This window comes from Drosophila arizonae, chromosome 3 (genome assembly GCF_054131065.1).
Source record: "Drosophila arizonae isolate 15081-1271.41 chromosome 3, UAZ_ARI_1.0, whole genome shotgun sequence".
Lineage (NCBI taxonomy): Eukaryota > Metazoa > Arthropoda > Insecta > Diptera > Drosophilidae > Drosophila > Drosophila arizonae.
The window spans coordinates 19,112,108-19,182,889 of NC_142923.1; the positions used below are offsets into that span (position 1 = coordinate 19,112,108).

Here is a 70,782-nt window from a genome sequence, read left to right on the forward strand (position 1 = left end):
ACCTCTCCCTCTCTCTCTCCCTGAAGCTATGGTGCGTATCATCAATTTAGTGCGTAGATTTATTTGCCCTTTGGCATTTGCAGTTGAATTTTCGTTCGCCTTTGCTCTCTTTTATTGTCTTTGCTTTGGCTGCCTATTCGCTTTTAATTGTCTTTGTATTGTGGAATTTTTATTGTTGTTTCTGCTCTTGTTGCGAGCATTCCGTTCGCTTTGCTTTGCTTTTCATTGGTTTTTCGAGGCGCGTAAATAAATTTCATATCATGACATTTATTACTGACCCTTAAGCTTGGCCAGCCCACAACATGGCCCACATTCTGTGTGTGTGTGTGTTACCGAGCAGATTATGCCCCTTACCCCACAGAATCTGGCAGGATCTGCATGCGGCTGTTGGTTACAATTTTCATTTAAGATTTGTTTGGCTCGTTTTTTGTTTGTTTTCATTTTGCATTTCTTTGGCTTCGCATTTTGATTTATTTTAGCACTCAATGGGGGCGTGGCATGCAAAAACGAAACGAGAGGACAAGCGGCGGGAACTGGGAACAATGAGCTGGCATGCTCATGAATGTGATTGTGAATGTGATTGCGATTGCGATTGTGAATGAATGCCAAGATGAAGATTAAATGTAAGTGGACGACACTGAAAACAATTGTTGTTAATTTACGCGCCGAGCACTGCATAAGAAATTAATGAAAATGATGAAAAGAAAATGGCAAACGAGAAAAGTAGGTGGCAACCAAAAGAATATAGACAGCAGAAGTAGAAGAAAAGATGCAGAGAATTGCGAAAAATGTGCTCGCAGGCGCAGAGGCTCCTTTAAAGTTAACTTGACTGTGAAATAAGCTGAGCAAACGGCGTGCGCATTGTCTTTGTCCAGTTTGCATAATTTATTTATATTTTCATCTTCAGATACACTTGGCCATGCCCCGCCCTTTTCAGCCTCTTTCAGCGGCAGTTAATAGCCAAGAAAATGCCAACAACTGCGCCCGAACAAATAATTACAGGGCTTAATAACAAATTTAATATTGCTTGGGCCAAGGGCATGACGAGGCCTCTGTCTTTCCCTCTGTTTTCTTTTTTTTTCTTTTTTGGCATTTATTTATTTTTTAACTGCTTGTTGCCTGAGCCTTTAACCCTTTGCTGTAGCTCTCAACTGTTGATTTTCTGCTCATACGTCTTATGCCTTTTAATGAGTCTGTTTGCTGCTGCGCCCTCCCCGCTCGCTTCTTCTGTTTGCGCTTCAATAACAATGAGCATGTCCTGTCCTGTCCACTGTCAGCCACTCGCATTCGTATGCACTGACCCTTACGCACTCACACTCACACTCATACACGCTCACACATCCATGTGCTGTGTCCTTAGAGCTCTTGGCCTTGCAATTAGCTGTTGCTCTCTACAAAATTTCCATTTCCATCTTGTGCTTCCTTTGTCAGGCCGTGCAAACTCTTCAGAATTGCTAAACAACTGTTGAAATATGAGAAATGTTTCTTTAGCTAATTGCGTCAAGTTCCTGAGTATTCGCAAAGCTACAAAAGCGGCCAAGAAATGAGATTCTAAAGAATCGTGAAATGCATTTTAAGAGTAATAAATAATAATATAATAATATAATAATGTACTATATAATAGTATGCTAATTTGCTTAGTTTATTCATGGGAAATCATCCAAAAATGTTATTTACTTTAAATTCAAGTAATATATTTAAAAAAATTCTTACAATACAAACTATTATTTTTATTAATTATTAAAATATATAATAATAAGTTTCCTGCTTGAAATCAATTTCTTTGCATATTTGAAAAATAAATAATAAATCTACCGCATAAATTAATGCTCTTACTATATAAAATATATTGTGTTTTTATTTTTTTTTTTTTTTTAATTTTAATTTTTTTTATGCGGCAGATTTAATATATATTTTTTAAATATTCAAAGAAATTCATATCAAGCAGAAGATATTATAAATAATTTTTGATAAGAAAAATGAAAATACGCCCTCATTAGCTGTGAGAGCCCTAAATGAATATATGTTATAATAGCATGCAAAGAACTTCAAAAAATATTATAGAAGGCATGAAAAAGGTAAATTTACAAAATTACATTATTCAGTAAAAAATATTAAAAGGCATAAAATTTTATAAAATTAAAAAATTAAAATAATATAATATTAATAATATAAACACAAAACCCTGATTTTTATGAGGTAAAGTTATCCGATTAGAAAATAACAATATAAGAAAGTAATAATTTTAAAATAAAATATAAACAAATAAATTAATTCAACCTCACATAAATCGTATTTAAAAATCAACGCCAAGTCATATTTTGAAAGCCAAAAGCCTGCTCAGCCTTTCCACTCAATGTTCAGAAGAATTTGATGGATTCATTTCTAAATTTGTTACATCAAAAACTTAACTCTTTGATTATTGTTGAAATTATTAATTTTTTTTTTTTTTTTTCATTTTGGCTAAGTCAAAACGTTTATACATATATTAAATCATGGGTAAGCTTAGCTAACGTGCGATTGTGTTAACCCAGCGTTGACCCAATATTTTCAGCTCACTGTACCGTTAAATTGGATCCGCCACTGTTTGTGCCCTGCGATCTAGAGGAGTTTCGCGATCCCAACAAGAAGACAGCAGCGGCCTCTGCCTGCGAGGAGGTGGAGAAGCTCAGCGCCCAGGATGAGATCAGTGTATCGAGTATTATATCGGCATTGATACGACCTATCGAACCATCCGACGATCAGTACAAGGTCTGCGATTGGCAAATCGATCCCAAGAAGTTTCTGCCAGTCAAAAATTCGGTGATCTTCAAGGAAACGCTCTTCATCTCGAAGCTGCGCAATAGCAACTGCAAACTGAGCGAGAATTTGAAGATATTTTTCGAGCGTGAATTGCTGACGATCGGCAAGTTCTGCCTAAATGTGGAGGAGGCGTTCGATGGCTATGTGGTCTATAGCAGCAGCCGGATGAAGAAGGGCAAAGGCATCGCCGAGTGCGGGCATCAGCTGAAGGGCAAATACGACGATCAGTTTCTGCTGATCTGTGAGAAACGCTCGGAGACGGATCGCATCGATCATGCGGTCGTGGAGAAGACGCTCGAGGTGCGCAATCATGCTGACCTATATCTGACGGCCATACGCGAAACGAAGATCAACGAGGAGTCGCAGAAGTTCAAGGCGACGATCGACATCAAGGATCGGGATCACACCTTCGTCCTTGACGGCGGCATTCAGCTGCTCATGCGCCATCTCGTTTGCAATAATTTCGTCGGCACCTTCGAGTACTACACGATGAATCTGTACGGCCGTGTGCTACGCTGCAATCTGGTCGTGCACAAGGAACGCAAGATCGTCCGGATCTTCTATCGCACCTACAAGAACGCCATTCACATCATAACGCAGCAGTGCTTCAACGACGAGCTGCAGGACGTCGCCGAGACCTTTATGACGCCCGAGGGCCGCATCATTCTGCACTACTGGCAGGGCTACAACTACCTGCTGCACGCCGTCTGCGCGCCGCCCAAGAAGAAGGAGCTCATCCTGCCCAAGCTGGAGCTAATGTGGCGACAGGATCCCGTCCTCTCACGCAAATTCCGCGAGCTGAAGGCTCTGAACTATGAGAACACGACAAAGTACCTGGAATCGAACTCGGAGTTGGCTGACTTCATGCAGGACTATGTCCTCAATGTGCTGCGCTATAAGCCCTCCAATGTCCTCGAGTTCTCCATTATGTTCTTCCAGAATATGGCGAACAACTAAAGTCTATGCTGGCGCAATGAAACTAAATGTAAATGTAAGAAATGTCAAATTTGTGAATACAAACGAATTTTCGCTGATATTTTAATGAAGGTTTTTGATTTATTTTGAGCACTTTCATTCTGCAGTCAGAAAGATTATTTGACGGGGTTGATTCTAGCTATTCTTATAGGTATTTTATATTAGTTATATCAAGTAACCCCACTAGGGTACTCCCGCTGCCATGGCTCCCCCGATTCCCCATGAGCCTGGCAACTGTTGCCCAAGCAAATTCGTATAACCAAAGCAACCTTTCGCCTTGTTTACAGCCCTCAAATGAAACTAGTTGAAAATTCTCAGTTATATACTACCGAGTTTTGTGTTAAGCGTTTAGCCACCCCCAAAAAGCTTAAGATAAAGTGTAAAAAAACATTTGAGACAATTTTTTTTTCGTTTGATTGAAAATGGCCTGTTGCAAGGAGAAGGATCTCTACGATGGCGGCGGCGATTGCGTCAGCCAGCCCATTGACCTGCATCCGACGTCCGCGTGTCCGGCGCCCTTGATCTGCCCGCCGCCGCCCGAAATGGGTCCCATACGGCGCCGCAAGTGGGACCCGATGCCCGTGGGCCTTGCGCCCCCGACAGAGGACGAGCAGCGACAGATGCAGGAGTATCTGAAGAAGGTGGTTGAGGAGCCCGCCCAGGCCCATCACCAGGTGCAGCACGACCTGCAAGCGGCAGTCGATAATCAGCAACAGCAGCTGCTGGACATCAAGCAGGAGCAGGCCAAAAGGGCGCCCATCAAAACGGAGGAGATTCAATTTGCAGTGAGTCAGCCAGCGAATATATCCAGTGTAGACAGCTATAAAGTATCTCCCTCTCTCTCTCTCCCTGCAGCGCTCCATTAACCCCGATGCAGATAATCTACAGAATCCGCCGTGCTATCTGCCCCAGCCGGGCGACGATTTGCCCCAGAAGGACTCGATGACTCCGATGGGACCGATTGGTCCTTGGGCCACGGGCAAAGTCGACTGGAGCCCGATGGCGGGTCTGACGGGCACTCGGCCGGTCGTCGATAGATATTCGATAACACGTTTCAGCTCGAATGAATGGCGTGCCAAAAATCAACAGACCGTTCAACACGTCAACTCTGTGCTGGATAAGGCCGATAAGTAAGATGAGCCTAGCCCTTCGACATCCCTATCCCTCTCTTTTGATCTGCACTCCTACTTGGAATGTTTTCCTATCTTTTTCCAGTCATCTTTATCATTTGTTTTCTTTCACATTTGCTTTACCCTCTCTGACCTCTGCTCCTAACCAAACATGATTTCTCCCATCTCCCTTCCTTCTTCGTATTTGGATCCCACCTCATCTCTTCCATTTCCCTTTCTACCTTGTCCCCCTATAGGAATCGCTTTAGCTCTACCACCGAGTATCAGCGTCTGACTGCCATGGTGACCAAGACCCAGAACGAGACGACCGAGAAGCTGAGGCAACGCGCTCAGGTGATCTGCAAGTGGAAGAGTACGCTGGAGAATGCGATCAAGGCGATGACGGATGAGATCTTTATGGTGGACCAGGAGCGCAATAGACTGCGCAAGGCGGTGGTGGTGCTGGGCGTGCCCGAGTCGATTGTCAAGGAGTGCATCGAGAAGCGCTGCGGTCGACCGGATACGGAGCTGGTGCGCGACCAGACGGAGGAGGAGCTGGTGAATGAGCTGGCGCTGATAGCCGAGATCAGGCGAAACTTGCTGAAGACAATGGAGGACTTTGTGGCCCAGCAGATGGAGAATCGCGCGGCCAAGCAGCGGCTCGAGTTTGACTGGAGCGACAAGCAGGAGTCCTACGACATAGACACCATCAATTTGGGCCTGGATAATAACTCACGCACCATCATGTTCCACATGGGTGCAGTGCGTCAGCCGATCGAACAGTCCTCGGAGCAGTACTGGGAGCACTTCAGCCTGGAGACGCTGGAGGAGTGCGAGAAGTGCCGCCAGAGATCGGCCGACCTGCGCAGCACCCTGAACGCCATCCTGCTGAATGGCGCCCGGGACATACGCACCCAGGCGGACGTCGTCGAAAAGTCGCTCACCGCGCGCATCAACTGCACCCAGGAGGCGGTGAAGCGCTTCGAGAACGATCTGCACCGCGTGCTGCAGGACCTGGCCGACACCGAGACCCGCATAGAGCAGCTGCACGGTCGCATTCGCAGCTTCGATGCGGCCATGAAGGTCGCCCAGACGCGCATGCACAACCGCAGCTTCCGGCCGAACGTGGAGAGTTGTCGCGACGTCGCCCAGCAGCGCCTCATCGACGAGGTGCACACCATTCAGAGCAGCGTCACGGCCATGCTGCACGAGCTCACCGCGGCCGAGGAGACGAAGGAGGCGCTCGTCGGTGTGCGCAGCACGCTGGAGCGTGAGATCATGCTGAAGCGACGCACTCTCTTCGTGGACAGGGATCGCTGCATGCTCCTGCGCTCCCATTACCCATCCGCAGATGCTCTGACCGGAAATGACGAGTTCTAAGTGTGTAAATATATTTACACACACATATATATTCATATAGATTTACAATTTTATACAGATCTTCAAGAGAGATCAACATTACTCTAAATTTATTGTCCCAAATTTTAAGTCTTAAGCCAATGTATGTAGCCAGAGCTAGCAAAAAGTCAAATAAAAATTTGAAAGAAAGTGAAATAATTCAAGTTCGTTTCTGAAATAGAGCATAGAGCATTCCTGATATATTGTATTACGCCTAGGCAGTCTTGAGAAGCATTTCCTCTAGGTGTTTCCTTTCTGTATTTCCTTCAAGTATTTCATCGAAGTATTTCCTCTAATTGTTTTATCTTCTCTTTCTCAACGTGTTTCATCGAAGCATTTCTTCTAGGTGTTTCCTTTCTGTATTTCCTTCAAGTATTTCATCGAAGTATTTCCTCTAATTGTTTTATCTTCTCTTTCTCAAAGTGTTTCATTAAAGTTTTTCCTCAAAGTGTTTTCTTTAAGTATTTTCATCAATTCTTAGTTCTCAGTATTTCCTCTAAGTATTTCTTTTAAGTATTTCCTTAAAATATTTCTTAGTATTCTTATAATTAAGATGAAAGAGAAAAATATATCAGAAGACATTTTACTGTTTAACTTTGGGCTAAATACTAATAAAACCTCCTTGATGCAAAATAAATCGTCATTATTTGATAGAAGAGTCTTTGACAGCTTATAAACCAAAATATTTTTTATAACATCCAATATATCTACATACTACTTTCATCATAGAAAAAAAGTCTGTTAACACATGTAAGCCAGGCTGCCTCCTTGACCTCATTCAAGTGAGTTGGCTGAAATTCGTTGTCAATAGCCCAAAAACTTGACAGCATTTCCTTATTTCGTGCCTCGCCACACGTGCGGATCTGTAATTCCCTGACCTTGCCCACGCAACAACCCAAATCAATAGATTTGCCTAAATATTGGGGGAGCGAGGGCAACGGCAACGGCTGCTGTTGCAGCTTGCAACAACACGTGGCAGGATAATAAATCTTGGCCTGCAAATGTTTTGCACGTATGCGGAAGCAGCATAAAGAAAGGAACAGAGAGAGACAGAGAGAGAGAGAGAGAACAGTAGACAAAAAGTTGACAGGACAAGGGACTATTGAGAGGACAGAGTACAGAGGAGGGGACAGAGGATATGAGGACACACGACATGGGACAGAGGATCTGAAGACAAGTATGTGACGTGCGCCTTGACTTGGGTTGGTTTGCCTGTCCGACGGCCACAGCACGTGGCGTATGCGAGTGTCACATGACCTTAGCAGGCCTCAAATTCTTGTTGGACAAATAATCGAGGCAAATATTTTGAAAAGTCAACACACAAAATGCGTTCAATATGTTGTCAAGAGAGATGTCGAAAAAGTTTTCTTCCGTTTTACTTAAAAGAAAAATCATAAATAAAAAATGTGAAATTTACTTTATGCTGCTTGTTGTTGTTTGATTTGCGTTTAATTTCTTGTCTGACTCCACTATACATCTATATATAGCTCTCTCACTCTCACTCTCTGCCTCTCTATCTCTGCTAAATACTATAAGCGACAGTTGGACTGTCAGAAATTCTGTGTGTGGCCCAATCCCTTAAAGTTCCTGCAGCTGCACAAGCCGAAAACTTCCCCTTGAACTCTGCTCTTGTCTAGCTCTAAATTGAGTACGTGTTTTTCTCTCTCTAGGACGTGTTTGGTAAATAATAAGTGCACATGTGTGTATGCATGTATGTGCGTGTGTGTGTCGCCTGTGGCTGTCCCCTGAAGTTTGGCAACATATTTCCACTTTTATGGCTTTTCAAACGTGTCTGATTGCCATCTAATGTCACTTAGTTGTTTTCATTTTATTGCACTTATTTTCCGCAGATACATTATCCATAATATTGAACTTTCAATTCAATCGTTGGATTTTCAAAGCATTAGGCTTTAGGTTCATGGGGCATTGTAGCTAGTGAAACTGTTTGGTTGTGATAAAAGTGGCGTATTTTCGATTGTGAAATGTTCTGCAGGAAATTGTTGAGCTGGAAGTAGGTATAAAATGCACTTTATACGTTTAAATTATAAATAAAATAATAAAGCATATATTGAAGTGACCTGAAATAATAAAAAAAGCAATGTCTTCCTTTTTAGCTTTTGATCTTTTTTTAATGCCTGAAAATAGTGTTTGTATTACACACACTCACTCACTCACATTCCACTCATACTCTGAGAATAAACTCAGAGCACTAGATCGATCTCGTTTTTTCGCTCTTGCTTTTACCCGATCGTTCGCTTGAGTTAAATAAAACAAAGCGTCTCTTGCCTGTATTGGTATGTAAGTGAGTGTGGTGTTAGCTAAACATATCAATTGCGTCAGTGAATTGAGTGAGTGCGTGCATGTGTATGTGAAGCTGAGCTCTTACTGAGTGTAATTGTGTGAGCGTCAGTCGGATCTCTCACGAAACGATGTTCGGTTAAAGAGCGTCACACGAATAGTTAAACTCAAGTCGCTCAACAGAAAACGAAAACGAAAAAGAAGCGATGGCTCTCTCTCACTCAGGGTGAGAGCGAGCAGCATGATTTTTGTTCGGCAGAAAAAACGATCAGAGCATAAGGAATCAATTAGTCAGCTGCTATTCGCCAGCCCCATAAGATCATTTATACCTGTTTTCTTGTTTTATAAATGTTGAATTTAAAATTCCCTTTATAAACTTTGTACATAATTCACTTAATTTTAACCAGCTCTATTCTATAGATTTCATTTATTATCAAATGTCTGCGTGTTCATGCTTTGAGCTATTATGCAAATTGTGCTTTAAGGTGCCAATTCGTTACGCAGCATTTTACACACCTCGCACGCCCACTGGGCACGCACACACACTCACACAAACACGCATGTTCACATATATGAATTCTCTCTGTCCTATTGGTATTTTTAACTCCATAACCATTTCTCTGGTATGCCACATGCGGTGGCGTATTTCGCATTTGCGTTGTTAATATTTCGTAATGCCGGTAAAAATCGCAGCGTGTGACCAGTCCAAAGTGAAACGAGTAAAAAATGGAAAAAAATTCACCCTCGCTTACATTGTTGCGCAAGCCAAAAACTCGGTGCTTGTTTGCCTGTCGAGGCCGTTTCTTGTTGTTGTTGTTGTTGTAGTTGGCACCATGCGGCGTGCATGTGCTAAGAAAAAATCTGTTGCATACTTTGCGCAGCTAACAAAATCTTTGTATTTTTACTTTTTTTTTTGCCGACTTCCCGCAATGCCAGAATATATGTCTGTATATATATATTTATAAAAAAAAATGGATATATAAGATATATGTGAAATGACGTTTTAAAAAATATTTACTCTGTGCAAACAAATGAATTGGCCAGCAACTTCTTTTCGTCGCGACATCGTTTAAAGAGAGAGTTCTTTAAATTAATTTGGAAATTATGGGATGAATTAGTTTTTAATGAATGAATAGATTGAATTGGTTGATTAAAGTAAATAAAGATTAACATTGACATAAAAAAAAAATAAAAAAAAAATCAATTAAAGATAGAAAAAAGTGCTACAGATCTATTTTAAATAGTTTTTAAATAATCCTGAAATTTGTGTCAATATATGAGCTTGATGTATTAGTCATATTGTAAAAATAATCTTTGAAATAACAAAACAAATTTTAAACAAATACAATCTCTTAAGCAGGAATTACTTTCATCTCTTAAATAAAAATCTTTTAGGCAAGACTTGAAAAAAAAAAAAAAACTTTTAAGCAAGACTTAAATTACTAGTAATCAATAATCTCAAAAGCCTGTAAATGTGTAAGTCGCACAATCAATTCTCTCAGGTGTCTTAACTGAAAATGAGTATATGAAAGGCGAGCTTGTTTATATTCTGTATAATAGAGGTTGAGTTGATATACTTTATTTTAATATAAGGCGATAAGGTAAATTAAAGGTGATTTAATATGTACTACATCATATATGTATGTATACCTTGTCTTTATACAATATATGTGCTTGTATACAGAAACTCTATTATCTGTGTAATGGAAATACAAGGTAACTACTCTCCCTTCAGAAACTCATTCTCTAAGCATTAATGTTAAAACAAGCCACAATTAATCAGTTGTTTACAATTCATGTTTTAGCCTAACAAAGACATGTTTTTAGTGTGCAAATGAGTATTACAAAAACTAAAAAAGTTTCAAACAACTTCGACAACGCCAGACGCGATGCAGATCTCACACACACAAAGCGCAGGGGGATAGTGAGAGTGCGAGAGAGGGGGCATAGACAGGAAGAGCCGAGGTGCGTCTACACCTCTGGAAGCTGGAGGCAATAATTTAACTTCAACGCAGCAAGACATGCAATTTAATTTTAACAAAACCTGACATTATCACACGAGCCAAACGGGCCAGCACACAGCTGGAGAGGAGAAAGACAGAGGCAGAGGGAGATAGCAGATAGAGTGATAGCAAGCGTGAGAGCAAGAGAGAGAGGGGGGAAGCAGCGCGCAACGTAGCTGCAACACAAAGTTAGTAACATAATAAGTAGCAATTTTCGGTTTCCGTTTTCCGGGCCAAGCGGCAATGGCAGCGGCTGCAACCTACCATAAAAATACATAAAATTGCGCCACACACAAAAAAAAGAGTTAAAAAAAAAATGGAAGTAAAAGAGTTGCCAAAGAGCAAAACTCAGACGAAGTTGAAACCCAAAACGAAAATGAGAATGAGAATGAGCAGGAGAATGAGAAACAGCAGCCAAAAGGCAGCAGCGGCAACAGCCTGCAGCTTGCCGCGTTTTTGCTAACAACAGCTAAAGGGTAAGGGTGTGGGTGAGGGTAAATGGGCGTGGGGCGTGGGGCGTGGCTGAGCTGCTGGTTGTCTGGCTGCCAAGCAAAGTCGTCGCGCGCATGCAGAGTAAATTGGAATTTTATAGTTGCAACTTCTGCCAAGCCAAGCCAAGCAAAGGTGCAACTTGCAGCTGGCCAACCCCAAAAAAAAGAAGAAGAACAAGAAGAGAAGAGAGGAGTAGAAGCAGAATAATACTACAATTGTGCTGCGAGACTTAATCAGCTCTGCCAGCAAAGGATTTCGCTAATAAAATGCTAAGTGTCAAAATAGAATTGAAGTCTGATTTTTAGATGTATATCATTTGTCTAAATATCTAAAAAAAAAAAATAATAATAAAATATATATATATATATAATTTATGTGCACTTTTTCCATAATAAATATATAGTATGTGTATAACATAGAAAAAAAAAAAAAACTTAAGTTAGGAATCTAAATAAACCTAGAATATCAAATACAATTTTTATTTTGTTTTTTTTTTTTTTTTGCTTCTTTTTTTTTACAAGATTTTATATGAAAGGGTATTGTTAAATATTTTAAAACATGTATAAAACGCATGGTTGCTTTAAATTAAAATTTTATTTCATTTCATTTCATAATTTCCTATTTGTGTATAATATCTGAACAGATAAAATCTTGGATTTTGTTTATTAATATTTATTACTTTGTATTTTTTTTCTTTCGATTTTTCTTTACTTTAATTATTATTTTCCAGCACTTTCTGAGACATCAGCTATTCAATATTGTATTGTATTTTAATATTCGTCTTTATTCAAGTTAAATAAATTTATTAATCAGATCCATAAATACCCTTATGGAGTAGTTCCACATAAAGGCGAAATCGTTTATCGGAACTTTTCAGCTAAGCGCAGGCAAATGAAGATGCTGCCGCTGGCAAATGCAGCTAAATTAGTTGCAGGCCAGAAAACAGAAGGGGAGGAAGAAGAAGACGTGGAAGGAGCTGGGTAAACTGGGCTGAAAAGTTAGTCAAAGCGGCGTGCGGACGTTGAGGACAACAAAGGTTGTCATTTCGCTTGGGCTCGTTAGCATTTTACAACACTGGCGCAGTCGTCGTCGCCGTCGTCATCGTCGTTGTCGTCGCATCACGTGTACAGTCCACACGCTCATGCCCCTCCCCTCCGCCCCACCGCCTTTGCCCGCACCCCCCGCTCTAAGATGATTTGTGACCAACTTTTTGCCGACGCCCCCGGCAGCCATTTTTGATATTATTTCAGCGCTGCTGCACTTCCGCTTCCGTTTGCGCCAGCGACTCGCAGCGTTGCATGTAAATGTAGTTTTTTGATCGCTTATCACAGTGTGCATCTGTATATGTGTGTGCAGTGTCTGTGTGTGTGTGTGAGTGTGAGTGTTGCCTCGCATAATGTGGGGCGACTGTTGATTTCATCTTTGTTGCTGACTTGTTGACTTTGCCTGGGTTAACTGTTGAAATGTTTATGACTTCATTGTGCTAATAAAAGATATCATTTTCCGTGTACGCCGGGCCAGTGAGAATGAGAGAGGGTGCGCGTGTGTGTGTGTGTGTGTGTGTGTGTGAAGCACGTGCATGACTGGCAGGTGAAAATGAAGAGCATTTCCTTATTTTATGAAGTGCATTAAAGTTATGGCCAAGTGGTTGCAAAAATTTTAACTCATTGCCCTCATCAAGTGCATCTGGCATACGCTCGTATTTTATTCGCCAGAGGCTTTGCTTTCACTGATAAGCCAGTGAATGTCTGCTGCACTTGTGAAAACTGACTTCTGAACTTCAGTTTGGAATTGGATGTCCCTCAGCTGGACTTGTAGTATCTACAAAGTGAAAGAAGTTGTTGCCTCTGTTATCTTCAAAGATATTTCGTTTGCGTACTTTCGAGGCTCAAGGAAATTATATCACACTATAATACAAGATATATGTATATTAAAGTCTATATTTTCTATATATAAAAGATTTAATTAAGGCATGGAAACACACATTTATTAAGGCTCAAACTCTGTGAGGATTAAATATATTAGTATATACATATAAGTTTTCAACTAAATTTAATAAATTTAATTTTAAATTTCATTTATTTTTAATTTAATTAATCAATTGAAATTATTTTAATTTTATATATGACAAAAGATTTGTAATCAAATTAAGTTACATATGAATATACATTTATATATGATCTATGTACTTTCTTTTAGATAAAGCTCAGTCTCTTTTGAATTTGATTTATATATATATATTATATTTATTCTTTTACAAACTGAGCCACTTTTGATCTCTCAACTGTTCAATTGTTCAACTGTTATGCTTTATCACTTATTTAAACGATCATAGATCTTCTACTCAAAAATAGAGTTTCTCTTCGTGCATAATCTTTTTTAAGCTCCTATAGAAGTACCTTTCTCTCTCACTCTCTCTGTCTCTGACTTTCTCTCTCTCTCACGCTCTTGTCCCTCCCATGGGCCATCTAAAAAGAAAAAATATATATATAATCAGATTAGCATACGTTTAACGCGACAGCGCACAAGCCACAGAAACCGAAGCCCAAGCGGAGGGAAACAACTGCAATAGGGAGTTCGCTAGGAGAGATTGGCAGAAAGGGAGGGTGGGAGGTTGGGGAGCTACGCATCAGCTGGCCGAAAGCTCAGCAGTTCGTGTCAAAAGCATCAACCGATGCCAGCGAGCAAACAACGCGGCGTATACGCAATGCAATGCAACGCATTTTGGTTTTTGTCAGTTGCACCTACAGCACCGCCTGCCCCTATTACCATTGTCCAGCAACAGCGGCAGTCCGCCACCCACTAAGCTGTGCCTGGTCAGCGGCTAATGCGGCGTGAATATGCAACGTGGACAACAGCCAACCTGCGGTAACAACAACAACTACAACAACAGCAACAGCAACAACAACAACAACAGCATTGGGAACGGGCCGCGTTATCATCATCAATGCACGAGGCCAGGTCGAAAATATTTGTGCTGCAGCCAGCTCTGCCTCTCACCATCTCCCTCTCCCTCTCTCTCACACTCTCTCTCTCCCTCTCTAGTCTAGCTAATGTGCGGTCTGTTGGTCGTCGAAAGATTAGCCAAGGCTTCAGAGCAGCGCAGCGCCCTTTCATTTCTCTGCGTGAGTGTGTGTGTGTGTGTATGAGGGGGGCGTGTGCTTTGGGGCTGAAAATCAAAATTGCGGCACGCGCAGATTGTCTGGCATTTTATTACCTGGAATGTTGACGCTAAAGCTGTAGAAATGATTGAGATTGAATGACATGCCAACGCAGATGACAAGCACGAGACAGTGACATGCCTTTACACACACACACACACACACACAGACACACCACCAGCACACACGCACACCAAGTCCTCTAAAATATGCAGAAAAGTAGCGCTGCTAAGAAAAAAGGTTTAAAAGAAAATGCCATTTAAATGCAAAGCATATTTTTGGCAACCGAAATGACTTGAGAAGGTGCAAAAAGCAACTGCGTGCGGCAAATGGCAAAGGTAGGTGTAGCTGGCAGCACAGGTGGCAAGTCCAGGACTGCGGACTGGGACTGGTACTGGCCTCTAAATAATCAAGCCGAATTTTGACAAGCGTAAGCTACCCACTTGCACAACAGAGTAGCAGCATATGGCAGTGCCTCTATTTGCATATTTGCGCAGAGCTGGGAATACCCTCAATGTGAATGTGTAGCAGAAAGTAGAAGAAAATCTCATTTTCGTGCCTCACTCTTCACCTCTTTAGTGAAACGTTTCATATAATAATAATTCTAAGAGCGTAATTTCTACTTTTTTAAAAAGACGCAGCATTGATTTGCTCCTGTAAAGAATTTTTAAAATTATTATATATTTAATTTATAAATTATTTTATTTTTTATTACCGCTGTATGGTATTTCTTAAATTTTTGTTGTTTTGTAATTTGTTATATTTATATTTCCTAAATTAATTAAATTAAATTTTATTTATTGTATTATTCCTGTAAGGTATATTTTTTAATATAAAGATATATTTAAAAAAATTTATTTTATGTTTTTTTTTAATTTATTTTGTTTTTTTTTTTTAATTACTTTTTTCATTTATTTATTATTATTATTTATTGTCTTTATGATATTCCTTTATTTAATTTATTTATTTATTTTAAAGTATATTTTTTAATATAAAGATATATTTTTAAAAATTAATTTTATGTTTTTTTTTTTTTAATTTATTTATTTATTTTTTTTTTTAAATTACTTTTTTCATTTATTTATTATTATTTATTTTCTTTATGATATTCCTTTATGTAATTTATTTATTTATTTAATTTTATTATAATTATTATTATTTTTTGGCGAACAAATGATTTGTCCAAACTAAAATGCTTATTGGCATTCTGGGCAAGGGTATCACAAAACGAAAGCACAAATGAAAGAAAAAAGAAAGCATATGAAATGGGAAAAGTGAGAAAAGCAAGGAAAACTGCGCTTCAGATGTCGTCGTGACTTTTGAGCTGTCAAAAACTTTTGGTGATGTCGCAAAATGTTCCCACGCCTTGCTGTTAAAGTGTGTGTGAGAGTGTGAGTGTGGGTATGGTTGTGTGAGTGTGTGGGTGTGCGTGTCGGCATTGAGCTGTTTGTTTTTTAATTGTTTGCACTTAAGTAGAATTTGGCATCTTTTTGTTTGTTTGCTTGGCTGTGTTTGACTCTGTCTGTGTGTGTTTGTGTGTGTGTGTTTGCTTTCAGGTTATGACTTTTGCGAAAAGTCGTTAAGAGTGCGCTCAAAGAAATTAAAGCTACAAAGTATGATATGTGCGGCCTGCAAGGTATGGGATGCAAATGAGTTTTGGGCCAAAGCAGATTATATGAATGTGTGATAAAAACAGGAATTTAAGCAATTCAATGTAAATAAAAATGAAAATGAAACAGAAAAGATTGCCCATCATGACTTATTTTTAACTGCTGACAAGCAATGTAAAAGAAATTTAATTCGAAAATAATTATCCAGTTTTTTTTTTTTTTTAGCTGCAAATATTCATTCATATATATTGATAGTGAGTAATAATTCTTGAATATTCATCTTTATATTTATAGTAAATATTCCACATATTTATTAAAATTGATAATTAAAAATCTATATATGTTAAATTATAAATAGATTTCAATGTTGACTCTATTGACATATACAAAAATAATTATTTAATGAAGTTAGAACCACACACACACACACACACACACACAAGTGCTTTCAAATGGTTCTGTTCATGTTTCACTCGCTCGGCCTCTCACTTAAAGACTGAAAAAATGAAACTCCCACACATACTCACACAATCGCATGCTCACCTATCACACACACACACACACATACACACGTCCACATATATCTGAATTGAGCCGCAATCAGATGGGATGGCAATTGACTTATCTGTGCGGTCAGGCAATAGCAAAATGTTTGCCCTGACAAACATTACAATCTGCAACGCTTCCAATCCCAATCCCAGTCCCAATCCCAAGTCCAAGCCAAATCGAATCGAATCGCATCGAATCGTACCGAATATGCAATCGGATCGTTGGCATAGTCTTTGGTAAATTGATACACACATCAACGTTGCTTGCAACGTTTCGTTGCAATAGCCGCAAATCTTTGCGTAAATCAAGCAAAATGCAAATTTTTACTAAAACCTTCACATCACCCATCCGCCCAAAAAAAAGGGAGAGGAGTGCACAAAGTTAACTCAAAATAGTCGAAGAGAATATTACCTATAAAAAAGAAGTTTTTTATTGTAGAGAATTAAATAATTATATGTTAAATAATAAAATTAAAAATAATATTTTATATGTAATGAAGATTTAAATAATTTTAAAAGAAATAGTAAAAGATAAAAAATTAATAATATTTTATATTTATATACATAGATACAAATTTTTTTTGTTTTTAAATATTTTTTATTCATTATTTTTAAATTATTATTATTAATTTATTATATAATTATTAATTATAAATAGGGGTACCATCTTATGATGACTTTGAAGGCCTAGTCTATAGCATTCCCAGAGACAGATTAGCTAAAATATTATCTCTACAAATGAAACACATACATACATATACATATACCCAATTTCACTACAGTCTAAATATATATCTTTGCCAACTCTGATTACGAAATTATAACACCCTCTGGTAGTGTATCAAAGAAAGAAATTTAACCTACGACCACAGAGAGAGAAAGAGAGTTAAACTGAAAAAAATGTGGGCATAACAGACAAACAGAGGAAACACAGAGAACTAAAAGAAAATCGTTGTGCAGCTCACATAGCAGCCAGGTAAAACGATGATACGAATGGGAAAGAAGCTGAGACGAGAAGTAGCGCAAAGTGTGCAACGTTCTCTGTGCTAAAGCAAAGTTCTCGACCAGCAAAACCCTATTTATCACACGTAACGGTAGCAACACCCCACTCACCTCTACACACACACACACACACACACACACACACACACACACACGCTTTAGAATTGGCAACTTTTCGAAGCCGAATTTTTGGTTTTTGGAAATCGCATACGAATGCTGGCCAATTGGATTTGGTTAGCCTGCATTCAGCTGCTTCTAGCCTTTCCCTTTGGTTTTTGGTTACCTTCTCTGCTTCTTCAACTCAACCCCTACCACTAGTCCACCAGCCACCAGCCACCAGCCACCAGCCACTCGGCCTCTTGCCCGTTTCCCTTGCAGTTGGGCAAGACATGTTCATAGCGTGAAAACTGGCAAAACACAATTCGCACCTTTCGCACTTTCAGACTCGACTTTCGCTTCGCTTCGATTTTGGTTTCGCCTTGTTTGGGGTTTCTAATTGCCAGTGAAATGTGATGCGCATTCAATGTTGGATTCTTTTTGTTTACGTTTTTCCATGCCCCATTCGAGTTTGCTTAGTTCTCCTATTGTGTGACTGACAAGTCAAGTTAAAGCGCTTTAAATTGATGAGCAGAGCGGTTGGAATATGTTGAATGAAAGCATACAAATTGCAAATGAAAACTTACTCAGTAATTGATTACATTTTTCAAGTTGACTTTGTCAAGTCTTTTTTCTATTTCATTAGAACAAAACCAGCAAGAAAATGTACATTTTTTTTATAGTTTTTTTTATAAAGTGAATTTTGTTTGATTTTGTTCTTTTTTCAAGTTTTACTGTCTAATAACCAATTGAAACCTCTCTGGAGATATTAATAAAGTTCATAATGTTTGACAATGATTTTTATTAAATTTAAATAAGATATAAAATAATAAACTATTTCATAGATATAAAAATAATTATTTAAATATGTTTAAGTTTATTCATAATAAAAAAAATTATTTATGCTTTTGTTTGTCAATTTTAAAATAAATATATATTTCTCATTAAAGTATATCACAAACAATAAATTATATATACATTATATTATATTATTTGATGTCTTCACCTCAGCTTCTCATTCAATATATATAAAATGTAAACAATAATTCATATAATAATATAGATATATTATAAAGTATTATATAATGTTAATTAAACATTGTCAGGCTATTACTGACCATTTTCATTATTTTTAAATTTTTTTGTTAATTTATATTAATTGAATGAATTTTCACTTCATTTCTTCCAAAACATGGAAATTAATGAATGGAGTTGCCATAATATTACAGAACTATTATATATTTTACATTATTATTTAAAATTTCAATGTTTATTTTTCTTAAGTAATTATTGGTCTTTATTTTATTTTATAAGTTTTAAAGTTACATTAAATATCCTCTGCTTACCTGTTCCCCTTTGACGCCCCGCCTCGTCCAATTTAATTTCTCCCACAAAATGAAAACATTTTCAAGTTGGCAACTTTGAAATTGACTGTACTACTCCGAAGTTTTGCTTGACTTCAGTTTGCGTTCCTTTTGGAGCGAGTCAAACTACCTAATCAGTCAGTTTGAGGATTGCAGCTCTAACTTATTTTGAAATATACGAACTACTTCTATATTTCATTGTGAAGTTCATGCAGCTGGCGCCGCCTGGGCCGTGAGGAGCTCTTCAGCTGGCTGGCCGGGCTCATTTGAAGTTTTTAACATGAAAATGAAATTTCACATGCAATTTAACGCAGCGAAGTCGCTTCTGCGGGCCATTTTTACCTCATTTAATTAAGCAATGGGCCCGCAGAGGGGCGCACAAATTGAGGAGAGCCGGCGGCATGTTATATTTCAATTAGTTAGTCGGAAAAGAAGCTGCCACTGAGTGAGGCAAAGCAGGGGCCACAAAAAGAGTGAATGAGGGGAGAGAAAGAGCGGGGCGAGAGAGTGTGGCAATCGTTAACGCTGGGCGTTGCAAGCAACCTGTGCAAAATAATTAACTGCATGCAACAATTTGCATGCCACGCCTAGCTGTTTCAGCTCGGCCAACTGCCAATCGAGAGTGACAGACGAGCCGTGCAGCCACGGACTCTGGCGAGCCGTTCCTCATCCGGCAAGCGAGGCACGGCTTGACCAATTGGCTAGAGGTGGGTGAGCTGGGCGCGGCAGGGCTGGGCAGGAGAGGGGCCCATCAGTCCGGGCTGTTTCTGAGGCGTCGCGTATTGGGCTCATCGCGTGTGCAGAGCGCCAAAATGAAAATCTGCATTTAATTTATTGATGCAACAACAGCAAGAACAATCAGCGGGACAGATGTTGCAATTGAGTATACACGACTGGCTGTTACCTTGTAGATTATAGTTTAATAAATTTAAGCAGATTACAAAAAAAAAAAAAAAAAAAAAAAATAAATAAAAATAAAAAAAAAAAAAAAAATACTTGAATAAATAAAGATTTATTTGCCACTACTATAATATTTAAATTCATATTAATGACATATATAAAAGTTAATTTAAATTTTATAAAATACTAGCTGGCCCGGCAAACGTTGCATTGCCCTCTATATTATTTCTAGGTAAAAAATTGTTGAAAGCTATGTTGTTCAGGCTGGGATACACTGATAAATTTATTAATCGGATTTTCATTCAAGCACCTTGTTGTAAACGACATTCTTCGTTTTTTGGTCGGGTGCAAGAACAAATAATGCGGATCGTTTGCCAACACGTGAGCATGCCACGTACAATTGACCATGAGAAAAACACGCATTTTCTAGATTGAGGCCACAAATAGTCAAAGATTGGCCCTGTGACTTGTTGATCGTCATGGCGAAGGCAAGACGAAGCGGGAATTGAATTCGTTTAAATTCAAAGGGCATATCTGTTGAGCTCATCGGAATCCTAGGAATAAGAACTTCCTCATCTTTAAATTTTCCTTTGAGTATCAACGCGTGAATCACATTGCTCATCAGTTTTCTTATCACCAAACGCGTTCCATTGCACAGTTTTGGTTGGTTTAAATTTCTAAGCATGCAAATCATGGAGAATTGCTCTTTTCATAGCTGTGTTCATTTCTTGACGCCGGTCAAGTTGTTCTTCCATATTGCCCATGAAGTATATTTGCAAGAATTTTTGCTGTGCATCTTCAATAGGTTGCAATGATCCAATGCGATGGCAAATCTGGCCTTGAATCTTTAAATTCAAAGCCATAGTTATAGTTATATTTACAAACACTATTTACAGAAATCTAACAAACTACATTATTCAAAATTTTTTTTTTGGCAGTCATAGAAAATAAAATTTTTAACGTAAATTACCTTAAATATCCGTCTCCAATATTTTCCGCCCCAAATTATGTCATTTGGAAACAGGCATTGTATTTTTGAGTGTTCGCTAGAAAATGTCGTGATTCTAGTGTTTCGCCATAAAGCAGGGAACGCAATGGCTATGGTGACCGCTAATGGCAATGTCACTTTACCACTAAGGCAGCACAAACCGGGCGTTTCACCAGCAAACTTCAATGCGCCACAATGCTAGCAAACAACGTCCATTGGACCAATGCAAACTAAACGATTCAAGCTGTAATCAATGGTGCAATCATATCGAAACGCTGCTCGATTCAAATGAATCCTTGAACCATTTCTTATTGCCATTTCACGGGCTGCCTCTCTTTGAGAAGCACGAATTAAGGCCCTTCTTCCCTGGGTACTAACGCGGAGCCTTTCTCGGGCGATTTCTCGCTCTTCGTCAGATAATTGACTCGCGCTATTCCGTTGCCTAATTGCATTATGGGTCCGCCGGGAAAGATTAGATCTTCTAGGACGCGGCATTTTTATTATTAGTAATACTGTAATTATAAATAATTTACACAAATTTATGTTTGAGACAAACAAATACCTGAACTTTCGAGATATTTAGCTTTTGCAAAAGTCCAAAAATACAATTTTTAATAATTAACTTTTTTTTTTTTAATTTCGAATTTTGAATTTTGAATTTTTTATTTATTTTTGATTGTTAGGTTTTAATCTTTTGATTTTTTTTTTAATTTTTGCAGATTTTTGATTTGAAATATTTATAAAGTTTAAAAGTCCGAAAATATAAAAAGCCAAAAATACACTTTTTAATAATTACCTTTTTTTTTTTTTAATTTCGAATTTTTAATTTTTTATTTATTTTTTGAACAGTCAGGTTTTAATCTTTTGATTTTTTGCAGATTTTTGATTTGAAATATTTTTCCTTTTGATTTGAAAAAATTTTTTTTTTTTTTTTTTTTTTTTTTTTTTTTTTTTTTTTGAATAGTCAGGTCTGCTCGAGGTCAGGAGACCGTAGACTGACTGACTACATTTGTTTATTTACTTCTACACTATTGTCAAAACTGTCACTGTTACCAAGCCTACTGGGTATAAAAAAAATTTGAACATTTGGGGAAAAAACCGCGTTTTTCAAGTATTCGGCAAATTTTTTCAGTATTTTTAAGACCCTATACTAAACTCGTTGCGGAGACAAATCCAACAAATCAAAAACCATGAAAATTGGTTCAGCCCAAATCAAGTTATAAGCAGTCTTCACTTTTACACAACTTTCTTTTATATATATAGATTTAAAAATTGTTAAAAATTTAAATATTATTAAAAATCGAAATATTATTAAATATTATAAAAATTATAAATATTATTAAATATTATTTAGGTTAATATTAATTTAAATATTGTTATAGGCCGCTAGGAGTAGGAGGAGTTATTAGCATAGTTAATTGTCGATACTGTACAAAAATATCAGTAAACGAAGAAGCAATGTATTAAATTCAAATAAAAAAATATTACAATATATGAATTTAAAATTGAAATAAATATATTCACAGTACATATTTAATTATTTTTATTTTCTTACTCGACAACAAAAATATTGATCCAATTCCCAGTTTTTACTGAGCCTCACACGTCTACCCCGTGGCCATCGCTTTTAGGGTATTGCGGCAGCAACAACAACGTTGACAGGCAACAACGAAAGTTTGGTTCAAGCTTTTTATGGGGCGTTGCATGGCGGCGCCTAAATGTATGCAGCGTAAATTGTTAAAAGCGCGCTTAATCTGCATATGGCGGGCGGCCGAGTAGAGATGTGGTGCAGGGGGGAACGGATGCCTGCTGAAGAGGTGCATGGCGTAGAGTAGAGACGTAAAGGCGGGGGCGTGCCCAGTTGTTTGGCTCTGCTGTCTGGCTGCCGCGAAATTGTTTCATTTGCCCATTAAAATGTACAGGCGCAAATTTAAGCACTTTATTGGTTTTCCGTAACGCCCCCAAAATCCCCGCCTCCGCCCCACACCTCCATAGGCTAGCTGCAATGTGCAACATGGCCATGGCCACAGCACTGCGGCTGTTTGCCACGTTTGCATATCTGTTTTTCATGTTCACAATCGCTAATCGTTAGCGTCTGTTGACTGAGCCCGAAAACCGTCTGACTAAATGTCTGATACAGTCCAATGTTTGGCTAAGGTCGTTTTACCTTTGAGGTTTGCAATCAGCAGTGATGTGATTTCCAGTCGACTGCCAATTAAATTAACGATCTTTACACTTGACTATATAGTTAGTATACATATACTTAGCAGTAGTTGTCCTTTGTCATCTCTTATATGTGGTAGATTTTTATTAACATATCTTCCATCTCTAAAGAATTTACAGCAAAAATAATATTAAAAAAATAAATAAAATAAAAAATATAATATAGTATATATAAAAATATAATATAATAATATATAATATATAATATATAATATATATAAAAATATAATATAATATAGTATCGACTTTTTTTTTAGATAAATAATAAAAATAAAATATATAAATATTAATTTTTTATTATATTTATTCATTGCCGGAAGTCCTTGCCTAATAAGTCGAGCCCATTTCTCCCTTATTTTATTTTTATTTATTTATTTATTTTTATATTAATATATAAATAAATTTTAAAAAAATATATATAATTTTAAGAATTTATTTTTATTTATATATTATATTTATTTATTTTTATTCAATTATTATTTTTTATAATTTCCTACTTTATATATTATTTATTAATATAAATGTACACCAACCCAATGTATAGTCACGTTTATATATTTATCAAACAAAAGTTAAGTTAAAAAGAAAAAAAAATAAATAAATCTCGATAATTCATATATAAATATATATGTATGTTATCTATTTCTGTTTCAATGACTGCTTCTTCTCAGCTCCTATAATATCTTTAAGACTTCAGAGTAGCTTCTTAGTTAGCCAAAATGGCTAATTAACATCATTACTCATACTAATTAATAATTCATAATTGTTATAAATATCTTTAAAGTCCTATCCTAAACTCGATGCATTCATTTCACAATATTTGCCTCATCTAACGGCTTTTAATAGCATCCACTCATAAATTTGGTTGGTTCGCTGACGTCAAACGTTTATTATTTTTAGTTTTGACTGAACTGACTGGAAAAAAAAAGAGAAAAATAAAATTTCTGTAGACTTTGTTTTTGTTTAGCTTTGTAACTGCACAGTTTTGGCAGTTGGCCAGAGAGGTTCTTATACAACTAGTCGCTCAGTCCGACCCTCTGCCTCCTCCTCCCTCTCTCCCTTGCCCATATATATATATATATACATATATATTTGTGGAGTCCTAAAAGCGAGTCGTCGACATCGCTGCCTAGAACCTTTTTGATTAGATTACGCAACGTAAAACTGGTTTGCAAATTGAATAAATGACTTTTGTGTTGCCAATATAAAACGTGTTTGCAATTTTTGATTAGTAAACAGCAAAGCGCGTGGTAGCGCCACAGACTGAGCCCGCTCTCAAAAGTCCAATGAAATGCTCAAAAAAGAAAGTCTTTTAGCTTAAATTCTGTGCACAGGACACACAGGACTCTTTTTACAATTTTTTTTTTTTTTTTCTCTTGGGGGGTTACCAACGGAATGTCATTTGTCATTTGTCAATTTTACTTGGGTCATTTTTGGGCGGTCGCATTCTGTGGCGTACGTGAGCGTTTGTTGTTAATGTTTGCGAACCAATTAAAATTCATTAAACGTAAATTAACATTGAAGTTGGGGGCGCATTATAAATTAGGAGAGCAACATGGCAGTCACCCTCCCACCACCCACCCAATGCCATTGAAGCGCAGCGAGCTGCAGGCAAACAGACAGAATTTCAAATTGCCAAATTGTTTTGACAGTCGATTTGCAATTATTTTTAGGGCAGATCGCCCAGCAGTAGAGGTAAATGGCGAATTTCCAATTTAAAGAGAAAATCACACACAGATTACCCAACAGCTGACGGGCTTCAATTTAAATCGAGCTACTGCTAGGAAATTTAAGGTTGCTAAGCGTTTTTAGTGACACTGGGAAATTTTGAATATAATTGGAGAAATTCTTTTTCATTTGAGTTAAGCTTAGATAATGAGTATAGAATAGAGAAATTTGTGAAATGATGTGAAATGAAGAGCGACAATTCTCCTCATTAGCTTCTTAGAGATTTATATTCCTTGAGAGTTTTCCGAGAAAGAAACGAATCATCGCTCGATTGGCGCAGATTCTAGTACATAAAGAGTTCTGTAAGTATACCTTAAATGAGTGAATATCGTGAGAGCAAATTCCAATGAATGTTCTTTAGGGTATATATGTATATACATATATAAAATGCTTTTTAAGGCTCTGTAAGTAGACCTCAATTGAATGTTCTTAAGGATATATTTTTTGTCAGTAGAAGCTGAGTAAAATGATTTGGGTACCGCTTAAAATATATTATAATCATTCATTCAGTATCGCAGGCCAATTTATATACTTATGTAAAGTTTGAAATACCTCAACTAAGTTTGGAAACAGAATATATGTAGTCTGAAATAAATATAATCTTAAAAAAAAAAAAAAATAAAATCAAATAACATTTACTTGTTATACCCTATAATGGGGCACACTCTCCTAATATTTGTCTTGTAAAATTCTTCTACCTTCTCTTTCTTTGTCACTCTTTGGCGTTTACCCTATCTTGGCAGGCTCGCCTCTCTTTTGTCCTTTTCACTTCACTGTTTACAATTCGTTGCCTATTTTTAGCCAACTCGTTTGCCAAACTTTGACAAAACGTTAGAATCCAATTCGAGTTTAATGAGCTGTGTAATATTTGCATTTCGTTCACACGCTTAACACTAATTTGTGTACTTCGTACTACTCAAAAGAAAAAAAAAAAAAGAAAAGGAAACTGGCCAACGATTTGATTTTTCTTGGCAATGTGCCGTCAAAGGAGGAAAAGAAGAAGCAGAAGTTGAAAAAGCTGAAGGACACCCCGCAAAGCGAAATGGTTTACAGTTACTTCTCGATGCTCGGACATGGCAGTTGCTTGTCGAGCTCGCTGTTGGCGCTTCAATGGGGCGCTGGGGCTGGCAGCTGGGGGCGTGACATGGGGCGAAGACCGTAATGGCAGCAAAAGAGCTTGGCATATTGGATTAGTCTGGTTGTCAATCGCTGGCATACATAAATCTATTTTGCGGATTGTACAAAAAGCGTAACGGAAAGCCAAGGCAACGAAGGAGACAGAGATAGAGAGAGAGAGAGAGAGAGAGAGGGAAAGCAATAGAAAAAAGCAAATCAAAAGCCATAATTCAATATTAAATCACTCATACGCCAGGTTAAACCAATTGCAGTAGCATCTGAAATGGATTTTTTGGCCAACAATTAGTCCAGTTGGAAGTTATGCACGTGTGTGTGTATGTGTATGTGTGTAGAGCTTTTAGCCAAATTAAAACCTCCAATGCCTTGCGCTTGGCCAATGGCAAAAGTCTTCCCTTGGCCAAAATCAAACAAAATATTTCAAAATAACAAATGTGTCCTTTGCTTCACATACACACACACACACACACACACACACACACACACACACTGACATGCTCTCGGACAGGGCAACAGAGCTTCTCAGATGACAAAGTGCTTGCAAACGCACAATATTTGTCTAGGTCATGGATATCAGTAACAACTTCCATTCCGCTCTCCCAGTCATTCCTTTCCGTCAGTTAAATGCAAACACACCTTTACCCACACACAGACGCGCACACACATGTACAAGGCATATTAATCAGTCTGTGAGAGGTGTAAAATTAGTGGTAGTGTGGGGCGGGGGCAGGGGCAGGGGATTGTTTCAATTTTAGCTTTGGATTTTGGTTTGCAAAACAAATAAATTGCAATTTGTGTAATTCTAACACCTTGAGGCGAAAACAAGACCAATCTAATGGGGCACAGTCGACTACTGTATGCCCTGTAATTCAATTGGTAATTGTAAGGAAATATAAAATATATATATAAAATTTAAATAATTTTTTTTTTAATTGAAGTAATTAAACTGAAATAAAATACAATAAATTTAATAATTTCATTAAATTAATAAACTCATTGCACATACATTTGATATATTTCTAGTCGAATATCTACTTTGATTCTCATACTTACGTAAAGCATTAAATCAATGTAAGCCCAATTGTCGCCTCTCGCTCTCGCTCTCTATCTCGCTCGCACTCTCACTGCGTCTCTATTTGTTTGTTTGTGTGTGCAGTGCGTCAGGTGTGTGTGAAAATATTTACAATTAAACACAATAGATCCTTACAAATACTGTATATGTATGGGTATATACATATATGAGTGTATGTATGTGTGTGTGTGTGTGTGTCTATGGTTAAATTTGCAATTGCTGCAAAGGTTTCATCCTTGAGGCAACCCGAGGCATGCTGCCCGTCGCCCGTCACCCGTTGCTGCGTATTTGCCTACATTTTAGCCGAGTACGCTGCTGCATTGTTCGAGCTGGTGCATTGTGCATTGTGCATGTGTGGATTGGAAATTGAGGCAAGTCACAAGATATTTGATTTTAATTACATCAAATTTATTTGCTTAGTGATTTTTGTGCAAAGCTCGTTACTATCAAAGGCCAAAATAGTTCAATTTGCCCATGGCCAGCGGGAGAATATACTATTTGTCTATTGTAAATGGTACCAAAAGTGTCTGTGTGTTGGCTTTAAGATAATACATAAAGATAATGCATATAGATAATACAAATGTTTGTCTAACAAGCAACAATTCGTAGTTTATATTATTATACACGTCGAATTTTTAAGAAAAATATCAATTATATAAATAATAAGTTAAGCGTCTGTTATATCACATTGCGCTCAGATTTAACAGATAGTTTAGCTCGTTGAGTTGAGATTCCCTTCTCGAAAATAGCACAAACCCAAAACAAATAAAAAATCCCACGCTCTTATTATCGCACATTCTTTAAGCGCTCTCAACATAATGAGCTCAACTCAAACAACGGGATCAAGCAACATATATACATGTGTTTGTTGTTCGACTCGCTCACACCAGCTGCAACTGGTTATCCAAGCACGGCACTCACAATGTCCACTCTCTGCCGCTATCTCTCTCTCACTTTTATTCTTTGCGATTGGAAATTGAGCGCTTTTTATATTATTTGTTTCTTTTGGCCTTCTTTCCTTTATATAGAAGAGCACAAACTAATTTCTTGCAACAAGCTCAAACAAAAATAATTTGCTTAATCGTCTGCTCTGTTCGCTCTCATGCACATTAAAATTCTCTCTCACATTAGCATGCATGTTTCATTTGCGTGCTCTCTTTAGCAATAACTTTTGCTCAATTTCCTTTTAGGACTTTTTCTCTTGTCTTTCATTGATTGAGCGTACAAATATGCGATCCTACATACACACATATGCGCATGTGTGTGTGCCTGTGCAGCTTGCACTCAATCAAGACATCTCTGATATTAGTACTTAATAAATGTCCCACTCGAGTGCACTGGATGGGAAATTTACAAATCCAGGTATTTAACTAACTCTTTACTACATTTTCGAGTAATTTAAGTCATTTGCTCAAGCCGAAGCGCAACTATGTCCTTGCTTTATTATTTAACATAAATGCCTTTGGCCAATCGAAAGTGGAGCTGAATCAATTATGCGGCTCAGATAACCTCAGGTATTGGGTCAAATATGCCATGCAAACGTCACTTGACCTCACTGCTTTTGTTTTCGTTGTAGTTGAATGGAATTGAATAATATTTTAAGCTCTTGACCTGGGGCCTTATTCAAATTGGCGTAGACTTAAGCCACACTTTATCTGCATATTCAACAATATTTGCTTAAAATTGTATTTAATCAATTGAAATCACTTTGAGTTTAGCTCACATAATATTATTGACCACATAGACCGCAATTACAGGCCATTCAAACTGCTTTTTTTGAGAGCTTAAGCAACCGTCAACAGGACCCCTGCCACATCGATGTCCTTGTGGCCAGGCCATCTTCTGTGTGAGGTCAGTAAAAGCTGGCCTAGCATTAGGCCAGAATCCCCCGGGGCTAACCTTAGTGCTTAGCTGCAAAGCACTCATGATGAATGCAACTAGCAGAGAGGTAGCGAAGACCAAGAAAGAGCAGGAGAGAGAGAGAGAGAGAGCGAAGCGAAGAGGGAAGTTTGACTACCTCAGCTCAACACTATGAGCACATTTTAAAGGCTCTTAGTTTCTATGTTCTTCGTTTTTGGTCTGTGGCTTAAAAGCTTTAAGAGAATTTATAGCTGCGGCCAAAAAACACTTTAAGAGTTATTTTTTTACTCTCTTTCGCAAGCTTCTTTTTTTTTTTTTTTTTTTTTTGTAAAAATTATACGGCTGTGCGTTAAGTGAAAGGAACTAAAATAATAACAAGACGAAGACACGGTGGAAGCGAACCAGATTATGTTGATGAACTTTGAGATGAGCTGTAAGTATATTTTAAAATATATTTTTGTACATTAAAAAAAAAAAAAACTTTTAAATTGTTTACAATACATTGTAGATTCTAATAGATAATTAAAAATTTTTGTATAGTTACCGGATAATTGTATAACATATTTAAAGTTTTCTCTTTAAAAATATATAAAGTTTTTTTTTTTTAAATATTATAATGATCCATTTAAATAATAATAAACATTTTATTAGAAGTAATCCTTATAATTGAAAAATCAAAATGTAAAATATAATGAATAGTTTATATATTTAACACTTCAGTTTTGTCTGATTATTATTTTACAGGGTATTTGGTGGAACAGCAGCCATGTATAATAGCCATGAGCAACAGTCAGCGCCATTAGCACAGGCTTCGTCTACAGAAAACATACATATGTATACAGTTATGTATATATATTAGAGTTTGTATCGAGTATGTGTGTTGCGTGAGGATACTTAAAAAAAAAATGCATGTAAGAATGTTTGACTCGAGCATGACTGACTGCAGAATACTCATTCGAAACCCAAAGTCTATACTTTAGTCATTAAATATTGAGTTTCTAGTCTGTGACTGTACAGCGTACAAATTTTTACTTTATCTTATCTTGGCTTTCGAAGCAAGACGAAGACTGCACAGAACCAATATACTCATTTCACTTTCGTGAATGCGTATAAAAAGAAGGAATTTGATGGTGGAAATATTCCGACTGTGGAACTGTCTACAGAACTGTGGAGCTGGACAATAATAACTTAGCTGGCTGGGCAGGCAGAAAGTTCTTATTGCAATTGTTGTTGTTATTGTTGTTGTTGTTGGAGCTGTTGCCGTTAGATTCGGCCAGTTGTTAGCAAGCTTTCAATATTTTCACACTTTTGTTTTAGTTGTAAGCTGTTGCTCTAATGGTTTTCCTCGCCCGTTTTCCAAGCGAGTTTTCCTTGCCACAGTCATTGCAATGCACAAAAATGCAATACAATATGCGCCTGTATGTGTGCGTGTGTGTGTTTGTGTTAGTGTGCTGAAAGTAAATTGCCTTCGGGTGTGCGTGAGAAAAAAAAAAAAAAACAAAATAGAATAAAGGGCAATTGCAGTTACATCGAAGGCGTTGGCCAGGACAAAAACAAGGACAAAACGCCTGCTGCTGCTGCTGCTTCTGCTTTTGCTCTGGGCACAGAATATTTCTTGTCCTTTGGGCTGCCTGCCTGCCTGCAAAATATATGTATAAATTGTCCTGTGGTTGTTGTTTTGCTCCGGAATTTATGTGGCCCAGCATCAGCAGCAGCAGCATCAGGCGAAGGGATTTTGCTCGCCCAGCATTGGGTCACATATTGTTTTAAATGCAATCGTTTTAAGTTTTCATTTTTAGTTTAGCAACAAAAGTTCTTCAGGCAGAACGAGTGCGCTTGTGTGTGTGTGTGTGTGTGTGTGTTGGCCAAAGGTGTTAACAGCTTAGATTTTATTTACGCAATTTATCAAAATAATTACACTTGTTTAAAAATGCATGCATTAGCTTAAATATTTAATGATATAGAAGTAAACTATTTAAAAATAAAAAAAAAAAAAACAACTTAAGCTGACGACTGCGATGTAATATAAACGTAAAATGATTGCGACAGCGGCTTTTCGCAGGGTAGAGGGTAACTGCTAGTCCAGCATTTTGACTATAGCCTTTTTACTCAAATCAGATTTGTTGTGCAATTTCAGGCGCTTTGAGGTGCTGTATGATCCTCCCCATCGAGAGGTCACAGGCGTTTATAAAACCAAGCAAACTGTTTCCGAACACATAGAACACGAATAGGATTCGTAGAGTTTTTTTTCATTTTGTATAATTATTTCTTATAATTAGTTTTCTCTTCTTCTTCTGGTTAAAATCAAAAATGGAAAAATTGCCAATAGTGATTATTTATTTCGCATACTCATTTCTTTTCTTATCTCGATGTAAGCAGCCATACAGGAGGCATAAGACCCAGTATATATATGCTTAGATCTGTTTCAAATGACTCTAAGCTAAATCTTACAGTTGCCAATGTCGAGGGCTATAGATGTGTAAAGTGTGCTCATTTGGAGTGCCCTAAGAACAGCTCTTTTCTCGTTTCCTTTGACGTGAGCGATCAAAAAAAGGTAGTAGGACTAGAAGAGTCTGAACCTGAAGATCCAGTGTTGAGTGAATGCATATCTCCGCGTATGAAATTAGTTGGTAATATCGTAAATACTTTCCATTTTATATAACTGTTTTGTTTTTTTTTTTTTGTTTTTGTGTTTCTTATTATATTTTATTTTTTATTTTTATTTTAGGTACTCTGAACGATCTTATATGCTCTGCCGAAAGGCACCTATGTTACGTAGTTAGTGCCAAATCCAGAAAGGAAGATGACCTAGCATTGTGCTCTAAGTGCGCCGCAGCCTGTGAATGCCGATTACCCTCTAAACCTAATTATGGCATACAGGGGAATACAGCAAGCGGCCTTCTATATATACCTATACCAGTATGTTTGGCAGCATTTTACATTTTGGTGTAGGCGATGCAAATGTAAACATGCTTAAGAAGGCAGATCGGGCAGGGTACATGGTATGGCCCGGTCGGGTATTCCGAATAGAGCCCTACTTTTGGGGGGATGGCCGACCTGGAGATATCATGAACTTTGTCCGATCTGCGTTTTTAAAATGTTTGTAGGTCTAAAAAAAACAAAAAAAAAATAAAAAATAATGATAAAAATTGAATCCGTTTCACAATAAAACGAATTTAGTAAACAAAAAGTAATATGTATATAAAAATGTCCTCAAAGTAAAGAACAAGTGAGATTTACCTAGACAAGACTGCTTCAATACCAACCCCTGAACCCATCAAGGAACTGAAAGAAAATATGCATATGTATATGCATAATGCATATGCATTTCAATGACATGATGCATTTTCAATGACACAAAGAGCTAAACGAATTTTAATACTTTTTTTTGGCTATTTCCACACTTTAAACACACAACAAAGGCAACAATGTAATTAGAATAATGTTTTATTATTTTTTTAATAATATGCAAAATAGTTGTATATTGTATTAAAATTAATTTTCACGCGCTTTGATAAAAGCGTTAAAATATTAATGAACAACAAAGCAAAACCCATTTTTTATATATATTATTTATTTATTATTATTTTTTTATTTTTGGCCAATAAGAAAAAATATTAAAAGTAAACAATGCTAAATTTTTGGTATGCGAAAATATTTCAATTCGTGCATTGAATATTTGCTAAATGATCAGACTGAATAAAACAGGAATATAATGAATTTGCAAGGAATTTCTATATAAACTATGTCAGTGGAGAGTAATTATAAATGCAATCCACATTCATGCTAGGAATTTGCCCTAATTAATGCCGCCGAGCATTTGGGCAAACAATTTAACATAACCAATTTCAATTTCAATTGCAATTGCAATTGATTTATGTTAATTACTGTTAAACAAAACGCGCCTCGTTGATTACTAAATTGATTTTAAATGAAATGCAAATACCAAAAGTCCCAAACAAAAAACCAACAGCAAAATAAAAGCGAAGTGTAAATCAGTAAACACGCCTGGTTAATGGCAATCTATTTGACCCACTGATTGACGTTAAACGCCAGAAGGCAAATTGATAGATAAATACTAAATAGCGGGTTAAGCGTGCAAGCAAACTGTGAAAAAAAATGGAGAGAGAGAGAGAGAGAGGGAGAGAAAAAAAATGAAGCTGTAAGCACTGCGCACTGTGGGTGGCATTAATAAAGGCTAGTTCCATGACATGATCAATTAGAGTCGATTTAAACAGGTCAAAGGTGAGGCGACTTCATAAATAAGCTTTTAATTTGTGCATTGGTTAGTATTATTGCTATTATTATTATTAATGCTATTAACAGTGCACCGATTAAGTTTGATGCCCAGTAAATAATATTAATCATACTGCCATAATGTAATACTATTGTTTTTTTTTTTTTTTTTATATATTTTTATTATGTATAAAATATATTTTAATATATTCAAATTTTTTATTTTGAGAATTAAATAATTTATTGTATTTATTATAGCCATCAACATCATCTAAGCTCTAAGATTTTCATTTTAATTTTCAATTCATTATCACATTCATGATCACAATCATTACGATAATTACGTTTGTTAATATCAGTTGTATTGATATTGATAAGAATAATATATTAAATATATTATAATATATATTTAACATATTTAAATGATTGCATTATACATTTTAATTCATTATCACATTCATGATCAATATCATTACAACTGTTATTCTTATATTCATTTTCGTTATTATTCTAGTAATAGCTGACAGCTCTGGCCGCCTAGGACTTTACTAATCAGCAGTGAATCGTGGCCTCTACGTCAAAGCAACTTCATTCCGTTTTAATTTTGAGTCAAAATCACAAATAATCCATATGAGAATAATCCATGATGCGCTGTGTCTCGTCTGGGCCTTGGCAAGAGCTCAAGGCTTGAGAGAAGCCTTTTTCTCATAGAGGAAAAATCACGCACCACATATATACAGTATATTCTAAGGCTATTCACACACACACACACTCACACACATTTCCCTCTACTGCTCTACTTTTCTATCTATCGCTGCCTCAGTAGCTATTTAACAGAAATTTCGAGCACTATTTCCACTGTCTAATTAGTTCCTTACATTTTCATCTTCTTCTTTATTCAATTTACACTCGCAGCAAATCATTTCTTTTCCCTATTTTCACTTTGTTTATTTATCCTAGTTGATGGTCAAGTTTACTACACATAAAAAAAAAAAAGTTTTATTAAAATCAAAGTTTCAGCTCCTTCGAGAATTCTTTAGTCGATTTTCACACCCACTGACAGTTGATATTTGCATGTCTCTTCCGTCTGTTTCAATAGAATTCCCCGTGCACATTAAACATAATGAGACTCACCCTAGGGATGAGCTCAGAGCTGGCAGCACTTACAAAATTTAAAGAGCCTCCGCTCTCTGGATGAGTCCGGCGAGCAGAGAGACGACAAGGGGAGCTTTCTTATGTGTGGCTTATCAATTTCGTGTTGTTGAGCAATTAAAGGCCTTTGAGTGCAGGCATTGCATGTGGGTTCGAGGGGCTGCTGCCAGGTAGGGGACGGGGGGCGGGCTGCCTATTGAGCTGTAGTCGCTGTCTCAACTGTCAGGAGCAAGCATGGGTCGGGCTTATGGGGGCTATGTCCAGCTGTGCGCAGAGGCCTATCGATGTCCTCGAGCAGGCAACAACAACTACTTACAATTGACTTTGGCCAGCGATGCAGTCATGTGTGTGTGCGTGTGTGTGTGTCTTGGGCGCATGCCAACACACAGAACATGTCATAAATCCAAAGGCAGCATATAATTAATAAGGATTAATTGTGTACCAGAACTTGCGACGCTGCTGCCATAGACCGAAATTTAATTAATTAATAGCACAACTTTAGGCGACTGTGTCTGTGTGTGTGTGTGCGCCTCTGTGTATGTGAAATGTTCATTTAAGAGCAGCAGACACAATTGCGGCAATCGATAAGCTAGCTGCACTTCAGCTGAACCCTTCCTTTAAATCTTGGCATATTTTGCATGCATTATTTGAATTGGAAATGAATTTAATATTGAACAAACTGTACATTAAAATTATAATTAAACATCTTTTAGTTATAAATAAATTACATTTTGCTTGACAGTTGCTTTCACTACAGATTTCGCCTAGAAACAGGCAGAAAATTTACCCTATAAATTGTTATAATTCAAATTAATGTTAATGTGCAAAACGAGGTTTTATATATTCATTAAAATTCGTAGAATTGTTCGAGTTAACTTGCATTAGAGTAAAATAAATGCCAGCTTAAGCTTAAGGATGAAACACAGTGCGTATACTTAATATGAATATTTTGCGCTATTTTTAGCTTAGTTATCTAAATGATGATACAATTGTAGCCCTTGCCTAAAATTAAGGGAATATTCGTTAAAGCTAAAATCAAAGGAACCATTTGGCAACATGAAAATTCTTCTGCTCCAGCTAATTCGCGTAATTCGCTCGAGGGCCTAAGAACTTTTTCATTAGCTTTACTTTGCCCTCAAGTTTCTTTCGCTTCTTTATTTTTATTTCCATTTTTTTCAACTCTTTTCACAGTTTCGCTTTGGTGCTTAACCTGCGCATTTATCCGACATTTCTGCTGCTGCTGCCGCTGCTCCTTTAGCAGGTGCCAAAAAGGACAGCATTAAATTGGAAGATGGCAATTAATGCTAAGCTCCTGCTGGCAACTGCCACGGATATGCAAGGCGATTTCATTTAATTAGCAAATGAATTTCATTTTAAAGATTGACTGGCTAAATTTGTAACATTTAAATATATATCAAATGAAAATGCAATATAAATATTGAAATTCTTAAGGAATGCCAGTCCCGGTAAAATATTATCAACTGAGATTTAATCGCACTTATAATATACATCTGTATATATAAAAGATGGTAGAGCTGGATTATGTTAATGATTAATATTATTATTATTATTATATTTATTTATTTATTTTATTTATTTTTTTATTATTGATGTAGAAAAAAATATTAAATGAATCCCTGGAATCAGTTTATATTAATAATAAATAACTGATTTACTAACAAAATATCCAGCCATAAAGTAGGAATTTTAATACTTATTCGCAAAAGTTAAATGAGTATATTAGTTTTGCACAATGTTCGACTGTCTGTCCGCTTGGCTATCCGTCTATCCGTATTACTAGCTACTGGAATATATAAATTGAGCAGGCCTTGTTTTTGAAGTTTAAATTAAATGTTTCTGTAATTATATAAATTTTAGTTTAAATATACATATTAACATTTTACATAATTTAAAAAATGTATTTTTATTTTTATTTTTTTAATTATTGACAGTAATTTTTGGGCTCACATCTTAAAGTAAATACCGAATAAAATATTCATTTTAATTTTTGAAAACTGTTTTTTAGCTATCCAGCATTCACACAAATGAATACATTTTTTACCCATATAAAAAATAAATAATTATTTTTATAAAAAATGATTATCAACATAACATGTTCCACTTTATTGATTATTAAATAATAAAGCAAGCAGGCAGCCTTTTAAAATGATTGTAAACTTTTTAAAAATTGTATGCAGTGTAAAATACATATATTTCCACTTTTGATTAATATTGAAAGAGAAATGCAGCGAATTGTTGCAATTTACAATCGATTTATTATTGTTTCACCTGTGCGCAAAAAGCACAAAAAAAAAAAAAAAAATTATTTATGATATTCCTTTTATAGACACAGCTGATTAATTTCCAAAGAATTTTTCATTTACATATTTATTATTTTTAATATATTTATTTAATTTAATTTTTTTGTTTATTTATTTATTTTTTTTTGTTTTTTGTTTTATTGTGAAATTAAGTATTAAGAATTGAGTTTAAATGCGGGTCAACATTTTGCGGAATCAATTGATACATATGCATATACATATATACATATATTGAGAGAATGTAAATTATTATTTTTATATATATATTCACACATACAGTATATTCTAACAAGTTTTCATCAATAGTTTTCACACATACACACACGCACACACACAGATGGATATATTTATATGGAGAGCAATAAATTTTTAGGGCGAAAGCAATTTGGTATTTATCTGTGTGTTTTCATACTTTATGCTTGAATGATTTTTCATTTCCTGTTTCTTCGAGTTTTTATTATTGTACAGTATCAACAATAAACAACAACAACAACAAGCAGTTGTATTTCTATCTAAAGCTATCAACAACTACAGGACATTTTCCTTTGCCTTGCCTTCTATAGGAGTATATATATCTATTTTTTATTTTATACGCAATTTCTCTTATTTTCGACATTTTGCATGGCCGCAAAACTGTTTTATGCTTCAGTCAGCTCAGCCTCCCTGAATCGTCGCTCTCTTTCCAACTCTTTCGCTCTGTCTCTGTCTCTGTGGCTGTTTCTCTCTCTGTCTGGCCGTTAACTGCTGTGCGAGCGCGTAAACAAATTTCAGTCAACTGTCTGATAATTCGCATTTGACGCGGGTCTCTCGTGATGATGTCATCGCCGAAATCAAAACAAAAACCATTGAAAATGTTCGCGTCACGTCGTTTCTCTCAGTGTAATTTGCATAATATTTAAATTTTGTTTTTGCCATACTTATTGGCGCTTAATTAGGCAATTTCGCATGGGGTGTCAAGTGCGAAAGCGATTTGATTTTGTGTTGGCTCACACTGCTTTACATCAATTTGTTTTGTTTGTTTTTTAATTGCGAAAATTTGTGTTTCTATTTTGAGACAGATGTAATAACTTAGATAAGCAAATATCCTATTGACACATTTTATTCAGTATAAATAACCTTTTCACTAATGGATAAAATTCATTTCCTAATATTAATTTGTAAAGTATTCTAAGAATTAATTCTCATTTAACTGCTTGAAAAGAGTTATAAATTTAATAAATAAAGTATGAAATATAAAAAAAGTAAAATAAAGAAATATGTAAATGTAAAGAAAAAAAAATGTTTTTTTACTTTAAGATATATTTATTTTATTTAAAATAATGAAATAATAAAAATAAATAAATATTTTTTCAACTGCATGAAGAGAATTCACAAATTATATAAATAAAATAATTAAATATGTTAAAAATTAAATAAATAAATATATATTATTAAAAAATATTATTTTTATACTTTTATATTATTTATTTATTTTTTATTATACCCTGAACCCATTGAAAATGGAAAATCAGGGTATAATGGTTTTGTGAAAAAGTATGTAACGGGCAGAAGGAGGCGTGGCAGACCCCACAAAGTATATATATTCTTGATCAGCGTGACGAGCTGAGTCGATATAGCCCTGTCCGTCTGTCCGTCCGTCCGTCCGTATGAGTGCGTCGATCTCAGAAGTTATAAGAGCTAGAGAGCTGAAATTTGGCATGCATACTCGTGTGTACCATACGCAGTACGAGTTTGCTTTATTTTTTCGATAAATCGTCCGATAACTTTTTTATCGAGAATAATCGAAAAATTGATTTTGTTTTTTTAGCCTCATTTGAACATTTTTAAGCCTGGAGTCTTCAAATTTGTGTTGTATATAAAGTTAATAGATACAAAGATTTTGTAATTTACAGATTTTGGATACCACGCCCCCTTCTCCCCCAATTTGTAAAAAACGCATTTCAAGTACTAGAGACTTGTGCTTTGGAATGTACACACATATTTACCATATGATTACCCTCATTAAGATCATATGTTTACAAAAGAAATTATTCGACAAATAAATTCTCATAATATTGCCCACACTGCAGCGCAGCCTAAGCGCAGTCGCTGCTTACTGCGCAGTTAGCAGAGCGCAGGCTTATGCGTGCGTGTGGACGCATCTGTATGTATGTGTGCATAAAAGAAGTGCAGAATGATTAGAATATCAGCTTAGAGGGTTCAGGGTATCTCCTAGTCGAGCAGTCTCGACTAGAGTCTTCTTACTTGTTTTTATTTATTTATTGTTTTTTTTTTTTTTTTTTTTTTTTCATTTATATTTTTAATAATTTGCTCTGAAAAAAACTCAAAATAAGATTAGTAATTTAAATTAATATTAATGAAATTAAATAAATTAAATTCTTGATTGAACTCAAAAACAAATATTAAAAGTAAACAAATCTTAATAAAAATAAAAATTGATTGAGGTATATAAATACTTAGTACAGTTTACATTCTGAGTAATAAACACTATTTGATGCTTTATTCAATTTCTTAAAATTAAAGACAACTTATAAATTAACGTATTGTTATTTGTATAATATTAACATTTTAATATTAGCCCACTATTATTTATGCAGCTTCAGTTTTGCAATGCTTCTTGATAATTCTATTAGCTCTTTAATTTCCGTAATATTAATTATATAGAATAGAGATGGGTCTATATTTCTAATAATTGTCTAACTCATTTATTCTTAACTTCACTCTATTTAAATCTTTTAATTTTTATTGCTTATTTTAACAATAAATTATAATTGTTTCTTATGCACTTCTACATGAAATTACTTAAATATTTCTAGTCAAAAGTCGTCTGTTTGAATAGAGATTCCCCAGATAATGTTCAGCTTTTAACCAGCTATCCGTGCATCACGTTTTCAATGATGTCGTATCCATAGCTCCCTTATCAATACAATGGCTGCTCTGCGCTGCTAAGCGTCTGCGATGTCAGCGTTTATGCTCCATTCAGCTACACTTTTATCTCGTTGTCCATTTTGTACCTGAACTTTGTTTCATTCGCTTTTGCTTGTTCCTTTTCTTTTTTACTGGACATGTTTAACCGTAAGGGCAACAACTGTACATACGCGCATTTTTAATGGACTCTACGCGACCAGTTCGCTATCCCCTAAAAACCCAATACTCGATTGAAAGACACTCACAAACACACACACACTCGCACATATTTGGGCACCCATTGAACGCTTTTCGCTGCTTGCCACACATTGTTTGTCTAAGATTCACGTTCGCCCCACAGCGCACAACCAGTGGATCCCGCAGCCCCTGCAGCATTCTCTTTTTCTATATACCCTGTATGGACTGTGCTAGTTGAGAGTGGTCTATAATGCCGGGCCAAAATATGATTTATCGGCGATAAAATATTGCATAAATTAAAACCCCATAAAAAGCGAAACATCAACATTTCGTTGAGATCTATCATAAAAATAAAATTCCCAGTTTATAGGGTATCTGAAACTTTAACACTCGAGTCAAGCGCACTTACGTGTTTTTTCTACGGGTAAAAGTGGGCATCACACACACATAGGCACGCACACACATGCACACTTGTAGCAAACGCCAAACCGGATATTGGCTTCATACACCGCCAGCCAATTTTAAATTGCCAATATTGATTTATCTGCCACATGGGGCATCCACTTGGAGGCCGAAACCAGATGGGGAGCATGAGCGTGAACGGGTGCTGGTCCTCGTCCTGCTCCTGCTGCGGGTCGCTTTCGGTCCACTCTCGAGCATTGTTAAGTTGCAATTTTGCAGGTGCGCCACACACACACACACGCCACACACACGCACGTTGCATTTGCAGTAAGTAAATGGGCAATGGGATTTCGCAGTTAACGCCTGGGAAATTTATTGGAATACACGCGCTGCCCTCACTCCAGCCCGATGGTAGGTAGGCGGAGCAACCTGTTATCTCTATAAATATATGCATATAGAATATAAGTATATAGTATATAGTATAGTTATAAGAGCCACCTGTTATCTCTCTTATAAATATATGCATATAGTATATAAGACCAGCAAGCCTTATTCTTTCAAGTTACTTTTAATTTTATATTAACTCTAATATTCAAAATAATTAAATAAATAAATATGCGAGCATCTATAATAATATGCAAAAAGCTGATTGGATGACTCGCTTATTATATTACTTAGCGAATGCACTGGCTTCGCATGCAGACAAGCTTACATTTGCCATTTCTCTCTTGCTTTTTTTCGATTTCGGCTTTTGGCCAAGTTGTACTGTGTGTGTGTGCGCTTGTGATTTCCCAAATCCCATTTAAGTATTCCCTTTATGGGACCGCAAACGCACCGCCGCAGTTCAACAAACTCTTTTGCATAATTCATGCAAAAACTCCTCAGCCCCATCTCGCCTTATCTCTTTGGAGTATCTGGTGTGTGTCTGTGCTTGTGTGTAGAAATGTGCACTGGAATCAGCGTCTGCTTCAAGTGTTGATTACATATACGTATGAGGGACAAACACATACATATATTTACTGTATGCATGTATATATGTATTTATATGCATATATATTAAGTTAAGAGCTTCTGATTTGCTTAGCTCTTTAATATCTTCTTTGTGAAATCTTCAAAGAATATGTGCTGAAATATCATTCAACAGAAGTTTATACGTTAGCTGGGGTAGGGATAGGCCCAAAAATAATATGTTCCAAAAATAAACACATTAAGAGATTTTGCTAAAGAATTCCATGAGAATAAATAAAAATATACGAAATGTACGAATATGCAAAAAGGAAATTTTAGGACATGTGAAATTTAAGTAAAGATTATTTACTAGTTACTTCCTTTTACTTTGAGCTAGTTGAGTTTTTAAAGAGCTCGCATCTGGTCTAAATATATAAAATAAATGTTTACTTTTAATTTGTAAGTTAGTTTTACTTTGAGTTTATGTTTATGGTATAGTAGAAGAATAAACTTTGAAGTGATGCCTGAAAGATTTTATGAAATTGTGTTTCTAAGAAGCTGAAATATCATTAAAGGTAATAGACTATCTGAAAATGAAATTGGCGCAGGTTGAAGTTAGAATAAGAAAAGAGACCGAGGTAGAGCCAAGAGTGAGAGAGTCAGAGGTAGAACGTAGAATGAAAATTAGACGCAGAAGCTAGAATCGTTTGGTAGAAGTTAGTGAAGCTAGACGCAGATATTAAAGAGAGACAGAAAGAGAGAAAGATAGAGAAAGAGAGAGAGGTTTAAGTTAGACTAAGATAGGCTATGGCAGAAGCTGGAATGAGAGAGGTATCGTTGAGGTTAAAATAAGACTCAGACGTAGAAGATCGAGCGAAAAAGAAGTTAAGGTGAGGGGGAGAGACTGAGGTAGAAGTTAGAGACTGAGTCAGCTTGAAATTGTGAGTGAGAGAGGCAGCAATTAGAACGAGAGAGGATCAGGCAAAGGCATAGCCAAGCAATACAAGTCGAAGCTCGTGTGTGAGAGAGTCAGACACAGAGGCAGAATTTGACGAGAGAGAGGCAGCAATTAGTGTGAGCGAGACAGAGCGCAAGACACATTTGGAAGCTCGAGCGAGTCAGGCAGATGTTGCAGTGAGAATAGCAGATGCAGCATTTCGAGTGGGGAAGACATAGGCCGGGGGGTATGAGTTTCAGAAGCAGGATGTTTCATGAACTCAAATTTAAATTATCAACATGCCAATTATTAAATATTAAATTGCCGCATAGTTAGTTAACAGCAGCTAAATTTATGTTTTATTATATTTCAACAATATTATATTTGTTGGTATATTTAGTGCAATCAAAATTAAATGAAACGCAAAGAAATAATTCCCAAACCAATATGAGTCATACCACTAATGGTTTCACTTGTTGCATAAATCTCCTTCTCTTGCTCACTCTCTCACTCCCTCTAGTTCTCCTCTACGTATTTATATGTATTCACGTTAATGCATGCCATAACGGCCCAATTTGATTAAAGAAGGAAAAAAAAAAACGCTGTGGCCCAAAGGCCAGCTGTAAATAAATGCGAAAAAAAAAACCAAATCAACGCTGGCCTGCGCCCGAAATGAGAAAAATGTGGAAAATATATTTTCCATTAAACTTAATTTGCATGGTTTTAGGCGCTAAAGTTCAGGCGGGCAACAGTAAACGCTTTGGGTTAAATTTCATTATGCGTGAAATACAGATTTCCCTACACTTTTTTACTTTCCATCAACTGGCTGTTTAGCTGTGTAACAAGTTAAAGGGAAAGAGGGAGAGAGATAGAAGGAGAGAGAGAGCGAGAGAGAGGGAGAGGGAGATGAAGAGTGAAGTATTAAAAGTCTAAGACTTTAGTTGTTTAAATTTGCAACCTAAGCCTTTCAACCTAATTTAAATGCAAAGTTGAGTTACGAGTTCAACCCGAAGCAATAAAAGGCTGCAAGCTGATAGTGAGATGTTTGGTAGAGTATCTGAGCTTCGTTATACCAAAGTTTATCTTGCTCTTTATACCGCTTTCGGCCTTTCTCTCTCGCTCGCTAATTCCTGTTGCTTTGTTGCCAAATTATATTTATTGTTAACGGCCTAAATCAAGCTTTAACTTATTAAATATTTAACTGAGCAATTCTTGACTGCATTTAAGTTCAAGTCAACTCAAAGAGTGAGCGCGAGAGAGATAGAGAGAGAAGCGCGCCTGGGTCTTATTATTGCAATTGCATTGTCATGGTAATGTGGAAGGACACTCGAACAACATGTACTCTGGCTAGTGTTACGGCAGCACAAGGACAAGGATATTGTCTTTGAATGGACTTCGACTCAGCTATAGCCTCTCCCTACTTTCCCTCTCCACCCTCCCGCTGCCGCACTCTCTTCAGGCGACTCCAATAGCCGAGCTACTATTTTCTCCACTTTTATTGTTATGGCGCTTGCATCATTATTTCAGTTGGCGCCTTGGCTCAAGCACTGAAGCACTGCTACACCGCTGCCCATTCCCCTAGATCCACTGTAGCCACTGTAGTCTTACCATTTGTGTCGCGGCGGCAGCGGTGTCCTTTTGCATTGTTTTTGAGTCCTGGCTTCGCTTGGGTCGCATGCTTGAATGGAGCTGCCTTGGCGCAGTGGCGCTGTGCGTTGTTGTTGTAGATAAAGATAAATAGTCTCAGATAACGTTCAGTTATTTGCAAACAAATACAATTGCGGTTCATTGATGGCGGTTTCATGCTGCCCCTGCCCATCCCCATTGTCGCCACCGACCCACAGGAGACCGCAACATAAGCACCACCACGGTGACCCATTCTACAAGCCCATTATTTTGTGGTTGATGATGCTCGCGGTGCTCTTCCTTTTGTTTTCCCATTCTTTTCTTTTCAGTTTTTTAGTCGCATAGCAAACAGCAAATGATAGCGAGCAATTGACTTAAATGCCTTTCCAACACTGGCAACTTAGGTAGGCTAACCTCGCTTTAAAAATCAGTTGAACTATGCAAATGTATTTCAGATTAGACAATGGATGACTTAATGACTTGATGTATTTATAATGAGGCTTTGCATTAGTTTCTCACTTATGGCAGACGTCATTATTCTAGTGGTAATTCCTATAGAACATTTTTCTATGAGTCTTCTACCAAAGAGTACCATACGCATAAAGTTGGGATCTATTAACAACTCAGTAGAAATTTCGTTGAATTTTAAAGTTTACTTTATTATCCTATTAGAATAGTTGATGTAAATGTAAAAGCAAGTTAAATATTTTCTTATATAATAAATAATTTCTATTATATAATATTTTTCAAATTAATTAAATTATATTAAAATAATTTATATTGTACAATATTTTCTCATATAATAAATATTTGCTAAATAAATAAAATTAAATAACAATTATTTTATATGATATTTTCGTATATTTCTAGATTAATCAAATGTTAAAAATATTAATGTTCGATAAAAATTAAACACCAAAGCAATAAAGTAAATTTCAGCAATTAATTAATTGTTTAAAAATTAGCATTTTATGCACATATAGAAATTTCTGTTTTTTTTTTATTAAAAAAATAAAAATAAAATAAAATAAAAAATAAATAAATAAATAGGAAAAAATACATTTTATCTACTGGGGCTTTCAACGAAACATTTTATATATATTTGTTTTATCATATTCGACAGCTCTAAAATCAAATGGAAGTTTTTAATGAGCTCTTTTAAGGCTAAATATTATCGATAGCTGATACAACATAAGAACTTTGATAGCCCACAAATATTTATATATGTTTCAGCTCGAGCTCTGTTTCCTTTCAGTCATCGCTTCACTGCCCATCCTCATATTTTATAGCAAATATATAATACTTTTTAGCATTCAAATGTTACAAATTATAAATCTAATCAGAAATATCGTTAGTCACGTGCTCTGTAAAGTATAACACCTATGGGTATTACGCTATCAGAAAAGCATCTAAATTAGTACAGCCGAGGCTTTGCCAAAACGCAGCAATTTAAATATACCAGGAATTGGGCGCACGTCAAGTCGGCATAATCTTTGGCTTTGAGCAAAAGTAAAAGTTGTCTTGACTTACTTTCAACTTTCAATTGGTATGTGTGCGAGAGTTTCTCTCCGTGTATGCGTGTGTGTGTGTGTGAACGGGAAAAGTTTCACAACTTTTTGTGTGGAACGTGCATTGGCCGATTTTCCTATGAGAGTGTCGATGTCGCGGCCGCAGTCGATGTGAATGGGATCGAGTATATATACACACGCACACACACATGTATATTTATATGTATATATGTATTTCTACATCTATTTCAATGTACATATGTAAAAGTGTCTGCATGTGGTTGGGAAACGTTTTTCTTTGGGCCCTGCCAAGTATGTTAAGCACTTTGCGCCCAGCTTTTCGCACAGTTTTCCGGGCACACTTTTGGCCTAGTCATATCTGCTCTGCGATTTATACGTGCATGTAATATGTGTAATTTATGACTGACAGGATGTGTGCGTTTAAATTATGTGCAAAATGCTACCAAAAGCTCTTTCAGCTCAAGCAAAAATAAAAAACACAAACTTTTCTTTTTCCTCAAGTTTACCAAACATACCAAAAATATATTAGATAGATATACATATATATGTATATCTTTGTAGCAGTTGAGTGTCACAAATGCTAGATAGTCACGTTCGATTGCGTATACATATAGATATACACATAACTGTAGAGGGGCTGCAACTGGCTGCCTGAAGTCTCTTTGCAACAGGTCTCCTGCTGTACTTCGAGCAGATTTTAGAGCTCGAGCTATGTTTGAGCAGGTGAGCTGTCAAGAGTGAAGCAGCTGCAGTTGTGAAGAGAACCTAGAGCAGATTGACAAGTGTATTTTTTAAAAGAACACATAAAGTAAATAAGACCGTTTCAGCAATGTTTTCAGAGACTGAATTTCTCTGGCTGCTCTGATTTCTGTCTACTTTTGCAATAAGATACCCAACATTCCATAAAACTCTTCATAACAGCCTTAATAAACATTATGCAAAATATTAAGATAAACGTTTGTATCAATCATAAAGAACGTGGCTCAATATTATTATTATACAATTTCATAATATAATGTAATATTATGATTATAAAATTTTATTTTTATTGTGAATATTAATTTTTAAAAATACTCAAAACAGAACAAAAAAATTAAATTAATTAAAAATTTTAATAATAAGATTAAAAGTAAAAATAAATAGAACAAGGAAAAAAATACTCATAGAAAAAAAATACCAGAAGTAATAATAATTAAATTAATTAAATACATTAATAATATGATTAAAAATAAAAATAAAATAACAATAAAAAATAAATTTCAAAAAAATTGATTTTTAAATAATATATATTTGTATGAATTTAAAAAGAAAGTAGCCTCAAGGCTCACATCTATACAGAAATAGCATTTAAAAATGTACCTTTATTTATTTATTTGAGATTAGAATGAATATAAATTAAATACTAACTTATAAATATTTAAGCACTGGCCTTTCGCTTGATTTAACTTTGTTTTCAGCAGCTTTTGCTTGATCAACGTTAAAGTTTCGTTTTGACCTATTCCTCAAATAATTTACTTTTGATTTTAATCAATTGCGTGTCGTTAATTCTAAATTGTACCTCACCTCAGCTCAGCTTGTCAACTGTATTTTCCAGCAGAGTTTGAAATTTAATCTGCATAATTTAATCTGCAATCGAGCAGCTTTCGAGCAGCGCTAAGCTCTATCAAATTATGCTTTATCTTTGGCTTTGTGCAAATGTGATTTGCAATCGTAGCTGAGCTGTTGGCCACGCTTGCTTGCTTCGGCCATGGCCAGCGGCACGCCCAGCCACGCCACGCCCCTGATTTCTTGTCCATCTGCATGATGATTTTTGGCAAAATGAGTTTTCATTTTCAATTACTTTACAATTTTGCTTTTGTGTGATGCCTCAAATGCAACGGCTCGAAGCGAGCTTTGGGGCAATGGTCTTGGTGTAGGCATCTCTTTACAATCCGCCTCGCTACTCTTCCGCCCGCCCTCTGCAGCTCTTTTCATCCTGATCCTGATTGTGCAGCGTATCTGGCGTTACAATTCGATTTCCTAATTTTCAATTTTACACGTTTGGCAAACATTCGAGCGGAGCAGTCAACGCACAAAGCCCTGAAACACACACAGCCACACACACACACAGTCATACCAGAATCACAATCGCTCTATATCCGTCTCCTCAGTGCTATAGTATATGCATGCCGGGCCAGAGTTTTTGAGAAATTTTAATTAAAATTGAATTTTCCTTGCATTTAATTAAAAGCTTAGCCTCAGCGCCGCTGCCTGCACATGAAAAATGAGTAAACGAAAAGGCAAGAAAATGCGAAAAACTGCTCCATAGCTGAGTTTCGGTTGAGTTTAGCCGGCTGTGGGCGTGGCATGAACGAGTGCACTCTGGGCGAAGCACTCGAGCAGAAGAGCAGCATATATACTCGTTGCGCCAGAGATATGAGAATCATCATAGTCATCAGGGCCAAAGCAGTAGCAGCAGCAGCAGCGCCTTGCCCTTGCGTCGTCTCCTGCTGCTGCTGCTGCTCCTGCTGCTGCTGCTGCTGCTGCTGCTGAAAATATTTTTGTTTGCTTACAGAGGCAGCTGCTCGGCTAAATGCAACACTGACAGCTACTGTCAAAATAAGCAACTAATCTCTGCTTCAGAATATTGTTTGCCCAACCTAAGGCACACAAGCCCACTCAGCTGCATGTCAATATATATACTCATATATATGAGTGTATCTACATATATATTTATATATACATATATATATTTCAGTAAATTCTAGATTGTGAAATGTTGCATGCAGTCAGTGGGTTTGCCTATTGATCTGGGCCAGCGGCAACTAATTGAGCTGCTGAGAGCCCTCACTGCCCAAGCCAAAATGCTGCAAGGCTTAAAATATCTTGCAGTTTATTGATTGACCACAATTTAAGTAAAGCGAGAGAAGACAGAATCTAGAAGAAGAAGGAATTTGTTCCCCATTTTCAAAAGAACTTAATTTAAGCAATAATTGAAACAAACAAAATTTCAAACATTTTCATTTTTTATATCTTGTAAGTAACGCCTTTCTATGCTATTTTAATTAACGCCTTTCTATGCTATTTTAATTTATTGAAGTAAAACTAAATTTATAATCTTGATAATTTTAAACAATAATATAAAGCTATACACCTTTTTTAGTAACGTCATAAAGCTAAATTTGTATGTAGCTAAATATTTATTTAAGAGATTTACATATTAACTTTAAATGTATATTCGATATATTATATTATTATTATGGATTTAATATTTGTATTATTAAGTTTTTATATACATTTGAGTTTTTCAAATATTTTATCAATATATTGTACATATACATTTAAATGCAGAAGAAAATAAATTTTGAATGTATAAATAATATATCTAAAGTGTGATTTAAAAAAAAATTATTTATTTAATTTAATTTAATTTATTTATTAAACTTAAGCTACAAATTTATTATAATCGTGAGAAAATAAAACCATTTTACCCTGATTTCCCATTTTCAAAGGACACTGAGATAATGCATTGTCTCATTGGATTGCTGGAAAACAATTGATTATTGAAAACAAACATTCAGAAAATCCAAAATTCCCTCCCCCACCTGTGGGGTGTGGCTTCTCTATGCGATTCTCATGATTCACACCAGTGCGCTAGACAATATTTGAATTCAATGGCAATGGGATTGCATTGGCATAGCTAAGCCACCTGGCTTGGTAAGCTATCTAACTATGCAGTCAACAATGCGACGCTTTTGTAGCGCATATCTTGATCAAAGCCATCGACACCACAGACATTTGCTGCCCACCTTTAGCTGTTCATATTTGTGGTGTACGCTGCGGCGGCAGCCACATAATTGCTTCAAATTTTTTCATAAATTGTTGCCACAAATTGTTGAACAAAAGAAAAAAAAAAAAAAAAACTTAAAAAAAAAATTAAATAAAAGAAGAGAAATAGTAGCAGATACCAGCAGAAGCTGCAAAAGCAGCAGCAGCAGCAGCAGCAACAGCAGCAGGAGCAAATAGTTTAATATAAAATGCAGACAAAGGATCAGTTGTAGCTGCAGCATGAGGCGCAGCCTCAGCTCGGGCCCACATAGTTTGCTGCTTGGCTGCCTCGACAGGGCCAGGAAGGAGCCAGCACGTCCTTGTACCAGCATTCTGGGTAACTGCCGCCGCTGCTGTTGCGGCTGGCAGGAGTCGAAATATTTAATGCACCCACAATATTTTACTTGCCCCGTTGTAGTGATAATGCACCCGCCTGGAGAGCAACCCTTTTGCTCCGACTATCGGCAGCCGCAAAGAGCCAAAGGGCATGCTAGTCATCAAAGCAAAACAAAGTCCACACTATCCCTTGTTAAGCGCCGTTTCTGTTGCCGCTGCTGCAGCCGTCTCCTCCCTTTCCATGCCCGTCGGGCTCTCCCCCCGCTCTCACTCGGCCCATCTATATGCATATTCAACAGTGTGGAAATAATAAAGCCAACTTGCCGACAGTTATAGTTGCTTACAGTTGTTACTGCCAGACAGTTGAGACGCCGGAAACAGGAAGCACTCATTGCCCGGACAGACAACGGCTGCAAGGTGGGGCCGGGGCTGCACTGGATTGGACGGAGGCAATTCAGGCGACGGCGCCAATGAGAGCCAAAGCATTCGACTCTTGAATTTGCTTTGGCTCTCATAATGCACACAATTTATAGCAGTCAACGATAATATAACTTGATGATTTCTCTTTATATTTTAAATTTCTATTGATGATTTCTCTTTATATTTTACATTTCTATTTCCCCCTCACATTTTTATACTCATTCACGAAAGTGAATCAGTATATTGGTTTTGTGCAATGTCCGTCTTGCTGTCCGTCCGTCTGTCCGTCTGTCCGTCCGTCCGTCTGTCCGTCTGTCCGTCTGTCCGTATGAACGCAATCTATTTCGGCGCTATTGAAGCTAGAGACTTGAAATTTGGAACACATACTCGTGTATATCTCCGATTTATAAAGTGTTAAAATTTTCCCGATCCGCCCACTAGGGGCGTGGCAAATCGGAAAATGCATTTTCCGATATACCAGAAATCATGTTTGTTGAAGAGCTAGAAAGCTGAAACTTGGTATGTAGGTCCGCGTTGACCACCCAAGATTACGAGCTATGGCGGATATATCTACGCCCATTGGGGGCGTGGCAAATCGGATAAAACTGTATCTCCTAAAGTTGTAAACCTAGAATGCTGAAATTTTGCACGTCAGCTAATGGTATGATTCTATAAAGTCTGAAGATAAATTATAAGTCTACGCCCGTTGGGGGCGTGGCAAATCGGACCTGAAGATATAGTGATTTTTTAAATTCTCCTATATTTTGGACACTATTGATGGCAGAGACCTCAAATTTTGTATATATACTCGGACTGATCACCCAAGACCAAAAAGTTTTGTCGGATATATGTCCGCCCACAGGGGGCGTGGCAAACCGCAAAAGTTTATATCTCCTAAAGTATAATAGCTAGAAGCTTCAAATTTGGATAGTTGAGTTACTGGTAGCCTCCTCTATCGATTCCCCAAAAATAATTTTTAGGCGTCTTTAGGGGCGTGGCATATCGAAAAATACCCTGTAATTTTCACATTTTTTTAGGGTAAGCATTCAAACTTTGCAGTTAGGGTAACGTTATCTCTTTCTAGAAACTGACCAAAAATGAGGTGTCTACGCCCAGTTGGGGCGTGGCAAATCGGAAAAACCTGTATATTCTACAGTATTAGAACGAAACTTAACTACTAAATTGTTGATGGGATGTGAATGAGTATTCCGCAGTCGGTAACGCCCGACTGCAACGTTCTTACTTGTTTATTCACTTGTTTCGAACCGTTTGTAAAGTGGCATTCAGTGTAGCAGCCAAAGGCTGAAGGACTCTGCGGCGTAGCGCTTAAAAATTTAGCTAAAGTTCTGCAGATAGACAGCCGAACAAACCAGAAAGTTTATTTCGACTGGAGGAGAGTCTGAAAGAAGTCAGAAAGAATATGCTTTTGGCTAAGTGCAAAATTTATTAAAAAAAAAAAAAAAAAAACTAAAATTATAAATATGGGTTAGGTCATGAAAATGAAAAACTATTCAAAAAATTTAAGTACTTTCTAAATAAAAAATTAAAATAAATTAATAAATAAATAAAAATTAAAAAATTAATAAATAAAAAATAAAATGCCAAAATATTGAATTATTCTCTGTGCTTATATTAATAGGCTAATAAAAACTATAAAAAAATAATAATAATAATATAATAAGGGTGCCATTCACTAAAGTTGTCATAAGGATTCCTTTTAAAATATATATATATATATATATATATATATATATATATATATATATATATATATATATATATATATATATATACATATTTTTTTTTTTTTATTTATTTTTATTATTATTATTATTTTTTTTTTTTTGTGAAAACTGGATTGAGTTGCCAAACATTTTATAAAATATACAAATTCATTCAATAATAATTCTAGGCACTGCTAGTCATAGAATATGGTCACAATGGACGTCTTATCCTAGGATCGAAATTTAAACATCTTCTCTAGCTACCCTAAATTGTTCCGATAATGATGAGGATAGTGTCGACATTTATTATGATCATAATAATGGCTAAAGGAATTATGATACTGATAATAGAACTGATAATCTGATAAGAAATAATAATAATGCCGCAAATGTTACTTCATTCTTTAAATTGAAGTCAACGTGTTTCTATTTGCATTTCATTCGACGCTGTCAACTGTTGACTGTGAACTGGGGCATTTGGCATAATTAAATTTGTCATCAGTCACAGAGAACTGAAAAATGTTACAGGAGGAGCGGAAGGGAGGGGGCGCAGTGAGCTGCGAGCGTCTAACGACATTTCGCTAATTTCCCATTCAAATCACGCCCTAATCGAAGTCAGTGCAACTGTCAAATGACTCAAAGATGACATTTATGTACACGATGACAACGTGCATGCCCCGCTGTCAACCGCCAAGCTCTTATCGGGCTGCTCATCAGAGCAGCAGCAGGAGCAGCAGAAGCAGCAGCAGTCAGGACTTTATTGCCAACGGCATTCGTCTGCGCTCAGTTGTTGTCAACATTTTGATTTCAATGCTGTCAACATTTTCGCAACAGGCTGACAGCCGACAGCGGGTGGAAAAGTAAAGATCATTCAAGTCGGATATATAGAAAGACATTTACAGACAGAGAGAGAGAGAGAGAGAGAGAGAGAGAGAGAGAGACAGAGAGAGAGAGAGAGAGGGACAGACAAATCTTGTCAATTTGACATTGCAAATCATTTGGTCAGGTTGTTTTCCGCTTGCCTCTTTCGTTTAGCTTGAGAGTTAATTTGTTCGCATTTCGACTGCTGCTAGCAGCCAAATGAGAAATGCTATATCAGAGAGCTGGCATTCAAATGCACATTCCCGACTTCCTCCAGTCTCGCTGCCCATTCTCAATGTCATAGGGGAGCGCGTTCGCCTCTCAACTCAACTGCAACTCCTTGTTGGCCGCGGGCTAATTTTCAGGCAGCTGACATTGTCCCCCTTTGTAGTCGCCGGCGTCTGTGTTCCGTTTAAATTTAAGGCGTGCTCCATACTCTAACTGCCAGTGGGCATATGACGCGAGTTGTTAAAAGATGATGAATGAAAAGAAAAATATAAATCGACAGCTGCTGTTTGTCAGAAAATCATAAAAATAAATTATATTAGAAATACCTAAATAATGTTAAATAAAATACACGAGCAAATCTTATAATTATTTAACAGATAAATACAAAGCAATAAAAAAATGATGTTGCTATAGAAATTAATAAATATTTTATTATTGAAATTATCATTAATTTTACTATTTCAATAATAATAATATTAATTTTACAATTTAAAATCATAATAATTTAACTATTATTTTTTACTTATTTATTATTTATATTAATATTAATATTATTTTGTTGATTAGCTATTATTAATTTTACCTTTCCAATTGTTTGTTTTAGAAATGAATAATAGTTCTAATAATCAAGGAAACAATTAAATTATTGTTTATTATTGTTATTTTATTTATTTATTAAAAATTTTTTTTCTTTGCATGTATAAACTTAAACAAGAGAAAATAAAAATATATTTAAATATTCTCAGACAAAATTTGTTAATAATTTTATGTACAAAATATAATACAAAATGAGGCTAGAATATATTAAAATAATTGTTAATAAATTTATATATCATTTATTTCTTAACACTGAGCTGAGAGACTTTTTACTTTCATTGCATTCGTCTATAATTCTTATCAATGCAAACTTCTGCGAACTTCCGGCATTGCGTCATTGCGTATCGGTCAATAATAATCAATTAATTAATGCCTTAATTCTGCTGGGAATTTGTTATCAGCTGCAGCAGGCTTACATACTCCAGCTGGCAGAGTATTCAAAGTGTATTAGACTACGATCATTTTTGTTGCTTTTGGGGTATAGCCGCATTATTATGAGTTGCGCCATAATTATTTTTCTGTGCATTCAGTGTAGGTCCTTCGCGCGACCACCAAGGACTGCCAACTGCCAGCTGGACTAGGGACAACGGGCGCCAGCATTTTGCTTGTCACGCAAATGTTTCATGTCAGATTTACGCTGCTCCAGCCACTTTGTGGCGGCTGAAACATATATACATACAGCATATATATATATTTATATGTACATATATATGTATGTGTGTATGTATATACACTGCAGTATCAGTGGCCGTCTGTCCCTCTGTCCACTCGCTGCCTGAAAATGCCCAACCTCTGTTTCAGCAACTGACCCATGCAGCAGCAAAATTTTTTTTTTTTTTTTTTTTATCAGCACGCACAGTGGTGAGTAGAAGTGCGAAAAATCCTAATGTAAATATATTAAATATATTATAAAAAATTAATATTATATATATTATCTTGAATACTTTATAATATAATATAATATAAATTCGTTGGCTATATAAACTTAACAGAAGAAGCACTTTTCAATTGCTTTCGCACCACGGTGCGCTGCCCTTTTTAGCACGTTCTGGCGGTCGCATGCTATATTTTTCAATTTGTAAACATATCCTGCGGTGCAAGCGCTGAAAGCCGGCTATGAAAAACGAAACGGGAAAGGAAAAAAAGGAAAGAAATCAGCGCAGCATTAGTAACCAGATGGCACGCCCCCACGCCCGTCAGCCCACCTCTCTGTTCACTCACAACCAGTAGCCGCCCCGGGGCGTCAGCATGGCCAAAGCATGAAATGCATTTGCTTCATTTGTTTGGTGTGTTTCTCATGTCAACTTAATGTTTATTAGAAAACGTCCGCTCAAATTGCACTGGACAGCATACAGCGCTCAGGCCACGCCCCCCTGCCGCAGTGTCCTCCGTTGCAGAGGGCCCAAATAACTCAAACATCAGACATCCACACCCCAGACCAATTCGAACTGATTGCAGTCGGCAAGGCATTCTTCAGTTATTTAATCGGAACTTTAGAGTCAATTTAAATGCATTGTTTGGAATTTCAATTATTTTCTGCATATGATAAACTGTTTAAAGCACGAGGAGATTATTAATTTATAAGATTTTTAATTTTAATGAACAGGAATCTGTTCACAACATAAAATACTCTACAAGTACATTTGAGCCATGAATGCGTGTTCTGCAGTCGGTGACACCCGACTGTAATTAGTTTTGCGATTGTCATGTAATGAAATACTTTGCGTGCAGCTGCCTGCAAAAAGGAAAATTTCCACTATTAATAAAGCGAATTCTTTGAGTTCTTTTATGTCGCCACGGCTCATGGCTAATAGCAATTAGCCAACTGGGAACTATATAAACTATGTACTGGTAGAAGGAGCCAAGCAGGAGCTGGGTAGAACCTGAAAAGCCGCACCGTCTCTTGTGTTCACGTTGTTAAGAACTCGTTGGCCAACATCTGGTACATTGCTTGAAGCAGTTTGTTGACTTAATGGCCAATGGATCGCAACATTTGCGATTAATTGCTCTATTTGGTGACAGCTTAGTTGGTTCGATATGAGTGTAAAGTCTTACCATACTCTTTATTCCAATGGCAAAAGGTTTCTGCTATTAGATTAAGAAGAAAGCAATACAATATATAAATATATAAATTAATATATAAATACAATCTATATACATAGGTAAATAAAACTGTCTATATATCTATTGGCCATTCCGAGAAATTGACTGAATCCCATCTACAAGAGAACGAGAGATTATGAACAATCTCTTATATGTATATTAAATGATACAAGAAGTATACATACATTGCATATATAAGACGATTATTCAGACAAATTGATACTTATATAAATAATACGGCAATCCGACCAGGGGCTATCGCCTTCGCTAGCACGTGGTGAGTAATCTTTGAATATAAGTGGAAGCAAACCAACTCCTAAATTAGTTTCGTCTGAGTTGCCCGAATGTCTGAGTCGGAGCTCAGAGTGGAAAGTCGAAAAAATCAGGAAACTCGAGCTTTCTTTTTTGGTTAGGCTACTTATATTTCATATTACTACTATAATTATTATTACAGACAGTGTGGCAGTGTAAAGAAGAACCTCAAAATATCCATGGGAATCATATAGACCGATTTCGGTCTGCACGTGCAGCCATTTGGAATCCTGCTGTCACTTGGACAAGGTACGCACAATGATAAATCAATCGGAGTCAGCAAAGGATCCTCGTTCAACTCTTGCAGATCGAAACGTTGCCCGCTGATGGTGATGAGGACGATCTGCCGGCATGCGGTACTCGGCATCCGAGCGGCGCCAAATCGAATCTGCAGGCTAAGTCGGGCGAGTTCCTCTGGATGGTGGCCATCCTGCTGAAGCCAGAGCACACATATATTGGAGGCGGCTCGCTGCTGGCGCCGCACATTGCGCTGACCGCGGCCCACAAGGACGACAGCCTGGCTGGGGAGCGACTGCTGATTCGTGCTGGCGAATGGGACTTGGCAAGCGATAAGGAAACCTATCCGCACATCGATCGCAATGTCAGCGAAATACTCATCCGTGGCAACCACTCCAAGGCAGCCAATGCCAACAATATAGCGCTGCTTGTGCTTGAGCTCAGCCTCAGCCACAATCCGCACATCTCGTCCATCTGCCTGCCCCCTGCCACTGCCCATGTCGATCATGCCAACTGCATTGTGACGGGCTGGGGCCAAAGGTCCACGGCGGACAGGCAGCCTGTGAATGTTCTCAAGGAGCTGACCATGCCCCTTGTGCCACGTGCTGAATGCCTCCAAATGCTACAAGCAGTGAGACAACGGCCCGTTCGACTCCATGCGAGCTACCTGTGCGCGGGCGGCAAGAAAGATATCGATGCCTGCGTCGGCGAGCGCCAATCGGTACTACCAAATCGGAATCTGGGGACGGACCAAGAACTTACATCATGTCCACAAATGTCACCAAATTGTTGACATGGATCCAGAATGAACTGAAATGATGTCGCCTTGGCTGTATAGAATATGGGAACATAAACATTAAAAGTTAAATTAAATTTGGTATATATATTCTATAAATATATTTATAATATATGTATGTCGTATATAATTTTTAAAATTAACTTTATGAATGATCTCTGTTTGCATAATATTGTTATCAAATTAAGATCATATTCGATTCGATTTCCTTCAGCGATTGGAGCACTTACCCACTGTACAAATATTTGCATGTCGCATCACATCAGTTCTTTTGCAGACGCTTTAAGACTTGGCCAGAGGCTGTTGGCAGTTGTTGGTCCTTCCATTCGTTTGCCATCAGGAACCACATGTGGTGAAATTAACGCCGTAACCGTAACGCATTACGGGCTCCAACTGCCGCAGTGCCTCGACTCTGGCACTCTTGGCGGATAGCGGATGCCACATAAATGTGGCACAAACATACACACACACACGCACACGGTCGTGTGGGCCACCCGTTGCGTCCCGTCTGAGCCGTCTCGCTAGCTGGGCCATTTCAGTTTTTATTCGCTCAAATGTTTATACATTAGCAACATTTGTCGGCTTCCTTTTCGCTCGTCGCAGGTGCTGATTATATTGAAAATTATTAGTAAAACATTGCAATGCCAATGCCGGGCGCTGCCAAATGTGCCCCTCGATGATGGCAAACGTGTGGCTGTGTATGTGTGAATGACTATGTGTGTGTGGGCGTGTATGCGTGAGGTTATGTCTGTGTGTTAACAGAGATAAACTAGCGATCTGCAAAAAAAAAAAACAACCATTCTGCTGAATGAAATCAAAAATGCATGATTAAAATTTGATTCCATTTATACACTTAAACAAATCAATCTTTAAACATAAAATAATTTTCATTAGGATTTCTTTACGGCAGAAATTTTTTTAAATTATATATATATGTATAGAAAATTAAATATATGTATATATCAAAAAATGTATATACTAAAATAAATGGTCTGAAATGAAATAATTTTAATTATAAATATAATAATTATAGATATAATATAAAAAAATTTCTTAAGCCTAAAACAGATATTATTTATACACTTTATATCAATAATATCGTTTTCTATTACACTATTTCTATTATATTGGATTAAAGTGTTCAGATATCGTAGTCAACAACAATAATTTTTTTCCATTTATATATATATTTACGAGAATTTTATATATAAGATAAATATTTGTTTTCTTCTTAATTTTTATTTATACACTTAATTTAGACATTTTACATTTAAAAGAGATTCTCTTAAAATTTATATTTAGACATCATGTCATTTCCTTTGAGTTGCATCTGCGAGCCAGCACGAAACAACTGCACAGTTCCTACGTGAAACAAGTCGTGTCGAGTCGTGCGTGCTCGTAATGCCACATATATGGACAAGCACTGATTCACAATCGAATTTGGTCTTAAATTTGCGGAAGTGTACTTTCATGGCAGTAACAGGACTGTGTATACTCTCTGAGCAATCTTGAGACATCGTCTAGGAAATATGACAGTTTCTCGGGATCGCGATAGATGTCACGGGCTACTATTAGCTTCTTAGCATTCCAAATATGCCACTTACGCATGCTGTTGATGACATCGCTGCAAAAATCGCCTTGCACCTTGCCCACTTTCTCCCACATTTTTCGCGATTGCGCGTGAAATTTACCTGATTGAATGGGAAGAGTGCTCGATAGAGAGCAAAGTAAGAGTTGAGAGGTAAGAGTGGGTGCAGTGTACCATTTAAAATGGAAAAGAATGGTATACAATATATATAATGAAACACAAAAACATTCCCATTTTCATTGGGTTCATGCTATCATATCTAATTGAAAACATTTGTTACTCACGAGTAGTTAGAGTTCTGCGTGTCTTGGCTATAGTCGGGTTGACCGCAGCTCGCTCGTATTCCGTAATAATCTTGTACATGCACAGCTCTATGGGCTTGTTGATGATTATGTCCTCGCGACAGGGCTCGCACGCGCTGTTGAAATTGGGACCCGGATAGGGTACATTCGTATAATGGGCGTTTCGTTCGAATTGAGTGGCTTGAGTCCTGGCCAAAGTTTCCCGGCGCACCCGATGGTAGCTCGCACGATCATTGAGAAATCGATACGTCATGCTGGTCATCAGCTGTTCCACCTTCGATAGACAGCTGTGGGCAAGCAAGGCAATCAATCAGTTGAGCATTGAGTCACTGTGAATGTGTGCGACCCACTGTGAGTTGCGTAGGGAGTAGATGCCAGGTATGGAGTATGTGCGCAGCAGATGATGCAGCTTGCAGGCCACATCATTGAGCAGATCCTCGGCGGCACAGATTTGCATGCGTCGCAGGTTGTGCATATCGTGGACTGTCTTCCGTGTGTACCAGCCCCGAAAGAACGCCTGTATCTTGGTCGCCGCTCTGTTGTAAAAGGCGATCGCTCCATCCTGCACCATCTGCTCAACGATGGAGAAGAAACGATTGCGTGCGTGAAAGCCTCGCCACCATCTTTGTATGGTGATGGCAGCCTTCGTGGCGTAATGGAATGCTTCCTGCTGTTGATGGCCTCGCCACGCCGCCTGCACGGCGCGTGCGGCCAGGAACTCTTTATAGTCCATGATCAGCAGAGAGGTACTGCATTCGATCAGTTCGATATATGCATATTCGATATATTATTATTTTTACTCAAATATATTCAGGGACATACGCACCGCGAATACTTTTGGGGAAACGAATCGCACGAGCTGGAGAGATTTTCATCATTCCCTTTTTTTTCATTTCTGAAGAATTTTGCGAATTAAATTGAATGAAAATGATCTTTCGGTATATTTCATCTATTACTTATCTGGTAACACTGCAAATCTGATTTTCTTATGATCAAAATGTGTCATTGTGAGTGTCTTACAATTATGTTTTTTTTTTTTTTTTTTTTTTTTTTTTTTTTTTTTTTGTTATATTACTTTTTATTTCTTTTTTTTTGTGTTTTTTGTTGTTGTTTTGTGTATTATAATTTTATGTTTTATGGGAATTTGGATTTTAATAAAAATTAAAATGCGTCGCCTTCTGTTGCCATAATCAAAACATATTAATTTTTGTATATTTAATTTCCAAAATTTATCATAAACATTAAATAAATAATAAAAAAAAAGAATTAATAAATTTTTTCTAATATTAACAAAAAAAAAAAAAAAAAAAATTCGCACAAAATCTCTTCTGTTGAACTTGCGCTCTTCCTTAAACCAAATATCATTTTAGTATTTTATACCGTGATATATTATTATATATTATATATTTAATTATTAAATTAATCTTATCTAACAGTATTTTACTCCCTTGCCTACATAACCTCAATTAGTTTCTGGATAACACAAACTAATTTATAGTCGAACCTCTTATTGAATAGATGTAGATAATCATCAAAAGCTTTCGCCGTTGCTATATCGTCAACTTGGCCTTATCGCGAATATTATTTTGCTCTCCAATCTATCCGTACATTGACAATAATTTCAAAATTGATGATGTGCACATAATAAAGTGTCAAATATCAACACACATCAGAGCATTGCGAGACGTGCAGCCATCATCATCAGCAGCGTAGTCGAGGGATTGAGCAGTGGGGCAGAGAGAATGGCGCAAGGGGAGGGGCCGACGAGGCGGTAATGGCTATGAAGACAGCTTCAACTGCGACAAGCAGCAGGAATAAATAAACCAAACGTGCGCGCTGTACCTAAATAAAAATAAAAAATAAACAAAACTAGAAAAGTGGCCGACTTGAAGATATCCTATAAATCATTTATGAGTCATTTACCAAAAATGAGTTTCTATATCTCAAGCTATATAAGCAGCAAATATTCCTTTTTAAATGAGTTGTAAAAATGTCTTTAAAAAATAAGAAAAAACTCTTTTACGAAGTTTTCATAATATTAGATCTGGTTAGATCACTATACTTTTATCTATGCTATTAATACATATCAAATATCTCGTTCGTAAATTTCTACAACTAATACTTTCTCATCATATTTATATATTGAGAAAAGATAGGGTATCATTGCTGAAGACAACAACAACAAAATGGAGCGAAAAAAGAAGCAGGAAAAGAAAATTGACAAAATTGATTGAGCGCACAAAACACGGCACACGTTGGCGCTCACAGGCGTGGCCTGCAGGGGGCGTGGCTGGTCGAAGGGGCCTGGATGTCAACATTGAAAAGTTAACGCCTGTCATACGGCCAAGCACCTTGAGCATCTGCCGCGGCAGCTGGATCTGCCTCTTTGACTCGCATTTTGATCAGACAATTTTTCACCTTTAAACATTTGGGGCCTTGCGTTGTTGTTGCTGCTGGGAATTTGTTTTTATTGTTCTCCTTCCCCACCATTTGACATGCCACTTAATCTATTTTTTTTTTTCTGTTTTCCCCCACTGCAGCTGCTTTCATATTTTTTAGCCGGATTAGTTGCAAATATTTGTTGCATAGAATATCACAAAATTAATTTTCTAGCATATATGAAATTCGATTTTTATGCACATAAAATATTTGTAAATATATTTATTAGCCAGCTTAGAATTCTTTCATTGGAATTTTCGGAATTATGCAATCGAATTTAATTTAAAAGCTTAGTTTATTCAGAAATATATAGTTTATGCAGTGTTTAACACATAAAAATCAATCTGAATGTTAAAAAAATAAAAAACAAAAATTAATTAAAAATAATATTTTATTAAATTTACTTCTTTAAATTATAATTTTGTATTTATTTTTTTATATTATTACTATTATTACTTTTTTTATTTATTTTTTATTGTTTATTTTATTTTATTTATTTATTTTTATTTTTTTTTTTTAATTCTTGAACCAATTATGGTTTTCTTTGGTATGAAATAAAACTATATTTCTAAAATATATGTTTTTATTTGGAATATGGAAGTTGTTGCGCTTTAATAAAATACAACAAAAAAAAATATATAAATAAATAAAATAAAATAAAATAAAGGAAATGAATGAATTGAATTGAATTGAATTAAATGAATAGAAATTTTTTTTTTTTTTTTTTTTAATATGAAAAAAAAAAATTTGGAGAATTTGCCTCATCGAGTTTAGTTACTTAATATTAAGAACACTTAAAAATAAAAAATCTTATCTGCATTCTACTATGACATTAGTACTTTATAAAGTTGAATCTTTGCCGATTGGCAAAAATAATCTGTTCTGATCAGCCTGAGTAAGATAACGATTTATGTAGGTTATAGGAAACAGGTTATGGTATGACAAAATCAAACTGGAAGACAAACCCGAGTTTAGCTTGAGCTTGACTGAATATGAAAGTCTAGCAGCTATAAATGCCAGGTTAGTCTACTCTGTAGTAATATATGAGTTATATAAAGAAACGAAAATTCTCTTAGAGTTCTTGACGGGCGGGCAAACTCATTAAAAAAGAAAGGTGTTAATGACAGTCTTCAAAACTCAGGTATTCGAGTGAGTTTCCTGGTGGCATAAGCCTTGATGTAAAGTGAAGTGGCGTTGCATGGCTAACTGCTAAAGTGTTTGTTATAAATAAGGAGTTGGCAACATGTGCATTTGACTGATTACTAATTAACGCTCATTCATTTGCCTTTGTTTGGCTTGAAACCTCTTGTTGTTGGCTGTTCAAGCAGCAGCAGCAACAATAGCAACAGCAGCAACAACAGCAGCAGCAAGAAGAGGTGTAGCACCTGTCTTTCATGCTGGCAAGTCGCATTTTTCTTATGAAGAATTTCGCCTTTGTTTAGCGCTGGCATTTAATTTATTTTTGGCCCTGGCCAAGAAAGCACAGCCGACCGAGAACCCAAGCGACATCGTTCGCTCACATGAGCAATTTTTGAGCCAACATTTTTGGCCTCGACGCGCCAAATCCTGGCATTCTACCTATAAATACTTGACATGGCTACAATAGCCTATGCCATCTGTACACGTGGCAACCAAACAACAACAACAACAACAACAAGAATAAGAGGCTCGTAGTAAGCTCACACTTAACGAAATACAACAAAGAAAACACAAAAACAATTATTACAAACGCAAATGCAATTTTCTACGCAAATCAAACTTTTTTGTGATGAGAAGAATGAAAACTCCCAGGTACTTAAACAATTTTACTAAATTTAGTTAACAATTGAATAAATATTGAAGCTTGCTGAATGAAAATTCAAATTAATTTTCGTGAAAATGAAATTTCAGGTAAATTTTGTTTTTCTTATTAAAAAAAAAAAAAATACTTTATCAAACTGCAGCTGATTTATCTTTGTATTCATTTGGAAATGGATAATTTGCAATTAGCAGGCGTACATCTGTTTTCGCCCAGTGTAGAGCCGCCATACGTGCAGACGCATTGGCCGCATGCCTCGAGCGCTCGAGCAAATGACATTTAGCATGTGCCTGCTCTTTGGAGCGGCTCTCCCGTTTGCCAATCTACGTGACTATGGCATAGGTCGTCTTACCAAATTGGATTTTACGCAGCAGCAACAGCAGCAGGAGTAGCAGGAGTAGCAAGAGCAGCAGCAGCAGGAGCAGGAGCCACCGCCTCATGGACCCGCCTCCGACCATAATTAATATGCACGATATGTGGCGTTAAGTTGTGTGAAAATTACTTGTGCGTTGACGTGACGAGCCGCAGCAGTCTTGGGGAAAAACCAACGCGGGAAATTCATTTGCCACGCCCACCCACTTAAGCATCCTCCACTTGTTTCTCTCCAGCGCCTGCCATGCATAATTGTTATTCGATTACGAATTTGATGTAAGTATTCACTAATTAGTTGTTGATGATCAGCCAGCATTCGAGTTGGACAAATTAATCAGTTTGATACTATGGCAGCATTATGAATTAAGCTAATCAATTGTTAATCGTATTCATTGAATTCAATTTGCTATCGTTGAAGAAGAAGAGGACACAAATATAAGCAAATAAATCTTGAGAACTTCAGTTGAAGAGATTAAACTATTTTGCATTTCCCATATGCTGCAACATATTTCCTAATCTAGTTATACAGGCTGCACAAGATCATTGACCTAATTAAGTGGCGCTACAATGAAGTCTATATTCCAGATTCGTAAGGCTTGTTCCACTGAACGAAAAAAATGAAAACGAAAGAATGACAAACGGCGCGCACACTTCACATAAATATTTATGCTAGCAATTTAGTTATAGCAAATCAATAGAGAGAAAGAGAGAGAGGCAGAGAGAAGGAGAGAGAGAGAGAGAGAAAGAGAGAGAATTAAGCCGACAAAATTGCGCCAATTGCTGAGAATAAACAACTAATAAATGATCTCTTAATAGATTGCAACAAGTAGAGACTGTACGACTAGCAAATGCTCTTTAAATAAATATATAGAAATCAACATCAATCTAACTAAAATACATGCAATGAAATTTGGAAAAGTATAAAAAAAAATACTATTTATATATGTTTTTGTTCCGCTTTATTTCCCTTGAATACTTTTCAATAATCACACAAAGCTTATGCTACAAATTTAATTCTATACAGAGATTGCCTCTGGCTTTACAACTGAGATATATGTATAAATAAAAAAAAATAAAATAAAATAATACACAAATATTTATTTCTATTTAGCTGTTGATCTAAATCTGCTATATGTTATTTAAGAGAAACTTAAATATGTAATTTATATGCAGAGGTTAGATTAGAGATCATATATATCTTTTTTCTCTCTCTCTACACACTATCTTTCCCTTCTTCACCCCTTTCGCTGTCACGCTCTCTCTCTCTCTCTCTCTCGCTCTACTTCCTTTCGCCACTTGTATACCTCATTGCATCAAGTGGCCCATTTACACGGTATCTCTGGGAGCGCAACAAAAGAATTTTTATGTTCTCCATAAAGTTCACCTCTTTTTTGTTTATGTGATTGAAAACAGTTTTTCAATTTATAAATAGCCAATTGAGTATTGAAGAAAATCAACGCTGCACGTCCATATTCAGTGCGCACTTGGTTATAGAACGAAACAGTTCGTCCGCTGGTAAATTGTGATACTTCTCGTGTGGGCGTGGCAATACTAGTGATGAGCAACTGCCACAGGCTGCCGCTGCTGCTGCTCCTGCTGCTGCAATCTCTGGGCTGGCTGCAAGGTACTCCAGTATACCTCTCTCTCTCTCTATCTATCTCTCTCTACATCTTGCATTACCTATTGTCAGCTCGTCGTGGCTTCGGTGCCGGCGAACAGGACTGGGCCTATGTGGAGGTGCGAGAGGGCGCGCACCTCTTCTACTGGCTGCACTATACCACAGCGAATGTGAGCTCGTATACGGAACGTCCGCTGGTCATTTGGCTGCAGGGCGGGCCCGGTGTCGCCTCGTCTGGCTGCGGCTGCTTTGAGCAGCTGGGCCCCGTCGACATCGAGGGCAAGCCGCGTGCCAGCAACTGGGTGCAGCATTTCAATGTGCTGTTCATCGATAGCCCAGTGGGCACGGGCTACAGCTACGTGGAGCCGCACGGTCACTATGCCAAGCACAACAATCAAATAGCCAAAGATCTGGTCAAGCTGATGCGTGCCTTCCTGCACAGTCATCCGGAATTTCGGCGCATGCCGCTGCACATCTTCTCCGAGAGCTATGGCGGCAAAATGGCGCCAGAATTCGCGCTCGAGCTGCAGCTGGCCAAGCAGCGTAGCATTCTCGAGTGTCAACTGCATTCGGTTGTCGTTGGCAATCCGTGGACCTCGCCCCTGGACAGCACCCTCTCCTATGCACCCTACCTGCTGCAGCTGGGCATCGTGGATCACGAGGGCTACAGCAGCATCGCCCACGCGGCCGCCAAGGTGGCCAGGCTGCTCTACGATGGCAAATGGCTCCAGGCCATGGATCAGAGCATCCAGGAAGTGATCGAGAAGTACACTGGAGGCGTATTCCTCTACAACACCCAGCGTCGTGTTCATATCAACGATGTCTATCGCTACGGCGAGGACCCCAAGCTGAGGGAATTCATGATCAACAATGTCACGCAGGCGCTGAATCTGACCCACATGTCCGAGTGGATGTCCCAGAACGCAACGGTCTTCATCAAACTGGGCCACGACATCTTTAAGCCAGCGGTGCACATAGGTAACGAGTGGATCGAGAAAGTTGATATACGAGTGGGATGATCATATAAGAGAGTAGAGATATAATTAGGCAGCCTACATAGGTTATGAGTGGCTTAAGCAAAATAATATGTATGTGTGTGATTACATGAGAGTTGAGATATAGCTAGATACTGGGAAACGACGTTTTTAAGGTAGTGGTGCACATAGGTAATGAGTAGATCGAGCAAGTGGATGTAGGTGTGTGAGCACAGAAGAGATAAGAGCTAATATTATTATGGGAATTGTTAAAGGTCTTTAGAAACCTTTCTATATTTACACCTAGAGAATGTCTCCTATGCTTGCATCATGTGATTATTATTCATTTATATGATTTTTCACCCATAAAATGTAAGCATGTTCCATTTATTCCTGCTCTATTATCAGCAGACTTCGGCAGCGGCTTCGTCTGAGATTTGCTCTTACCTACGCTTACTTACTCTAACTCGTACTAAGCTACAAGCATTAAGTAAGAATAAGAGTGAGTGCAGCCAGGGTCCATTGCTTGTGTATTCAATATTGATACTATAGTTCAGTGTAGTTAGTGTAGCTCAAATTTGCTGAGTGAGTGAGTGTGAAAAGTAGTATAGTAAATAATTGATGTTCTACATCTATACACAAAAACGAATTAAATGCTCAAATATTTAAATTAACTCTTGACATTTATTTATTAATTTATTTTTTATTTTTATTTATTTTAATTTATTTGAATTTGAACATTTTTTATTTAGTCATTATTACTATTTATTTTTATTGTTTTATTTTATTTATTTTTTTTTTTTTGTTTTTTTTTTTTTTTTAAAGAGAATTCTCATAGAAAAACGAATTTTTTTTTAAAACCATTTTATAGTAAGAAATAAATACAGATAACAAAACAGATAACAAAATGCATAGAAACTAGCTAGAAAATATTTTTAAAATCAAGCTTTCCCTCTATATAATTTATTTAAAGTAGGTATAATAAACTAGAATATATAAAAATCAAAAATATTTGTATAGCTTTAAAGCATTTTCAGCCATAAAATATTTTAAGGAGAAGTTTTCTATAAATTTACTTTTGAAATATATTAAACTTGAGCTTTTTATACCTAGGCAGGGCTCTTCACAACAATAAAGTGTTTATAATATAGCATTTCTATAACAATCACATTTCCCTCTTTAGGTCTACCTCAACTACTTGAGCTAATCCCAGCATTTCTTTCATTTCAGTTACGCGACTGCTGAATGAGACACCGGTGCGCGTGGGCGTCTACTCGGGCATGCTGGATCTGCTGTGCGCGACACCTGGCACCGTCAATTGGATCAATCGCATGAGATGGCATCGCAAGGATTTGTACGTAAGCGCCACACGTCGCCCCATGCGCATCGATGGCATGCTGGAGGGCTATGAGAAGCAGGGCGGAGGCTTCAGCATGTTCTGGGTGTATCGCGCCGGCCATCTGGTGCAGCAGGACAATCCTGCTGCCATGTCGTATATACTGCGTGAATTTACGGGCTTCGGATGAGATTTCACTGTTCTATATGTCTGGCTAATAAAGTACGATAAGAGAAAGGAATTTGTTTGCACTGAATTGATAGTTGATATTATTAGCCCAAAACTATTTGCTGTTCAGCCAGAATGAAGACTCATGGCTGGATTATTCTATATTTAAAGCTAATTGAAACTTAAACAGTTTGTAGTCTCTACTTCAGAATCCCATGGCTAGACGCATATTCAAAAAGATCCCCTTAGTTATAGCCTTCTGTCTAGACCAGGCAATCTTTTAACAATTTACTCGAAATTAACACGAATTCTGGTTGAGTGGTTGAGTGGTGCCCGTTTACAATGCGGTCGACCTCAGAGCCCACAGACAGACGTTGGCCAATACCCCCAGACGACTTGCTTTCCACATGGCATGCCTATTGCTGTAACGTTTTACAGGTGCACCGCATCAATTTATTTTCCACACAAAAGCCTATTAAAACTCGCACACAAACACACACGCACACTTGGGTCCTATCGTTGGGCTTTGAGTTGGAGGCGGGGTTGGGGCAGAGCAGCTCTTTGGGGCTGACTAAATGTTTGCCAAATGGAAACACTTAACCTTTTTTCAGCTTCTTCATCTCTTTTTTTATGCTTTTGCTTTTCTTCTCTGAGAAAAATGAGCAAAAGTTGTGGTTGAGTTGAAAAGCTGCTGCCACTGCTGCTGCTGCGTTGTGTCTCGAGCCGCAGCAAAACAAATTAATTAAAAACTTAAAAGTTTGTCTGCGCAAGATGAGTGCGAATTGCTTGGGAGAAGAGCGCCAGGGAAGGAGAGAAACTGAGGACGAAATAGCTGAATCAGAATTATTTGTAAGAGTGAATCGTTTGGGCTCATCAGGAATTGAATTGATATTCTATAAATTATGGGCATGGGAAGTAAATGCCAGCAAAAGTTTATCGATGTTAAGCGGAATGGAATATTAATGAATAAAATAGTTTTTGTTGCAGTTTTTTTTTTTTTTTTTATAATTTTTATCATTTATAGTATTTTGTGGTATTTATATGGGTAATGCGTTAAATTTATTTTCAAAATCATTTATGTTTTATGATAACGATAAAATAAAACTTTAAAAATATATTCCTTCTGGATGACTTTTATGAATTTTGTGATACAATAATCAGTTTTTTGTTAGCTTTCATATATTTTTAAAAATATTAAAAAATATTCTAAATAATTTATTATTTTTTTTAGTTGAAAGGATTTTTTTTTATTTTGATTTTTTATTCATTTTTTCTGAAGCCTAAAAATTTAGTTAATCAATTTTTATATACATATTTAAACATTTATAATTGTCAGTACTTAATTTTTTTTTTTTATTAATAAAAATCATGTCCATGGTCAACTTTGCCTTCATTGCTTCAAACTTTTAGGCTCAAGAATTAAATTAAAGTCTTTGTTTATTCTTTTTTTTTATTCTTTTTATACATACTTTTGCACTCAGGCATAATTGTTTATACTTTTTACTTCATTCTTAAGCGAAGCTCAAAAAGGGGTTACTAGGTTACCCCGTATGGCTTTAATAAACCAAAAAAAAAAAAAAAAATATCTTAAGCCATGTAACTATTTAATTTTTTTCTTTATTTTTTTATTTTTATTTTATTTTATTTTATTTTTTTTTTTTTTTTTTTTTTTTGTATAATTATTTTACTCCCATTTGTTCGAGTTGCCTGCACACACACACACACATGTTCGAGTTGCCTGCACAGCCAGTCTGAAAAAGCAATTAACAAATGTTTTCCATGCAAGTCAAAAACAAGAAGCCAAACTGTTTTCTCTGGCTTCGCTGGTTTTCCTCTTTCCAAGTTTTGCTGCTCCACGCATTTGGATGTTTTTGACAACGCGAAGGAGTTGGCAGTGCAGTTTTAATGAGGGCGCCACCTGGCGGTGGTTAGTGGCGGCAGTAGCGGTGACGCCTGTTGACAGTGCCTGCTGCCAAGCAACCGCAACAGACCGTAGAGGAGAATCAATTTGCCAACAGACATGCAGAGACTGTGAGAGGGAGAGGGAGAGGAAGAGAACCGAAATTGTCAGTTGAATGCGTTTTCGATTGTCCATTAGCAGCATCCAAGTACAGATTCTGCTGCAGCTGCAGCTGCCCCTGCTCTTGCTGCGCCCCCTTCTGTCACAGCTCAAGCTGCAGCTGCAGCTCTCTGAGTATCATGCTTTGCCGCCACTGCCACGCACGCTCTTTGACTGCCGCTTTTTGCCACTGCCTAGTGCCAAAAGTCATTTTCGAGCAATTGGCTGGGTTCGCTGACTGCCAAAGCAAGGCGCCAAGAGATAAAGTGGGGTCAGAGAGAGAGAGAGAGAGAGAGAGAGAGAGACGCGGCGGTGCATTCATATGCGCAATAAATTTGCAACAGTGCAATGGGCAGCGACCACGCCTCTTTTGCAAATGCTTAGCAAGACGAGGCCCACACACATACACACACACTCACAAACATTTCTGATTCACATTCAGATCGCCAGCGATGCAGTCGAGTGTGAAATTGCAAACAGCAACAACAAAGGCAGCTCGCTGAAAAGTATGCAACGACACAGTGACAGCGCCCACACCAGCCAGCCATTAAGGCCAAACAGCACGGGCCACAAAAATTGGACTGAATAAAGGAGAAATTTTGACAAAGTAGAATATGCTATAGTTACACAAAAAAGAGGCTGTATACAATTCAAAACGGATAAACACTTTGATGTTTTGGGAAAAGAAATAATAAAATTAATTATTTGGTAAATTTTAGTAGACATTCATGTCCATATATTCATACAATTACATATACAAACCTTATAAAGCATTGTCGTTAATAAATTATTGATATATATAATATATATAATATAGTTATAATAGTTCTCTTAATAGAAAATTTTATTGGCTGCCCTTTACTTGCATTTTTTGAAATTATTAATATTTTATACATTATTTTTCAATTCACCAAACAATTTTAAAAATAATTGTTAAAAAAAAAATTTTTTTAAATATGTATAGTATATAGAAAATAATAAAAAAAAAAATTGTAAAATATATTATTAGTTAAAATTATTACTATTAATTTTATTTAGCCATACCCAAACACAATTTTTATTTATTTTTTTTTTTAATTTTAAAATATAATTTTTTTTTTTTCGAATTAGAATAGTTTTATCTATAAATAAAAATAAATGAAATAGAGTTTTGCCTGAAATATTTATTTGATAAATAATTTAGCAATTTTAATTATTAATATATTTTTCTGCCATACCCAAACAGTTGCCAAGCACTGTATCGGCAATGCGTTGTTAAGTGGGGTGCTGCCAAGTGGTTTTTATGCGCTTTTTGCAGTGCTGCCAACCCATTTGAGGCTGTTTTTTGCGTGTTCCACATTGCCGGCGTGTTTGGCCCTTGTCTTGTTGTTTTTGTCACCTAAATTACAAGTTTTTCATTTGTGGCTTTTCCAGTTGACGCCATAATATTTTACACTTTGTCGACGGAGACGACATGGCAAACCACAAAAACGTCATAGAGAAATGGCAGAAAAAAACGCTAAACTGCTTTACAATAGTAATTTGCAAATAATGGCATAATGGTTTCAATTGCTATAGAAATATTTGTGCAAGTTTTTCACGACGGCAATTGGAAAACCTTTGCTTACTCTGGTATATTTATTAAAATAATATTCCATTTTAATTAATTTATTTTTATATTATCCGTTGACTGAGAATTAAAAGTCTGT

General features: G+C 36.7%; 7 protein-coding genes and 4 long non-coding RNA genes across 13 annotated transcripts in view; 6 read left to right on the plus strand and 5 right to left on the minus strand.

Annotated features, from left to right (window-relative positions):
* Positions 1–837: 837 nt before the first annotated feature.
* On the minus strand, positions 838–2,285 carry LOC149269826 (uncharacterized). The gene is made up of 2 exons (XR_016269069.1): positions 2,185–2,285; positions 838–1,462 (listed from the first exon to the last, which is right to left on the minus strand). It is a non-coding gene; the product is annotated as an uncharacterized LOC149269826 (long non-coding RNA).
* A 54-nt stretch (positions 2,286–2,339) lies between these two features.
* LOC108612009 (uncharacterized) lies at positions 2,340–3,844 on the plus strand. The gene is made up of 2 exons (XM_018004880.2): positions 2,340–2,499; positions 2,555–3,844. The coding sequence occupies exons 1-2, from the start codon at positions 2,496–2,498 to the stop codon at positions 3,757–3,759; spliced, it is 1,209 nt and encodes a 402-aa protein (XP_017860369.1). The 5' UTR covers positions 2,340–2,495; the 3' UTR covers positions 3,760–3,844.
* A 188-nt stretch (positions 3,845–4,032) lies between these two features.
* On the plus strand, positions 4,033–6,434 carry Tektin-A (Tektin A). Its single transcript, XM_018004879.2, has 3 exons — positions 4,033–4,562; positions 4,633–4,907; positions 5,144–6,434. Exons 1-3 carry the CDS (start codon positions 4,200–4,202, stop codon positions 6,264–6,266), a joined length of 1,761 nt encoding a protein of 586 aa, XP_017860368.1. The 5' UTR covers positions 4,033–4,199; the 3' UTR covers positions 6,267–6,434.
* A 10,537-nt stretch (positions 6,435–16,971) lies between these two features.
* On the minus strand, positions 16,972–18,217 carry LOC149269827 (uncharacterized). Its single transcript, XR_016269282.1, has 2 exons — positions 18,082–18,217; positions 16,972–18,011 (listed from the first exon to the last, which is right to left on the minus strand). It is a non-coding gene; the product is annotated as an uncharacterized LOC149269827 (long non-coding RNA).
* Positions 18,218–20,009: 1,792 nt separating this feature from the next.
* On the minus strand, positions 20,010–22,011 carry LOC108609814 (uncharacterized). 3 transcript variants are annotated; one of them, XR_016269238.1, is made up of 2 exons: positions 21,309–22,011; positions 20,010–21,224 (listed from the first exon to the last, which is right to left on the minus strand). It is a non-coding gene; the product is annotated as an uncharacterized LOC108609814 (long non-coding RNA). The 3 variants fall into 3 exon arrangements; XR_016269237.1 differs by having other exon boundaries at positions 20,010–21,227; XR_001915599.2 differs by having other exon boundaries at positions 20,010–21,258.
* An 8,944-nt stretch (positions 22,012–30,955) lies between these two features.
* On the plus strand, positions 30,956–31,917 carry LOC149269828 (uncharacterized). The gene is made up of 3 exons (XM_089463925.1): positions 30,956–31,134; positions 31,217–31,393; positions 31,492–31,917. The coding sequence occupies exons 1-3, from the start codon at positions 31,074–31,076 to the stop codon at positions 31,713–31,715; spliced, it is 462 nt and encodes a 153-aa protein (XP_089320051.1). The 5' UTR covers positions 30,956–31,073; the 3' UTR covers positions 31,716–31,917.
* Positions 31,918–51,825: 19,908 nt separating this feature from the next.
* LOC108620473 (phenoloxidase-activating factor 2-like) lies at positions 51,826–56,437 on the plus strand. The gene is made up of 2 exons (XM_089466192.1): positions 51,826–51,858; positions 55,715–56,437. The coding sequence occupies exons 1-2, from the start codon at positions 51,826–51,828 to the stop codon at positions 56,435–56,437; spliced, it is 756 nt and encodes a 251-aa protein (XP_089322318.1).
* Positions 56,438–57,659: 1,222 nt separating this feature from the next.
* LOC108612161 (uncharacterized) lies at positions 57,660–59,492 on the minus strand. Its single transcript, XM_018005069.2, has 5 exons — positions 59,287–59,492; positions 59,157–59,225; positions 58,681–59,079; positions 58,313–58,617; positions 57,660–58,131 (listed from the first exon to the last, which is right to left on the minus strand). Exons 1-5 carry the CDS (start codon positions 59,334–59,336, stop codon positions 57,887–57,889), a joined length of 1,068 nt encoding a protein of 355 aa, XP_017860558.1. The 5' UTR covers positions 59,337–59,492; the 3' UTR covers positions 57,660–57,886.
* Positions 59,493–62,453: 2,961 nt separating this feature from the next.
* On the plus strand, positions 62,454–63,934 carry LOC149269829 (uncharacterized). Its single transcript, XR_016269203.1, has 3 exons — positions 62,454–62,659; positions 62,762–63,215; positions 63,294–63,934. It is a non-coding gene; the product is annotated as an uncharacterized LOC149269829 (long non-coding RNA).
* A 457-nt stretch (positions 63,935–64,391) lies between these two features.
* Positions 64,392–67,104, plus strand: LOC108620282 (retinoid-inducible serine carboxypeptidase). Its single transcript, XM_018017185.2, has 3 exons — positions 64,392–64,563; positions 64,630–65,535; positions 66,762–67,104. Exons 1-3 carry the CDS (start codon positions 64,497–64,499, stop codon positions 67,055–67,057), a joined length of 1,269 nt encoding a protein of 422 aa, XP_017872674.1. The 5' UTR covers positions 64,392–64,496; the 3' UTR covers positions 67,058–67,104.
* A 3,193-nt stretch (positions 67,105–70,297) lies between these two features.
* The window catches only part of beat-Ib (beaten path Ib), a 91,405-nt gene continuing 90,920 nt past the window's right edge, over positions 70,298–70,782 (minus strand). Inside the window, exon 8 of the mRNA XM_089463929.1 lies at positions 70,298–70,782. This exon is cut by the window's right edge and continues 1,629 nt beyond it. The gene's annotated coding sequence lies outside the window, so the exon portion shown is untranslated.

Bases quoted from the DNA above. Each gene is read 5' to 3' on its own strand.
- Tektin-A (XM_018004879.2), top strand. From the start codon at position 4,200: ATGGCCTGTTGCAAGGAGAAGGATCTCTACGATGGCGGCGGCGATTGC. The intron at 4,563-4,632 runs GTGAGTCAGCCA...CTCTCCCTGCAG, and splicing joins CGGAGGAGATTCAATTTGCA to CGCTCCATTAACCCCGATGC. The intron at 4,908-5,143 runs GTAAGATGAGCC...GTCCCCCTATAG, and splicing joins GTGCTGGATAAGGCCGATAA to GAATCGCTTTAGCTCTACCA.
- LOC149269828 (XM_089463925.1), top strand. From the start codon at position 31,074: ATGGAAAAATTGCCAATAGTGATTATTTATTTCGCATACTCATTTCTT. The intron at 31,135-31,216 runs GTAAGCAGCCAT...TAAATCTTACAG, and splicing joins ATTTCTTTTCTTATCTCGAT to TTGCCAATGTCGAGGGCTAT. The intron at 31,394-31,491 runs GTAATATCGTAA...TTTTTATTTTAG, and splicing joins TCCGCGTATGAAATTAGTTG to GTACTCTGAACGATCTTATA.
- LOC108620473 (XM_089466192.1), top strand. From the start codon at position 51,826: ATGTTACAGGAGGAGCGGAAGGGAGGGGGCGCA. The intron at 51,859-55,714 runs GTGAGCTGCGAG...CAACTCTTGCAG, and splicing joins AGCGGAAGGGAGGGGGCGCA to ATCGAAACGTTGCCCGCTGA.
- LOC108612161 (XM_018005069.2), bottom strand. From the start codon at position 59,336: ATGACACATTTTGATCATAAGAAAATCAGATTTGCAGTGTTACCAGAT. The intron at 59,080-59,156 runs GTGCGTATGTCC...GATCGAATGCAG, and splicing joins TTTCCCCAAAAGTATTCGCG to TACCTCTCTGCTGATCATGG. The intron at 58,618-58,680 runs GTGGGTCGCACA...GCTTGCCCACAG, and splicing joins TACTCCCTACGCAACTCACA to CTGTCTATCGAAGGTGGAAC.
- LOC108620282 (XM_018017185.2), top strand. From the start codon at position 64,497: ATGAGCAACTGCCACAGGCTGCCGCTGCTGCTGCTCCTGCTGCTGCAA. The intron at 64,564-64,629 runs GTACTCCAGTAT...ACCTATTGTCAG, and splicing joins ATCTCTGGGCTGGCTGCAAG to CTCGTCGTGGCTTCGGTGCC. The intron at 65,536-66,761 runs GTAACGAGTGGA...CTTTCATTTCAG, and splicing joins TAAGCCAGCGGTGCACATAG to TTACGCGACTGCTGAATGAG.